Source organism: Triturus cristatus, chromosome 7 (genome assembly GCF_964204655.1).
Source record: "Triturus cristatus chromosome 7, aTriCri1.1, whole genome shotgun sequence".
NCBI lineage: Eukaryota > Metazoa > Chordata > Amphibia > Caudata > Salamandridae > Triturus > Triturus cristatus.
This window is the reverse complement of record NC_140590.1, coordinates 1377270590-1377342678: the sequence shown is the minus strand read 5'-3', so window position 1 is coordinate 1377342678 and position 72089 is coordinate 1377270590.

The following is a 72089-nucleotide window of genomic DNA, read 5'->3' as shown; positions in this document are numbered from 1 at the left end:
AGAAAGTGCAGCACCGAGATGATCATTTGGAAACACAACTGATCAATCTGATGGCTTGTCAGCGTGGGACAAATGAATATTGGTACCGACGCCATGGTGAACTAAAATGCATGTTACGGAATTTAGGAACACCAACATGGTTCCTTACCCTAAGCTGTGCCGAGTACGCTTGGGATGATTTACTGGATTTTCTACGAGAGGCCAATTCAAACATTAAAAACATCGAATACAAGACAGCAGGAGAACTGTGCTCATTGGATCCGGTTAATGTTTGCAGATATTTCAATCATAGATTTGAGGCTATGATGTCCTTCATCTGCAATAAAAAAAATCCACCCCTTGGAGAAGTAGTGGATTTCTTTTGGAGAAAAGAGTACCAGGCAAGAGGTGCTCCTCATATTCATATGCTGTTGTGGATCAAGGATGCCCCAAAGTTTGGAACAGATGCTGATGAAGCAGTGTTATCTTACATTGAAGAATATGCAACATGTGCTATACCAAAAAGCACAGAAGAGAACAAGTTAAAGGAGCAAGTTTTACGTTTCCAAAGTCATCGGTGTGGAAAATACTGTCGACGGAAATACAAGAGCAAAGAAAAATACTACACTAAATGTCGATTTGGATTTCCTAGACCTGTTCTTTCAAATGGAAGAGTCAACAGTTTTATGTCAGCTGTGAGACATACTATCACAAGAAAATCACCTAAGAATACCAACAACCTAAAAGGAAAAGAAGAATCAAAAAATATAAATGACTACAACCCAGTCATTTTATCCATGTGGAACGCTAACATGGATATACAGTATGTAGCTGACAATTCCATTGCTGTTGCTCGATATGTAACGTCTTACATTACGAAATCAGAAAAAACAGAATTGAAGGAAATGTGGGAAGAGATTTCTCACGAGAAGACTGTCAGTAAGAAGCTGTACAGTTTCAGTTTGAAGATGTTATCGCATCGAGAAATTGGATCCTACGAATGTTCAGATAGGTTATCTTCTGCAAGTCTCTACTCGAAGTCAAGAAGAATAATTTGGGCAAGTTTAGGCCTTGCAGCAATGAGAAATCGGGTACTGAAATCTGTAGGAGAAATTGAATATTTGGCCGAGAATGACCCAGAAAGTACAGATATTTTGAAAACAAACATGTTGGACACATATTATCCCAAGAGAAGTCAACATCTGGAGAACATGTGTCTCTATGAAGTGCTGCAGAACTACATTTATTCACGGAAAGCCACAGAAGACATCAATAATGGAAAATATAAAGTCGTTGGTGAAGAAGGATGTTTGGTGAAGCAAACAAAAGGAAGTTTGATAAATCACCGGAAGCTGAGTTGCGACACTACTGACAAGAAGGAATTTTACTACTTGGCTCTTTTACAGTTGTTTAAACCATGGCGTACAGAGGATGAACTACTGGGAGAATTCCAGAGCTATGAAGATTCTTTTAATGCTTGCAAAGACAGCATACAATGCAGTACATTCTCAACTTATCTGCAAATGTTAAATGAAGAAATTGATCAGGAAACTACAATTGCAGCAGAAATCGCTAGAGATAGTTCTCAGGACAGCCAAAGTTCAGGAACACTCAGTCAAGATCCCCTAGGACAACCAATCATTGAAAATGAAGCATCAATAGCCATGAATGAAGTGGAAACGGCTATGAATCAAGCTCAAGAAGAATTTATAGACTTAGAAAATTTGGAAAGACAACTGAATCAAGAGCAGCAACAAATTTATGAAGAGATCAAAAACAAAATTGATCACGGATTTCTACATGAAAAAAAAGAGTGCTCATGCACATCATTTCATCCAATCAGGATGTATGTAAGCGGACAAGCTGGAACTGGAAAAAGTTTCCTAATAAAAGTCATCAGAAGCTACCTAAAGCAAAAAACGGATTCTACTTTGTCTTGTGTGGTTACTGCTCCAACTGGGTTAGCAGCATATAACATAAAAGGAATCACTTTACATCGTTTGCTAATGTTACCAGTGGAGCATGAGAACAAAATACAATTCAACAAGCTAACTGGAGAAGCATCCTTGGAAGTTTCAAGAGTATTGAAGAAGATGCAAGTTCTCATTATTGATGAGGTGAGCATGGTATCAAACTTAATGCTTGCCTTTGTGCATTTAAGAATGCAGCAAATTTTGAAGACAGACTATGACATGTTATTTGGTGGAAAACACGTCATAGTTTTTGGAGATCTTTTGCAACTTACTCCAGTTAAAGGACAACCAGTGTTTAATACTGTCACACATGAAGACACGAAGAAGTCATTGGGAAGCATCGGAAATACAAATATTTGGTCCTTCTTTGAGTACAAGGAACTTACTACTAATATGAGGCAAGCAAACGATGAAGAATATGGAAGTATTCTGAAAGATATCAGGATTGGACTACTCACAGAAGTTGGCAAAAAAACATTACAGAGTCGGCTGCTACATAATTTATTTCCAAAGGAAGAAATAGTTGCAGAGAAGATATACAAGAACATTGCAGAAAACAAAAGTGTCATCTGCTTAATGCCAACTCTACGTGAATGCTCAATATTCAATGAGGAGCTTTTGAAATTGGAAAAGGAAGAGATCAGGAAATTGGAAGCAGTGGACAAAATTGAGGATGGAAGAATTAGTGTCACAGTAACAGGCAAACTGAAAAATAAATTGGACTCACTAGAGAAGAACATCTCCAAAACAGCTGGATTAGAAAAAAATCTATATGTTTGCATGAACTGTAGAGTATTTTTAAGGAGAAATTTGGATGTTGAAAAAGGTTTAGTTAATGGAGCGATGGGAAGAGTTGTGGGTTTTATTAATTACCAGAAAAAAGAAGGAGTTGAATGTTTAAAAATAAAATTTGATCAGATAGAAGAAGTTAAAGATATTTGTCGTTGTACAGTACGTTTTATGCTTGTGAAAGACTTATATGTACGTAGGAAGCAGTTTCCGTTTTCTCTAGCATATGCTGTAACTATTCACAAGTCTCAAGGATTGACTGTAGATTGTGCATTTGTGAACATTGGTTCAACTGTGTTCAAAGAAGGTATGGCTTATGTAGCTTTGTCACGAGTGAAAACATTATCAGGTTTATTCATGATAGACTTTGATGACTCAAAAGTTAGTGCTGATACAAACTGTGTAAAGGAGTATAATAGATTAAGAAGAAGCTATGCTCCTCATTTAGGTCAGTATCCTGTGTTGGAGAAACGTGTAGTTTCTCGTAAAAGAAAAAATGAGAATATCTGTAATGAAGATGTAGAGAAGAGGAAAAAAAAGAGGAGTGATGTAATTGCAAGCAAAAAGAAAAAGGAAAATGAAGAACAGGTTGTAGGATGTCATTTTGAAAATAGCTCTGGTGTCAACTGCTACGCAAATGTAGTGCTGAATGTTGCATTTTATCTGAAAAGTTTGCAAGAGCAGATAATAGTAAATCAGGGAAAAAGATTCTGTTCAGAGCTGAGTCTCCTTTTTCAAAAGCTGAGTAAAGATAAAACTCAAATAGAAAGTGCTACTGAAATTAGAAAACTTTTAGATGTATGTTCAGGACGAACACAGTTTTCTCAAAATGAACAGCAAGATGCACATGAATTTTTGATGTATTTTCTTCAGGTAGTGGAAGAAGAAGGAGTTCCCATTGACATTTTTTTTGGTCTCTCTTATAAATGGGAACATAGTTGTGATAATTGTTATAATATATGTGGCTCTATTGTTGATAATGAAAGATTTATTTATTTGACATTGCCAGAGAGTAAAACAGTCACTTTTGCAAAATTAGTTAAAGATGCTAATCATAGCATGAAATGTAGTGAGTGTAATTCTGACATGTTTTCAACATTAATTTTAAAGGAATACGGACAGTATGTAATTTTAATGATGCAACGATGTAGAGCTGATGGTTCAAAATTGGATACTTTAATAAAGAAGTTTACAGGACAGCAATTATCAATTTCAGGAAAAACTTTTGTAACTGTTGCAATAATTTTCCATGATGGACCTACTGTTACTTCTGGACATTACACAGTTTATCTTAAATGTGAAAAAGGCTGGACACTGTGTAATGATTCCCAATTGATTTTCAAACAACGTTTGCCTTTTGATTTAGCAAATTCCTATCTAATCTTCCTGAAACCTAAATTTTAGACAGATTTGGCAAGATCTCGACAAAATAATTTTACCATTTTACTGGATTACCATTACAATTTTGTAGAAAAAAGATTTTTTAAATTATCATTTGGCCTAATGGAAAGATAACCAATTGTAATGTGGACTTTTTAAATTTTTAATGAAACTTTGAAAAAACAATAATTTAGAGATTATCGGTAACTTCTGCACATTTTAAATTTTGGAATGTTATTGGACTGCCATTGGAAATTTTTTCAAAAATGATTCAAAAAATTACTATTTGGCCATGCGGAAAAGTAACCAATTCTATTGTGGACTTAATAAATTATTCAAAAAATTTTCGTGAACCAAAATGTTACAGAGAATCGGTGAGATCTGGACAAATTAAACTTTAGAATTTTATTGGATTACCGTTGGAAATTTATTCCAAAAAAAAATTTAAAATTACTATTTGGTCTAAAGGAAATGAAATCAGATGTATTTTGGAGTTATTTGAGATATAATATTGTGATTATACTTCTGAAACAAACATATCAGACGGTATTTTAAAGAAATAAGTATTGGTATTAGATGATATTTTTTTAGAATATTATGCATTTCTATAATGTTAAGTTTAAGTAAAAAGAGATTCTGGGCTTTTTTATTACAATCTTTGTGATTGTTATTTTTTTTTGCCCGCTGTAAAATGATGAATGCAATTGCTTTCACAATTTATAGTGAAATGCAATATATTCTGAAAACAGCAAAAATAAGGCAAAAATATTTTTTGGAAAAAAATGTAAATATGTGTACTGTATTATAAAATGTTTTAAAAATATTAATACGTTTTTCTTTTTTTTCAGATTCATATAGAAAATTTTCGAAAACTAGAACCATTTTTAAAGCTATTTTTAAAAAAAACAAATGAATAAATATTTTTTTGAGTGAGTATGGTAAGTCAATAATAATAATTGTAGTCTCTCAAGGACCTTGTAATGTGATAATTGATTTTTAGTGTTTTTAAAAAAAAAAAAAAAAAATTACGCGTACCGTACGCGTACGGTAAAAAAAAAAAAAAGTTTTTAAAAACATATATAAAAAATAGATGAAAGGTAAGGTTGGCTCTTAAAAGAGCCGTTGTGTTCATGCAGGGACAGAGGAAAGAAAGATTGGGAATATTAGACGGTACGACAAGTGTGCTGATCTATTTTACTGTTCACTAGGGAAACACTGGTCTCCCTATAAGTAATTAGATCGTGACAAGTGGCGCACCGTACTTCAACCCTCGCAAACCGAGGGTTAATTTCCAGAGGGCCAGCAAAAGGAGATTCTCCCCCCACAGATGAAGGGCTCACCTGACCTGCAGAAGAAGGAGTCAGCCCTGCAGATGATGGTCCAGGCTGAGCTGCTGTGGATGTACTGGCTTGTCTTTCTGAAGAGTTACCTCCAAAAAGATGACCATGTGTCCTTCTGTGTACATCTTGGAGGTGTCTCTTCATGGTGTGATTCCCAAAGGAATACTTCCTGTTAGGATTACCTCTAGAAAGTACACGCTTACACAGCTTACAAGTCACTAAGGGTGCATTTACCTTTTGCTGGCCTTCAGGAAAAGTAAAATAATCCCATACATAAGAGGGCTTTTGTTTCCTCGATCTCTGCCTCAAGACAGTGCTGCTAGTGCTAGCCTCACTCTCATAAGAGCTCTGCTGTTCTGCCATCGTATCCCAAAGACAAACCAGCTCCTTCTCCCAAGGGATCACAAGCAGAAATGAGGGGAATGGGTGTGGTGTAGGAGAGTTCTAGAACTGAAAGTAGTTTCAACCAATCAAAAGTTGTGTTTCATGATCACATGACCTACCGTACGCTTACGGTGCGCTTACGGTACGCTTACGGCAAAAGTGCGCATGCGCGTAAAAAAGACACGCGCTTGCGCGCATGCGCTTAACAGTCACTCCCGGCACTTCCGCGTAACGTGCGCGTGTAGCGTACACGCGTACGCGTCCCACGCGGAGTACGCGCGGCTACGCAAATGGCGTAACTATACGCAAGCAGCGTAGGAAAATTACGGACGTTGCGTAAACCGTACGCTTACCGTGAGCTTACGGTACGCGTACTAAAAAAATTTAAAAAAAAATAGAAAAAAAGTACTGCAAATAAATTTTACATGTTTATTTTAAAAAATATATAAAAAAAAACATATTAAAGAATTTTAAAAATTTAATCATAGTCTTTATAAAAGGTAAGAAAATTAAAATAAAAATATGTTAGAAAAAATAGAAGAAAAAAAAAAAATTAGCATTTAAAAAACCTTGCAAATTCACTGAAAAAACCATGGGTTTCACACACGTTATAGTTAGGAATTAGCATTTAAAAAACCTTGCAAATTCACTGAAAAAACCATGGGTTTCACACACGTTATAGTTAGGAATTAGCATTTAAAAAACCTTAGAAATTCAGTGAAAAAACCATAGGTTTCACACACGTTATAGTTAGGAATTAGCATTTAAAAAACCTTAGAAATTCAGTGAAAAAACCATAGGTTTCACACATGTTATAGTTAGCTGGACATTTTACTCGTAAAAAACCAATGAAATTCCCCCGTTATAGTTAGTTCAGCTAACTATAACTCGCGCGCCCGCAATGCACTGCTGATGACGTCACATATTACATCACTCATGACATGGTCAGTGACATCACTCATGACATCACTGATGACATCTCAAATGACATCACTGATGACCTCACTGATGACATCATCCTTGTGATAGAGTGGCAGACCTCCTCTTCCCCTAATAAAACCTTTGATACACACATTCAAAAATAGAGACTAAAATTTACAAAACAATGGACATACCAATAACAGTTACAACAACCTCTTCAGTAATTCTAAGATCCACATACACATCCACTCATTCACCAACAGTCCAATACAGTCACTCATACATGTACTCACTTATCATATGTACTCATACACCTATACATCCTGTTACACAATGCCACTCATCCATAGAGCTACTCACACACATAGTCACTCATGCTAATAAAGAATCAAACATACATTTACTTGCATATACAGTTATACACACACCACCACACTTACTTCTACGGAAACTTACACATACTTAGTCTTTTAAACAATTACTTATAGAAATACATACTTATTCATACAGGAACTCTTTCAATCTCTCACTCTCACATATACTCACATATATAAACCAATAGTCACATATACTAGTTTTAAACATATGTAGTTACTCATAAAGACACTATTGAGACAGTCATTCACTCACTAACACACCCATACACACACTCATCCACCCATGCAGTCCTGCACACATGCTGTCTTCAACACATACAAACAGTGAGTCACTCATTCATGCACCTATGCACTACGTAATACCCCCCACCGAACCATGCAGACACTCAGACTGATACTCAAAAAACCAACTAATAACCTATATAGACACCCATGTAGCTACTCTCCAACCCATGCAGCCACTTATACACAAAGTGAGAGACTGATACAGATATTTATATATTTAAACATTACTCACTAAGCCATGTATTCACTATGATACACTTAATCAGTCAGTTACACAATCAATTTTTCAAAAAGAAATCATCCATTTAGACAGTAATATACCCATTTATTCTTCCATCGACCTTGAGATATACATATATAAAACATATTTAATTTTCAGAAAAACACACATTCACTGGATGATGTCATCAGTGAGGTCATCAGTGATGTCATTTGAGATGTCATCAGTGATGTCATGAGTGATGTCACTGACCATGTCATGAGTGATGTAATATGTGACGTCATCAGCAGTGCATTGCGGGCGCGCGAGTTATAGTTAGCTGAACTAACTATAACGGGGGAATTTCATTGGTTTTTTACGAGTAAAATGTCCAGCTAACTATAACATGTGTGAAACCTATGGTTTTTTCACTGAATTTCTAAGGTTTTTTAAATGCTAATTCCTAACTATAACGTGTGTGAAACCTATGGTTTTTTCACTGAATTTCTAAGGTTTTTTAATTGCTAATTCCTAACTATAACGTGTGTGAAACCCATGGTTTTTTCAGTGAATATATATATATATAGGGGCCCGTGGGAGGTGCCGTGTATCCTGGTGGAGCAAGCCATAATATTTCCCAATTCCTGTGATCAAGGCTGCGTGCAGCCGAAACGCGCAATGGGAAAATAAAAATATATAATGCGACACTTTTTGATTTGTGAAAGTGGCTCTCGATGAAGCAGAACCCTTTTTTAGGTCGAGCCTAGTGCAGCGCACATGCGCTGCTCTTCGAGGCTTCTTGTAACTACTCTAAACTACTCTTTGTGGGTCTGACTTCCCCCACGCATTGGGTTGGCTTTTGCGTGTGTCATTTTTTATTCATAGCCTGCAAATGGCTAAAGGTGGGTGCATGTCCCACCTCTTTTGAAAAGGTTCGCTCCCACTGCGTTTTGCTGGCGGGAGTGAGCAGCGGTGCGCAGAGCGGCAGCTGCAGTGCCTCCTTGTATCTCCTTCACCACTGCCCCTTGTCTCCCTGTGCCCGCCCCACCACACCTCTTGAGCTGCTTGTCCTTTACTTATGTGCGCCATATGTGTCCTTTCATAAAGCACAGGATTTCTAAAGAGCCAAACACACTAGCATCACGTCGCTTGAGGCAACGTGAAGGACACGGATGTCCGTAACATGGTCGTCGGCGTCTCATAATGCAAAATGTTGTGCACACGGGAGCAAAGATGTATCTGAAAATAAAACCCCTGGCAAGTGGCATGGCACGCATGGTTTGACTCGCAGGCAGGGGATCATTTTCACAAACAAGATCTCCGAGTGCATGGGTCTTTAAATAGACTTAAACATGCACTGGTAAACTACTCAGGATTGTGCATGCCAAAGAAATGCTCTTTATTCTGGCGGCCCATATGTTATACATCACTTCGTCAGCTGGTAGCAAGTGGGGCACAATGGGTCCTGCTCCGGATGAACCGCGGTTGGCACTTTAAACCCCAGAAGACTAATACTAGAAACTCGCTCAGCAAGTGGTTTCTTGGTCCTAAGGGTATCAGAGATATTTTTTAACTCCGGAGGTCACAACCCTTCAGTCACTGCCTCGAACTGACCAGATATCAAGTCGATGACAGATTGCGTCAAGTGCCAATTGTCAACAAATGAAAAGCCCCTCCACCTCCCCCCTGAATGAAAGGCCGGATCACGTAATTACAGGAGGTAAAATCAGGGATTCTTTTCACTAACCCCCTCCCTCACTGAACTCTAAACACTGTAGGCTACAGGTGCCTGTTAACCAGACACCAACCCCCACCCCCCCCTAAAAGGACAGCTCGACCAGTCCCTCAGTAAAAGTAATTTGACGGCCAGACAGAGACTACAGCTGAAAATGGAATTCTTGGGAAAATATGCTCTCAAGATGTAAATTTTATAGCACATGCAGAGTTGCTCAGCATAGCCCCTATCATCAAGTAATTATTGACAACATATCACATCCAATTAGTTAAAAGGTAAAGGTAAAATGTGTACCACTGGCATGCGCAGCCTCTTGAAACCAGTCCACAGACCCGTATGTCTCATGGCTACACGAGACCAATCACTACACCTTCCCCTAACACAACACACTAACACCCCCCCTTCAAACCAGTGCGCACAACTGCAGTTCACGCCAAATAACTCATCGTTGTGCTCCACGGTCAATTCTTGCTACTTTCTCTCTCCTACATATTAGTTCAGTAAATGGGGTAAAACAAAGCCATACAAAGCTCACGTTAAAAGGCAATAACAAAGGAGCCTCAAAGAGTTCAACACATCAGAAGACTTCCGATGGCATGGACACTTCACCCCCACACACACATATCTTTCAATGCACTGATGTGTTAGCTATCATGTAACAGAGGCGATTACAGCTATGTAGGCCCGTCCAAAAATCATTGACTTTTATCTACCATCTGCTTCTGTTTGCTTAGTAGTGTAGGAAATATATGTTACCTGCTCCATCAGAACTACAAAACTTGCTATAAATATGCATACCTCTTAACCTTTACCCAGCTACCTGTGCTGCAGTGTTGCATACCATAATAAAACATGTGCTGATAAGGGAATGATCTATAATTAGGGGAGAAATCTGGAACGGAATTACAGATAGCACACTCTAGTGAGACACTCAGGGACCCACTTGTAATCTACCAGCTACCACACTTAGTAGCGCCATTGATCTTGTTAACTCTTAGTGGTACCATTCACGGATTGATAACCGGGACATTCTGAATGAAGCCCAGAATGGTAATGCTAATCTTGAAAAGGTGCAAGGCTGTTCCACCCAGCTGTGATTTAAAGCTGCGCCTTAGAAAGCTGCTCACACACGTGAGTGCAGGTGTTGGGTCCCTTCCTCCCAGCCGTAAGCTTCCACGTGTTTTTCAAAGTGTTCCATTGATTGGGTGGACAGTCATCAAGGCAATTGTTAGGTCAAGCCTAGAGGCAGCACGCATGCGCTGCTCTACGGGGCATGTTGTAATATCTCTGGGAAGTTAGAAGACACCCACCAAACGCCCACCGCTTGTGATTGGTTACTTAGTCCGCCTTTCTAAATGCCATTGTTTTGGTTCGTGGACAGAGTAAATTTGTCCCGCCATGTGGCTGTTTTGTTTCCGCCCTGGCATTTGCCCCTGCTGCATGGATCCTTTTGATTGGGGCCATATGTTTTGTTACCCGCACCACTTTTTCTTTTGCCTCAGCTTGTTTTTTAATTTCCTGTTGTGTTTTACTTTGCTCCCGCCCCCTCCCGTTGACTGCATTCCCTTTGTTTCCACCCCCTCCCGTTGTCAGTGTTCACCATTCTCCTGCCCCTCCGATTGTCGGCATTTCCTATGTTCATGCCCCCTTCCGTTGTCCATGTTGTTTGTCTTCCCGCCCCCCCACCCGCTGTACTTGTGGTTTTACATTATCTGTGGGTCTCCCCGCTGTGTTGTCGATCACAGGCCTCGGTGGCCCGGTCGCAAGCGGGTGTTCCACAGTCGCCGCTCACTGCTCAGAGGAGGTGCCGTGCACTGCTCAGAGGATGCGCCAAGTCTGCTGCTCTCACCCTCTCCCCTTCACTTGCGGCAGCCCGTGAGGTACCCCCCCCTCCACACGCGGCACACCACTGTTTAAATGCAGAACAGATTCAGCAAAAAGCATTGCAAAGCCAAAAGGCGAGACCTGTTGGCTTTGCCACAGCTTGTTTTGTATTTGTAGGCGAATACATTCAAACAAAAGGGGTTGTTTTGCTTTCTTGTAAATACTTCTCCTTGTATATTTATGAATCATGAAAGTCTCTTCGGTCCACCATCCTACACTTTTCTCCCCTTTAGTTCACTATTGCAGATTCTTTTTAGTTGAGCTTTCTCTTAATGTCATTGTTTTCCTATTTTTCTCTTCCTTCTTATTGCGACCTTTCTGCCTTTCTCTTCTCTTTTTTTCTGGGGTTAAATCTCGAGATGAAAAAATGTAATTGTCTCTAAAGTATTTTTGTTAAATAATAGTAAATAGTTTATTGATGATTAATTAAAATAAACACAATCGAACAGCATCAATTATTCAAAACGAGCACATGGTATTAATATGACATACACACTTTTACATTGTTTTATGGCACATATATATATACATATATATATGTGTGCAACAAACTAAAATTAAATCTAAAAACGAATGTGCAGATATGAGGAAAAATACCTCCCGTCTCCTCTTCGAGTGTGATGAGTAAAAGATGCACACATTTAGTCAGTCTACTAACAGCACACCAGTCGAGGCCAGACATACATAACTTTACTGCTTCAATAAATGTACATTAAGGCGGTATTTTGCTTCCACATAGATATCACTCTGCCAGGCAGCTCTAATTGCCCCGAAGAATAAGTGCCAGTGCCCATCACCCAAGCACCGGCATGAAGTAAGGTGATGGGTAGTGGTGTTAACTGGGTACTTTAAGGATGAACTATGATTCGTGTGAAACCACATTTTGATTCCTTGCGTTCCTTTGCCTCAAGCGCATCCTGATCTGATACTTTTCTTTGACAGCCAATAAACAAAGAAACATTTTATCTTTTTCTCTTAAGAGCAGTGTGTCTTTTTCCCTCTTGTTAGTTTCAGATTCACCGCACTTCCTCATGTTGCTAATGGGCCAGACTGCAATTCTCATGTCAAAGCTGCTTCCTGCTTTGCCCATCTGTAGCTCATTACAGCTTTTCTCACTACTCACCATCTGCGCTGTATGGTGCGCAAAATAACTCCCTGCCAAGATCTGAGGCATTACCGTAACATCATGAAGCCAGGTTCCTGGAGGTGGTATCCAGGACCGTCCTCGGGCATGGGCGAGCTGGGCCCAGGCCCGGGGCGCCTATATTCTGCAGAATTCAGCAAGGAACTGCCTGACTTAATGTCATGCAAACAGCAGCAGCTCGACCATCCCACTTGGTCTCAATCGGGTCCCATTAAAGACTTTGGGGCATATCAGCAAGGCGAGGCGATAGAATTATCTCCGCTTTTGCGGCCGTTTTCGGCCGAAAAGCGGCGATAATTTTATCGCCTAATTAGCAAGCTCACGCTAACGTGTGAAATCTTGCGTAAGCGTAGGAATTCCTAACGCCCAGCTTTGCATCTCTAATGAGATGCAAAGTGGGCGTTCCTGACCTGACATGACAGGAGAAATGTCGCTATGCGACATTTCTCCTATCATCAAGCCCCACGCTATGAAGCATAGCGGCAAGAAAAGTAGCGATAACCCCTGTTATCGCTACTTTCCTTATGCCTGCTTTAGGACTGATTTAGCCATGATATCCTATGGACAGTGGATATCATGGCTAAGTTTGTGAGTCCCTATCATCAAGCTAACGCCACATTGTGTGAGATTATCGCTGGGTTTCCAGCGATAATCTCACGTTAGGCAGTTAGCGTGAGGATTTTTATCGCTTTTGAGATAAGCGTTGCTAATAGCACGCTATCTCAGCAATAAGAATCCACGCTAGCCGGCGATAATTATCCTAGCGCTAAGTGCGCTTAGCGATAATTATCGCCGGATGTTGCTGATATGCCCCTTTGTAATCAGCCCTTACTGTGCCTCAGCGTAATTGTTAGCTCCCCATCAACCCCCCCCCCTCCTCCCAGCTTCCTCACACCTCCTGCTGTAATACCATAATGCCTCCCCCCCACAGAAAACACCAAATTGTCTTTCCTCCCAGGGTGATGTCTTGCTCACTCCGATTTAGGGATGCCCTGGGTAATGCACAACTATATTTGTACATATTTGTTATGGTGATTTTTTCTGTTATTTGTTGCTGTGCTTTTATGCTGCATTATTACAATGCAGTGGTGTGTTGTACCTTGATTGTTGTGTTGCATTCCTGTGGTGACTGTATTGTTGTGCCCAGTTTGTTATAATTATGATGTTCTGTTGGTTTGTGTATGGTATTGTGTTGTGTTCTGTTGTTTGCTTAACAAATGTCAACAAATGCTGTTACATTTCCAGCCAATTGTTGCCTTTGAATTTCCAATGACAAATAACTGCTCACTGCTGCAAAAGTGATAGCTCTGCTCCAACCATTCAACTGTTCAAGACACCAGTCAGCCCAAAACTGTGGCAGAGACTTTGGTCCCGATTTAGAATTTGGTGGTCAGGTTAGTCTGTCACAAACGACTTGATTAAGAGTGGGTCAGTTAATTCCGACCCATGCATAAATCCCTATTTACATATGGGTTGGAATTAAGAGTTTGCAGGTATTTACCACATCTGATGATTATCGGATGCATTAAATACCCCAAAATTGGCTAAATTTCAGCAGGTCAAACCTGCTAAAAATTATCATCAGAAATATGTATGTTATTTACCGTGCCGTGCTGATTTTGGTGTTAAACATCATAATCCCTATGTTATTCCAAAAAACTCGTAATAGGTGCTATTTATCACACCTAATAAATAACGTACCCTGTGGTATCGTTATTTATTGGGTGTGCCGCATTGCACCTATACTTGTAATGAGGGCCAAGTGACAGATATGACCATCTGCCTTATTACAATGCCATAGGAGATAATAACCTGTTAATAAGGCAGAGGTGACATCGGCCACTGACAGTACTTGATTTGTAAAAGAATAAGTGAAGAGGCGTAACATTTTCCTCAGAACCCCCCATGACAATACGCTCCCTGCCCCTTTATTTCACTCTTGCAGATTCCTTCTTTCTCACTTTGTCACTTTTTTCCATATTTCATTTCCTCCTTCTTTTGCCTTTGTGTGTTGGTTCCTCTCTTGCTCTTGATCAATGCCAAATAAGTGTCAGTACCAAACAATGTGTGCTAGTTGGCCCACCTCAAGCCCCGGATCAAATTTAGCACTGGTCAGAAATCTGCTAAACCTTAAATCAGATAATTAGTCTTAAATTAGCATTTTCTCTGCTCACTTTATATGATAGGCTCCTTGTCAATTCAAGGCCAATACAATTAGCACCATTGTGGTTGTATTACAAAGTGTAACAAGTTCCTTTCACTGGTCGTGTGCGGTGGGCTGTTTTAAAGAAACTATTATAACTTTGCAACTGGTCCAAAATGGGTTTTCACGAGTGCACAATTTAGCTGTACTTTTAAATTATCAAACTTATTTTGCACTATGCAAAGCGAAATTGCATGTAAGGGATATCTTTGTGATTCACAAAGTGAACATTGCATTTTTTTGCAAATCTCAAAAAAAGGGAGAAATATAATGCTGTCACCCTTTTTTCAAACTTTAATGGCTGCAGAGCAGAAGGTCTCCAGTTCAGTAGTGAACGCTGTTCATGATATACAGCTTCTGCTGTGCAAATGACAGCTGCTGGTAGTGGAGGAAATAGGAGCTGTCCACCAAACTACTGACTCCTCCAACTGTTGTCCCCTAACATTGTGGTAAATGTTTGCAGTCGTGCTACAAATAGTTTCAGCTGTTTGTCGCAGACAGTACAGCATACAATATCACATGAAGGAGGCTTTGAGTCATTCCCTTCCTCATACTGGGTGGCTGTTTTGTCAATATCAGTTCCATATTCTTTATTGGATTTTCTTCCTAATAATTCCCATACACTTACTTGTCAGTCCCACCCCTGGATCATTTCTTCTTATATCTCCCTTTTAAGTTGCATCCTTCGCACCCTGTTTTCTTAGAGCTATTTTTCTTACTGTCCTACATGTTTTGTTTCTTCCTTAGCACTCCACAGGAGTACATGTCCTGCCCCTTTCTTCTGCACTGTGTGCACTCAGAGCAGGTTTGTATTCTTTCCCTCGCTCCACGAACCTCCCCAACCTCAGCCTCCACCTCCCTGCCTCTCCCCCTCCCCTCGTGTGCTCTCTTGCTGCACTCTCTGTGCCCGCCAGGACAAGACGACCAATAGTAACTATTTGTCTTGCTTAGAAAAGAAGGGTGCTGAAATTGAATCATGAGTGGTGCACCAGGCAACAGAAGGCGGGACTGGTGATGCTTGGGTGTTGACTCACAGCACTTTCCAGAGTCTCTTGGTGTCTGCTTTCCCCAGTCCTCTCTCTCTCCCCTGTCCCTTTCCCTCTTACCCTCTTTCATTCTCTGCTGGCTGACACTATTGACTTTTGCCATAGCAGAATACTTTTAAAATGCACAGGCATTGACATAGCCAGCCACAGTGACAGGCCGCCTTGAAAGTCTAGGCCTTATATGTTCAAGATGGCTGCCATGTTGCACGATAAAGTATGGAAGCATTATTATCTGGTGTATTTTACAAGCATCGACATTGGTAAAGCCAATTGCAGCAACCAAAAAACAGGTAAAGCAAGTGCGATAGGTTTTGCCAATGCCAGCTTTCAATTACAGACCATGTCTATTTGAAGACATGAACTGCTATCAAATTCAGAGATGAAGGCCTGCTGTCCCTTTCAGGCTTCCATTGCTGCATTTGCAGACAAATGTAAGGATTCCTACTGGAAATCCTTTCCCATGAATAATAATGAGCTAAATATCCATTTTTTAAATTTGTTATCTTAGCTCTGTGCCAAATGAATACATAAGACAAAATGCAAAAGGTTTGGCAGGCTACATCACAGCTTGAGATCCCTCTGTTCTCATTGTACACCTGACAACTTCCCTCTCTAAAACGTATCTTCCACTAACCCATTTAATAGCAGTTACAAAATGTGTAAAAAATATTTTCGCATTTTGATATAGCACACTTGTTCTTGTGATGTTAGGACTGTGCTTCTGCGCCTAACAGAAGTAGCATTTCCCAAAATATTACATCAAACAAACAAACACTCAACATTAACAGTGATATGAGGCTTTTTTCTTGAATTATTTTACAAAGGTGGTATATGCCTATTTTATTTCTCCAGTTTAGACCAAGAGTATATGAGTTTTCTCTTGAATAATTGTACAGCAAATGTTGCACTATTATCAACGTTTTCATAGGAGATATCATGAGTGATCAGCCACGGCCCGTATTGGGCGTGCTACCGGGGCGGTGACGTGGGGCGGGGGAGGGGCAGTGTGGGGGGATGTAAAATGCGGCATACGGCCAATTTCAGGTAAGTAACGGAAAAAAAAAGAATTTCGTTGCGCGCCCTGCATTGCCAAATGCGATGCAGCGCGCGCAACAAAATTTGTTTTATTCATTTTTTTCGTGACTTACCTGAAATCGGCCGTATGCCGCATTTTACATACCCCCACCCTGACCTTCCCCGCCCACGTCACCGCCCCGGTAGCACGCCCTATACGGGCCGTGGCTGTGAGTGATGTAATACGTGGGGTTATTAGCAGTGCATAGCGAGGGTGCGAGATGTAGTTACCTTAGGGCATGAGTTCTAGTTACTATAACTGCTAAATTTCTATGGTTTTGTGTGTGCAAAATTTGAAACTAACTATAATGATCTTGCAACCTTTGGTTTTTTAATGAATTTCTAAGGTTTTTTAAATTCTATTTCCTAACTATATAGTCCCTGTAAGCTTTGTTCTGCTCAGTGAATTTCTATGTTTTAAAAAAAAAATTAAAGTGATATTTAGTTACAGTAAGTTAATCCAAATGCAGCCAGCCACAGGGCGGCCGGGCCAACCCCCCAAAAGCAGCCAACCTGACACCACACATTCGCTTCGGCCGTGTGTGGTGGGGGTTGACCAAAGGGGCTGCCCTGTGGTCAGTCCCTGTGGCCAACCCCCTAAAGGCAGCCAACCTGGGATGGGGGTTCACAGCCCCCCTCCTGGGCCGATTTCATCCATAAGGATCCCATGACTTGGCCACATAAATAAAGAGGAGGGAAGCACACAGCCCCCCTTCCCATGTCGATATTGGCCCCAGGGACTCCATCCCCTAGGGCCTTTACAAATATTAATTAGGGAGGGTGGGCGCATGGTGCTCCTCCCTGTGCTGACTTTGGCCCTGGCTACCCCATCTCTTGGGGCCCCTGCCACATTATGAAGTGGTAGGGGGGCACACAGCTCCCTCCCTGGGCTAATATTGGACCTAGAGACCCCATTTCCTGGATTCAGGACAATTACAAATGGGGATGGGGCTGCGGGCCTCCCTCCCCGTATTGATTTCAGCCCTGAAGACACAATCGCCCAGGTCCTGGCCACATTATGAAGTGGGAGTGGGCGCACAGCCCAACTCCCTGGGTGAACATTGGCTCCAGGGGCCCTGTCCCCTGAAGCCTGGCCAAATATAAATGGGGGTGGGGGATCACATGGCCCCCTCCCTGGAACGATTTCAACCCCGGGGACCTGATCCCCCGGGGCCCAGTCAATAAAAAATGGGTGCCCTGGATCCCACCTAGGACACTCACTTTACCATTGTTGAGGGCCATGGGTGTCCCCCAATGCCCCTGAGGCCACAACCGGCTCCTGCCTCCAGTGGGAGCCGGTATTGCTCCTGCCCGCAGGGAGCACCTACAAATGCTGCTCCCTGCAGGTAGGAGAAATGTTTTCATTTGTTCTTCACAGCAGGCAGGGAAACAGATGAAAAGTCAGCTCCCTGTGAGTGGGAGCAGTTTTCACGCTCCTGCCTGCTGGCAGCGGACTTAGGGCCTAATTTAAATAAATAAAGGTTACCCAGTCACAACATTGACAGATATCCTGTCCGCTGAAATATAAATCCCATAGGAGATAATGGGATTTATATTTCAGCAGATGGGATATCCGTCACCATTGTTATGGAGTAACTCGTCTGCCCAGAACTAGTTTTTGCTCTCGCTTGGCAGGAGCTTTAAAATTAAATTGCTCCCGCCAAGTCACAACAAACCCAGGATTCCCTGCCAGCACCTGTGTGGGCAGCATACAGCGGTATTGTTAAGAGGTCTTCGGAGGCCACGCTTACATTCTCCACCACTCTGCAAACGCAGCTCATGGTGCACTACTAGTTGGGGCATGACTTACACTTTACTGCTGCGGGACCTTGGTGGCAAAGAAGCCCTCCTGGTACCTCCTGTAAGTCCTACACAGTGGGATTTCTGAGAGCTGGTTAGAGGCCAAGCCCCCTTTTCTCCACCACTCTGCAAATGTGACTACTAGTTAAATAACCTTAGAAATTCGATGAAAAAAACCATAGGTTACAGGGACTTTATAGTTAGGAATTAGGATTTAAAAAACCTTATAAATTCACAGATTAAAACAAAGGTTACAGGGCCGCTATGGTGAGGAAATAAAATATCAAAAACCTTAGAAATTCAGTGAAAAAAACAAATGTTACAGGGACATTATAGGTACAAAATACAATTTTAAAAAACCTTAGAAATTAACTGAAAAAAAAACAAAGGTTACAGGGACGTTATAGTTAGGGTCAGATTTCACTCATACAAACCCAGAGAAATTCAGCAGTTATAGTTAGCTAAGCTAACTATAACTTATGCCCCCGCTACGCACTGCTTATGACGTCACATACTACATCACTCATGACATGGTCTGTGACATCACTGATGACATCACTGAGGACATCTCAAATGACATCACTGATGCCACTACTGATGACATAATCCACAGAACCTACTCACATCCCCATAAAACCTCTTGTACGCCCACTCACACACCCTAAAACCACTGACATACCCATTCACAGACCTATACCAGTTACTCACACACCCACTCAGTCCTCCATAGAGCCACTTACTCACCCACTCCCTTACTCGTATACCCACTTACACAACCATTCACTCACCCATACAGCTACACATACAACCAGTTACTCACCCATACAGCCAGCCACATGACCACACACTCACCCATACAGCTACTTACACATCCACTTATTTACTTACAAAGTCACACACCCACTCACTCGTTGCTGAATCCCACTTTATGCCCCATACTTACAAGTGTTACCTTCCGAGTGAGCATCCTCAAATGGGAGAACCTGTGTTGATGGATTGTTATCGGCTGGTCCCGGCCGCGAGGATGCACTGCCGTGTATATAACGGATCTGCAGCGGCTGGATTTCTGGTGTGCTGAACAGAACGGAAGTAGAGACTACTAATACCAAGGTGCAATTGGGAACACGCCCACTGAGGCTGAAAACACGCCCATCAGGGCGGGAGTTTAAAATAAAAGTAGGTCTATCTACATTGTTGTTGCACTCTTTCCTGCATGCTGGGCTCACGAAAAAGGACTGGTGTCTGAAACGCATAGGGCCGTACAGCAATTAGGTCTGATGAAACTGCGTTGCTGAATCCCGCTTTATGCCCCATACTTACAAGTGTTACCTTCCGAGTGAGTGTCCTCAAATCGGAGAACCTGTGTTGATGGATATATATATATATTCACTGAAAAAACCATAGGTTTCAGGGGCGTTATAGTTAGCTGGACATTTCCCTCGTACAAAACCCTAGAAATTCCCCTGTTATAGTTAGTTCAGCTAACTATAACCCGCGCCCTCACAATGCACTGCTGATGACGTCACATATTACATCACTCATGACATGGTCAGTGACATCACTGATGACATCACTGATGACATCTGAAATGACATCACTGATGACATCACTGATGACGTCATCCAGTGAGTGTGTGTTTCTGTAAATTTTAAATATGTTTAATATATATATAGGGAAAAACCTATGGAAGAATGAGTGGGTGTATAAGTGTGTGAATGGATGATTTAGTAGGTGCGTGACGGACTGTATAAGTGAGTCATTAAATGTATCTTACTGCAGACTAATGACTAAACTGTGTGAATGTTTGTATCTGTCTGTCTGTTGGTGTATAAGCGGCTGCATGGTTTTGTGAATAGCTATGAGTGTCTCTATGGGTTATTGATTGGTTGTCTGAGTATCTGTTTGGGTGCCTGAGTGTTTGTGTGGGTGGGGTGTGTGTGACTCTGTGCATACATGTGTGAGTGGGTGATTCTATGGGTGCATGGTTTTAAGAGTGCATCTGTGATGGACTGTATGGTTGGGTGAGTGTATGTATGGGTGTGTTAGTGATTGAATGTATATCTCAGAGTAACTACATATGTGAAAGGCAGTATATATGTGTGTAAGAGTATATATGTGGGTATATGTGAGAGTGTGTGATTGTGAGAGTGGCTGTATGGATGAGTGTGTGCTTGTATCAGTGATTGTATAAGAGCGTAAGAATGTGATACTATTTTTATGAGTAAGTGAACTTGTGTGTGTATAACTGCATGGGTGAGTAAATGGGAGTGTGATTAATTATTTGCATAGCTGAACTAACTATAACAGGGGAATTTCTAGGGTTTTGTACGAGGGCCCTTCCCCCTACCTTCACCACTGTGCAAACACGCCCCGTGGCACGTTTTAAGTTGGGAGATTAAGTCCCCTTGAATCCTGAGGTCCTCTGGCGGCCAACTAGCCCACCAGGTACCTCCAGTATGCGCCAGGGAGCTGCCTTGCAGAGAGGTGTAAAAAGGGACGTGGCCTCATTACACCTCTCTGCAACGCAGCCCCCTGGCGCATACTGGAGGTTCCTGGTGGGCTAGTTGGCCCCCAGGGACCCCCAGTATTCAAGGGGAAGTCGTCCCCTCTCTGCAAACACGCCAGGGGGCGCGTTTGCAGAGTGATGAAAGGAGGGGGCGTGGCCTCCTCCCGATCCGTTTTTTTAAATATTTCTCCTTTTTAAGAAGGGGGCTGTATAGCCCCCCTTCTTTTTCTTATTTTTTGGCCCTGGGGACCCCATCCCCCAGGGCCTGCCCCCAATTTGTTTTTTTTTTATTTAAAAAAAAAAATCGGGAAGGGGGCCGCGTGGCCCCCCTCCCGAGGCCATAATTTTCCCCGGGGGATGGCCCTTTTTATTTAATTTTTTATTTATGGAGGCGGGCTGCGTAGCCACCCTCCTTTGGCCCATTTTGGCCACGGGGACCCCATCCCCGGGGCTGTTTTTTAAAATTATTTTTTTTAATTTATGTTTGGGAGGAGGGCCGCGTGACCCCCTCCCGGCCACTACTGGCCCCGAGGACCCCATCCCCCGGGGCCTGGCCTTCACGTTGGGGACCGTGGGGAGGGTCCCAATCCCCCCACGGCCCCGCTGGCTCCGCGCGTCCTGCGGGAGCCGGCATTGCTTTTCCACATGGGGAGCAGCTAACATGCTGCTCCCCGTGTGGAAAAGCAATCGTCTTTGGTATTTGGAAGAGAGAGCAGGTTTCCTGCTCTCTCTTCCAAATACCAAAGCAGTTTGCTATGGCAGGGCGGAAGCCGCGAGGCTCCCACCCTGCCATAGCAAACAGCAGTGTCCCGGGGGTGGGCACCCCGGGACACTGCAGGAGCTGGCCCTGGGAGGTGGCGGTCCCCAGGGCCATCTTTGGCTCCAGGAGGGGGGCTGCGCGGCCCCCCTCCCACTGAATTTTAAGCCCCGGGGGAGGTGGTCCCCGGGGCATGTGGGGGGGGCTCCAGCCCCCCCACACTGGTATTTTTATTTTTTATTTTTAAAACAAGCCCCGGGAGGTGACGGTCCCTGGGGCTGCGGGGGGCCATGTGCCCCCCGCATACATTCAGTTAAGCCCCGGGGGGGGTGGCGGTCTCCGGGGCTGGGGGGCCCCTCTGGGCCCCCCATAATGATAAAAACATTGCCCCCGTTGGGCTAAATATCGTTTTTTTTATATTTCACGGGATGCGCGGACCCTACACGCATCCCGCGATTTAAAAAATATATATATATATATTTTTTTGGCCTTGGGGGTCCTTGTGGGACCCCCTGAGCAGGCCTAGGGGCTCAGGGTGTTTTTACCCTGCCCCCTTGTCGCGTTGTGCGTCTTTGTGGTTTGTTGTGCCTCGGTTCTACCGAGGCACAAGATGGCTGCCAACACTTCCTGATTCAGAGTGTTGGCAGCCAATTAGCATTCAGCTCGTGCTCGGGAGGGTTCGGGGAGGGTGGGGGGAGGATCCGCGGATCCTCTGCGGCCATAGATATATATGTACTTTTAACTCTAATTTTCTCAGGAACTACTGAACGGATTTACACCATTTAAGCAAAAGGCACGAGTCCGAACTGAGGACTACCTCTTTGCCAAATTTGGTGTCATTCCGTTTAGCGGTTCGGGCTGTAGCTGCGACAACAGATCCTATGGGAAATTGCATGGGGAAAACGCGTTTTGGGACCCCGCTTTTTTCTCGGCCCCCACTTGACGGATCACCGCAAAACTTTCAGGGTAGGAGCGGAGCGGAGCTGGCCAAAAGTTTGGAAAATTTCACGAAGATTCATCAACCGGCGCCAACGTTATTCTCAAAAGAATGCTGCGGGAAAATATGTCCTAACTATAACTATCTACTGGCGACCGCCAGTAGATAATAGATAACATAACATAACACGTGTATTTGTAAAGCGCACATTCACTACTACGGGTATCTTGGCGCTGAATAACAGATGTTTATTGTTACCCAACTCAATGGTACTCATTTTATCGACCTCAGATGGATGAAAGGCTGAGTGGACCCGCCGGGATTTGAACCTGTGACCATGAGGTCGAACACAGGCCCCTGCAGCAGACGCATTAGTCCACTGAGCCACCAATATATATATATATATTCACTGAAAAAAACATAGGTTTCACACACGTTATAGTTAGGAATTATCATTTACAAAACCTTGCAAATTCACTTAAAAACTATAGGTTTCACACATGTTATAGTTAGCTGTACATTTCACTCGTAAAAAACCAATGAAATTCCACGTTATAGTTAGATCAGGTAACTATAACTTGCGCGGCCACAATAAACTGCTGATGACGTCACATATTACATCACTCATGACATGGTCAGTGACATCACTCATGACATCAATGATGACATCTGAAATTACACATTGTGGATTGCGGTCGCGCAAGTTATAGTTACCTGATCTAACTATAACGTGGAATTTCATTGGTTTTTTACGAGTGAAATGTACAGCTAACTATAACATGTGTGAAACCTATGGTTTTTTAAGTGAATTTGCAAGGTTTTGTAAATGATAATTCCTAACTATAACGTGAGTGAAACCTATGGTTTTTTCAGTGAATTTGTACGTTTTTTTAAATGCTAAGTTATGTATTTTTTTTTTATTTTTTTTTCTGGTTTTTCACTATGCGCACACCCTGCGCACACGGAGCGCTTCGCGCACCGAGCGCCCACGTTGCGCAGTCCATGCCGTGCGCGCCTCGCCTTTTTTTACGCAGTAACATTTGTTTTTTTTTCCCTTGTGGGTCCTTTAATTTATTTAATAAATGTGATTGTTACTTCTTTATTTATTTATTTTTTTTTTTTTGCCGTGCACGTACGGTAAGCTTACCGTACGCGTACCCCGCGATTTTTTTTTAAAATTATTAAATTTATTTTTCGTACTTTTGGGTCCTTCTTGGACCCCCTGACAAACACTAGGGGGTCTGCAACTCTCTTCGTTGCCCCCGTTTCACGTTCCCCACCTTTGATTCTCAGTGCGAGAGACAGGAAATGGCGCCCGACACTTCCTGATTTCGACCGATTCGAATGTTTACAGTCATGTAACCACCAATCAGAATTGAGCTCGCGCACGGCACCGTACGCGTACGGTAAGCTTACGGTAAGCGCACGGAGCGCGCTTACAGATATATATATTGATTTAAATGCTATTTTCTCAGGACCTACTGAACAGATTTACACCAGACCTACAAAAGGCACATCCTTGACCTGAGGACTACCTCTCTGCCAAATTTCAAGTAATTCTGTTCAGCCGTTCGGGCTGTAGCTCGGACTAAAGGTCCTATGGGAAAATGCATGGGGAAAACGCGTTTTGGGACCCCCCTTTTTTCTCAGCCCCCGCTTGACGAATCCCCCCGAGACTTTCAGGGTAGGAGTGGAGCGTAGCGCCCCATTAGTTTTGAAAATTTCGCGAGGATTCGTCGACCGGCGCCAAAGTTATTCCAAATAGAATGTTGCGGATTTCCTATGGAAACACGGTCCTAACTATAACTATCTACTGGCGACCGCCAGTAGATAATATATATATATATGTGTATATATATATATATATATATATATATATATATATATATATATAGAGAGAGAGAGAGAGATATATATCTATATATATAGCTATATATATTACCTACTGGCGGTCGCCAGTAGGTAGTTATAGTTAGGACCCCTTTTCCATAGGAAATCCGCAACATTCTATTTTGAATAACTTTGGCGCCGGTCGATGAATCCTCGCGAATTTCTCAAAATAGGTGGGGCGCTACGCTCCGCTCCTACCCTGAAAGTCTCGGGGGGATCCGTCAAGCGGGGGCTGAGATAAAAGGGGGGTCCCAAAACGCGTTTTTCCCATGCATTTTTCCATAGGACCTTTAGAACGAGCTACAGCCCGAACGGCTGAACAGAATTACTCGAAATTTGGCAGAGAGGTAGTCCCTAGGTCAAGGAAGTGCCTTTTGTAGGTTTGGTGTAAATCTGTTCAGTAGATTCTGAGAAAATAGCCTTTAAATCAATATATATATCTGAGCCCGCTTACGGTACGCTTACGGTACGCTTACCGTAAGCGTACGGTGGCGTGCGCGAGCGCGATTCTGATTGGCTCTTAGATCTTAGTAAACATTCGAATCGGCCGAAACCAGGAAGCGGCGGCCGCCATTTTGTGTATTTCACTCTGAAAAAAAAGAGTGAAAACAAGAAAAGGGGGCAATGAGGAGAGTTACAGACCCCCTAACATTTGTAAGGGGGTCAAAGAAGGACAGAAAAGTACAAAAAAAAATTTATTGATTTTTAAAAAAATCACGGGGTACGCGTACGGTAAGCTTACGGTAAGCGTACGGTAAAAAAAATAAAAAAAAATAAATCAAAAGCAGATTTAAGAGTTTAGATATTAGGGAGCTCTAAAAAGAGCTGTTGTGTTTATGAAGTCATTTTTTTAGTGGTACCTACAAGTAAGTACCGATGCAGAGTCTAAGGTTCAAAAGGAAGACTCTGTTCCCTTCATCATTGAAGTGCACACCATCTCCTCTATAAATGTCTTGCATGTCATAACGCAAGTTGTTGTGGTAAATGGCACCCATACCATAGTCACGGAGGAAAGCAGAAACAGATTTGTTGACGTGCTTTCTTGCTTTGTCAATCTGTGGACAGAAATGATTGGACCAGTTCCATTTTTGCCTTTGGCATATGTTGGAAAACACAAAGGCAGTTTTAGGGAAAAGTGAAAACAGTTGTGCAAAGGTGTCCTTCATAAGCATTTCCAGACCTACCCCAGTCAAAGTGCCTAGGTCATTGCCACCACAGTGCACTATTATGAGGTCAGGGTGTTGGATTTGCATGAAGGATTTCACCAATGGCATCAATTGGTGCCACTTTAACCCTCTCTGACCAATCCATTTAATGTCTACATTTGGCAAAGCAAGGTCTCTCACCATATCTGTTTTCTCTGCAAACTTTTCACTCCAGAAGACATAGCTGTGCCCTACAATCCACACTGTGAACATCTTCAAAGGAGATCTGGATGCACTCAGGAGGTGTCTTTCAGTAGAATGGCAATATGAAAAGAAAGACAGTTTGGAAATGGAGGCATACATATTTTTTTCAAAACAAAAAGAACTGATTGGCTGTTTCATACCATTCTAGAATAAAAACTAGGCTGTATGTGTAAATTAATAGAAGCATGTTTTGTATTGGTACAAAAAAATGTGTAACCAAAGAACAGTACTATGGATTTGCTGTTAGGTTTGAAAAGTCAAGCACTCTTGCTCTGTGGAATTGAAACATTGTTTGGCGAACTTCTGACCTAACTCAACACAGCAGTGTTCCATGAGCTGTTGCTATGGTAGCAGGCAGAAGTCAAGTTGGGGGAAGGGTACTAGGCAGAAGTCAAGTTGGGGGAAGGGTACTTTTGGAAAAGGGTTGGTTTTCAACCAATAGAAATGTGTGATTACATTTGAAAAAAAGGGGGAAGAACTGAGATTTGAAACTTACATGTATATGTGTGGAAAAATAGAGGGAAAGTTTGCCATTATCTGGTTCTGCTGAGAGGAGAGAGGTGAACACAACAGAGATCCTGGCTCTGATAATCTGCTGTTTGAGTGTCACATTTCTTTCACAACTAACTAATTTTAAAGGTGAGTTTACAGTTTGAGAGGGGATGTATGTGGTAACTTAAGAAATGAATAATAGAAATGGAAATTGTTTTTGTTGTAGTTGCGTTTATCATTTTCTGTTTTGGGAGAAATTTAAATGTGAGGAACATGTAAAATAATATGGAGTATGTTTTCACAATAAATTAAGGTGTACTGGAAAAAAAAAGAATAGTTTAAGGGTTTGAGGTTGGACTCAGTAATGCAAATACATTCAGCATCACTAAGGCTGGTTGCCCTTGCTGGAGTGTAGGCAGTCACCGAGAATACACATGGTGGTGGTCTGAAAAAACAGTTTGGACATGTGCATTTAAATAAATCAAAAAAAGTGGTTTCATAATGTGTCAGTCTGTAAAAGTGATTTTCACTTGCCCCGAAAAAAAAAAGAGCAGTAAGTGTGCTTTCAAATTGGCAAAGAAATTTCGTTTTGGGACTAATGTGAAAACATGACTCTGTGTGCAGAGAGGAATTATAGGCAGAGATTTATTGCGTATTGCTCTGGTGATTTCACAGTTGCATTAGATGGAAAGGGGGAGCGAATTTTTGGGGGAAGAAGCAGACTCTTAGCACACACCCATGTGCTTGCCATGTATAATCATGCACAGTATTTACAAGCGAGTGGGGTTTTCAGGTTTCAGTCTGTAATGCAAATACATTCAGCATCACTAAGGCTGGTTGCCCTTGCTGGAGTGTAGGCAGTCACCGAGAATACACATGGTGGTGGTCTGAAAAAACAGTTTGGACATGTGCATTTAAATAAATCAAAAAAAGTGGTTTCATAATGTGTCAGTCTGTAAAAGTGATTTTCACTTGCCCCGAAAAAAAAAAGAGCAGTAAGTGTGCTTTCAAATTGGCAAAGAAATTTCGTTTTGGGACTAATGTGAAAACATGACTCTGTGTGCAGAGAGGAATTATAGGCAGAGATTTATTGCGTATTGCTCTGGTGATTTCACAGTTGCATTAGATGGAAAGGGGGAGCGAATTTTTGGGGGAAGAAGCAGACTCTTAGCACACACCCATGTGCTTGCCATGTATAATCATGCACAGTATTTACAAGCGAGTGGGGTTTTCAGGTTTCAGTCTGTAATGCAAATACATTCAGCATCACTAAGGCTGGTTGCCCTTGCTGGAGTGTAGGCAGTCACCGAGAATACACATGGTGGTGGTCTGAAAAAACAGTTTGGACATGTGCATTTAAATAAATCAAAAAAAGTGGTTTCATAATGTGTCAGTCTGTAAAAGTGATTTTGACTTGCCCCGAAAAAAAAAAGAGCAGTAAGTGTGCTTTCAAATTGGCAAAGAAATTTCGTTTTGGGACTAATGTGAAAACATGACTCTGTGTGCAGAGAGGAATTATAGGCAGAGATTTATTGCGTATTGCTCTGGTGATTTCACAGTTGCATTAGATGGAAAGGGGGAGCGAATTTTTGGGGGAAGAAGCAGACTCTTAGCACACACCCATGTGCTTGCCATGTATAATCATGCACAGTATTTACAAGCGAGTGGGGTTTTCAGGTTTCAGTCTGTAATGCAAATACATTCAGCATCACTAAGGCTGGTTGCCCTTGCTGGAGTGTAGGCAGTCACCGAGAATACACATGGTGGTGGTCTGAAAAAACAGTTTGGACATGTGCATTTAAATAAATCAAAAAAAGTGGTTTCATAATGTGTCAGTCTGTAAAAGTGATTTTCACTTGCCCCGAAAAAAAAAGAGCAGTAAGTGTGCTTTCAAATTGGCAAAGAAATTTCGTTTTGGGACTAATGTGAAAACATGACTCTGTGTGCAGAGAGGAATTATAGGCAGAGATTTATTGCGTATTGCTCTGGTGATTTCACAGTTGCATTAGATGGAAAGGGGGAGCGAATTTTTGGGGGAAGAAGCAGACTCTTAGCACACACCCATGTGCTTGCCATGTATAATCATGCACAGTATTTACAAGCGAGTGGGGTTTTCAGGTTTCAGTCTGTAATGCAAATACATTCAGCATCACTAAGGCTGGTTGCCCTTGCTGGAGTGTAGGCAGTCACCGAGAATACACATGGTGGTGGTCTGAAAAAACAGAGATTTATTGCGTATTGCTCTGGTGATTTCACAGTTGCATTAGATGGAAAGGGGGAGCGAATTTTTGGGGGAAGAAGCAGACTCTTAGCACACACCCATGTGCGCAGAGATTTATTGCGTATTGCTCTGGTGATTTCACAGTTGCATTAGATGGAAAGGGGGAGCGAATTTTTGGGGGAAGAAGCAGACTCTTAGCACACACCCATGTGCTTGCCATGTATAATCATGCACAGTATTTACAAGCGAGTGGGGTTTTCAGGTTTCAGTCTGTAATGCAAATACATTCAGCATCACTAAGGCTGGTTGCCCTTGCTGGAGTGTAGGCAGTCACCGAGAATACACATGGTGGTGGTCTGAAAAAACAGTTTGGACATGTGCATTTAAATAAATCAAAAAAAGTGGTTTCATAATGTGTCAGTCTGTAAAAGTGATTTTCACTTGCCCCGAAAAAAAAAAGAGCAGTAAGTGTGCTTTCAAATTGGCAAAGAAATTTCGTTTTGGGACTAATGTGAAAACATGACTCTGTGTGCAGAGAGGAATTATAGGCAGAGATTTATTGCGTATTGCTCTGGTGATTTCACAGTTGCATTAGATGGAAAGGGGGAGCGAATTTTTGGGGGAAGAAGCAGACTCTTAGCACACACCCATGTGCTTGCCATGTATAATCATGCACAGTATTTACAAGCGAGTGGGGTTTTCAGGTTTCAGTCTGTAATGCAAATACATTCAGCATCACTAAGGCTGGTTGCCCTTGCTGGAGTGTAGGCAGTCACCGAGAATACACATGGTGGTGGTCTGAAAAAAACAGTTTGGACATGTGCATTTAAATAAATCAAAAAAAGTGGTTTCATAATGTGTCAGTCTGTAAAAGTGATTTTCACTTGCCCCGAAAAAAAAAAGAGCAGTAAGTGTGCTTTCAAATTGGCAAAGAAATTTCGTTTTGGAACTAATGTGAAAACATGACTCTGTGTGCAGAGAGGAATTATAGGCAGAGGTTTATTGCGTATTGCTCTGGTGATTTCACAGTTGCATTAGATGGAAAGGGGGAGCGAATTTTTGGGGGAAGAAGCAGACTCTTAGCACACACCCATGTGCTTGCCATGTATAATCATGCACAGTATTTACAAGCGAGTGGGGTTTTCAGGTTTCAGTCTGTAATGCAAATACATTCAGCATCACTAAGGCTGGTTGCCCTTGCAGTCTGGATATGGGCTTTTTAAAAAATCTGAAAAGTGGTTTCATAATGTGACAGTTTGTAAAAGTGATTTTCACTTGCCCAAAAAAAAGAGCAGTTAGTGTGCATTCAAATTGGCATAGAAATTTCGTTTTGTGACTATTGTGAAAAGAAATGTAGTAATATATTTAAATACAATAAAGGAATTTTTTTTTAGTTTTTTTCAGGTATTGCTGAAGAGCAGTGAAAAAAATTTAAGATGCCTACAAAATCCAGAGTTCAAAAAACGCTAAAAAAAAAACTATATTTGAAGACAACTGGAGGACCAAAGTTAGTAGAAGATGCTCATGTTGGGAAAAAGAAAAAATCTTCTGGTAAGCAGAAAAAACAATTTCTTAAAAATATATTCAAAACAAGGAAAAATGTACAAAATGTCTGTACTGGAAAGAATGTTACGAAACGAACAGAACAGGAAAAAATTGAGAATTTAGTTAATGCAAATATACCTTCTGCAACTGAAAAGATTTACATAAATAGAAAAACAGCGTTTAAAGAGATACGTAGAAAAATGTTTCAGAGAAGAGTTATGTCCAATTTGATAAAGGATGTGAAGAAATATAAGCAAAAGGCAAAATATTACAAGAGAAAAAAAGAAATTGAAGCCATTGCAGCAAAGGCATTAGAATTAAAAAGGAAACTATTCATATTAATTTTGAATAGGATGCGTACATTAGACAAAATGGTTAATGTACTGAAATCACATAGCAAAAGGAAAAGAGTAGTGAACAGAACAAACTTTTGTAAAGTGTTTTTAGGAAAGTGGATGCATAGTTCAAGTAGTGAACCTTTTTTTAATGAAGAGAGCTATTTTCAAAGTAATAGTTTGCTGCATGCAGTTGACACCAGAGGTCGTTCATACGAAGTAACAAATGGTTGCATAATGGAGAAGGAGATAATGGTTCCAAGAGATGAGGTACAAGTGATGGCAGATGAGGCAATGGGGAGACGTCCTAAAGCCCCAGTGTACACTTGGAATTGTAGTAGTATTTCCACTGTGCGTCAGGAATCTATTGACAAATTTCGAGAGTTTCTAAGAGAATATAGTAAAAAAAGTGTAAAACAGAAGATTAAGGTGCTTCAAAGTCTGGATCCATGCAGAGTGAGAGAGAATACTGGTTTGCAGGGTCATTCTCTGGCTTGTCTATCTAGAAAAGTGTGCAATAGTGTTTTCCATCATTTTAGGATGCTGGCTGTTCATCATACTGAAATGAGAAAGTTTGTGAGACGGTTGTATTTTGCCAAAAGTCCAGCAATAAAGTTAAATGAATTGAATAGGGCTCTGTTCCGAGGAACAGTATCAGATGTAGAGAAGGTTGTTGATGAAATTCAGTTTTGTTACTTTGGTCCTGAACAAAACAGTGCAGAGAAGGACACAGTAAATGAGGAAGAAGTGGAAGAGAATGTAGAACCCTCTGTAAGTAACACATTTAATGATCACATAACAAAATTTGCAATAGTCTCTAATGAAAGACCAAATTTTACTTGTATTTGTTGCCGCAGAACTCATTATAGAAAACAAACTAGGAATGTTGATCTCTACAGAAAGAGTGAAAATGAAGATAATTATAAGTGGAAGGATTTTGCCACATATATATTTCTAGAAAATTGTTTTGAATTGGGTGAAGATCAGCGTATTTGTAAATACTGTTACAACAAGTTAGAGGAAAATAGAATGCCGACCAGAGCTGTACATAATAATTTAGAATTGGATGCTATTCCTGCTGAACTTTCTGAATTAAATACATATGAGTCTATACTCATTCAATGTGTTCATCCGTTCCAGACCATAGTACGTATGGAGCCCAAAACTGGTAAATTACCTCCTTCAGATTTACTGAGAGGTTTAAAAGGTAGAGTGGTGTATTTGCCCTTGGATTTGAAAAAAAATATGGAAACTATTGATGCGGATACTTTGGAAACTGAACCATTAATTATTCTGGTTAATGGTGTACCTACAAAGAATAAGAAGATTTGGCAGGAGCTGGTAGATGTGCGGAAAGTACAAAGAGCAAATTTGTATTTGAAAAAAAATAACAAATGGTATGAATCAATTTATATAGAAGAAGAAGAAGAAGAAGAAGAAGATTTACAAGAAGACACAGAAATACCAACTGGACAAATTGAAAAAGTGGACAAGTCAAAGGAAGAAGAAATTTATGAACATTTTAGCATACATCCTCTTCATTCGAAAGAAGTTATGGGAGACAATATTGATCTCTTTCAGATGAAGAAAGCAAAAGGAACTCCCGTGAGTGTATGGGAGGAGAGCTTGGAAGCTCGATGTTTTCCCCAGCTGTTTCCTAAAGGAAAAGGAGGACGATACGATGAACGTCCGGAACAGATTCCAGCTTCTGAGTATCGGACTACAAGACTATATGCTGAAGATCCCAGATTTCGACAAAGTATTCCTTATTTGTTCCATCTTTTATTTGAAAGCGACTTGTCTGCACTGTCTTATGCAGTAAATCACATTTTAAAAAGTGGAGTACATTTACAAAATGTGTCTGCTAAGGATTTTATGGAGAAAGTGCAGCACCGAGATGATCATTTGGAAACACAACTGATCAATCTGATGGCTTGTCAGAGTGGGACAAATGAATATTGGTACCGACGCCATGGTGAACTAAAATGCATGTTACGGAATTTAGGAACACCAACATGGTTCCTTACCCTAAGCTGTGCCGAGTACGCTTGGGATGATTTACTGGATTTTCTACGAGAGGCCAATTCAAACATTAAAAACATCGAATACAAGACAGCAGGAGAACTGTGCTCATTGGATCCGGTTAATGTTTGCAGATATTTCAATCATAGATTTGAGGCTATGATGTCCTTCATCTGCAATAAAAAAAATCCACCCCTTGGAGAAGTAGTGGATTTCTTTTGGAGAAAAGAGTACCAGGCAAGAGGTGCTCCTCATATTCATATGCTGTTGTGGATCAAGGATGCCCCAAAGTTTGGAACAGATGCTGATGAAGCAGTGTTATCTTACATTGAAGAATATGCAACATGTGCTATACCAAAAAGCACAGAAGAGAACAAGTTAAAGGAGCAAGTTTTACGTTTCCAAAGTCATCGGTGTGGAAAATACTGTCGACGGAAATACAAGAGCAAAGAAAAATACTACACTAAATGTCGATTTGGATTTCCTAGACCTGTTCTTTCAAATGGAAGAGTCAACAGTTTTATGTCAGCTGTGAGACATACTATCACAAGAAAATCACCTAAGAATACCTACAACCTAAAAAGAAAAGAAGAATCAAAAAATATAAATGACTACAACCCAGTCATTTTATCCATGTGGAACGCTAACATGGATATACAGTATGTAGCTGACAATTCCATTGCTGTTGCTCGATATGTAACGTCTTACATTACGAAATCAGAAAAAACAGAATTGAAGGAAATGTGGGAAGAGATTTCTCACGAGAAGACTGTCAGTAAGAAGCTGTACAGTTTCAGTTTGAAGATGTTATCGCATCGAGAAATTGGATCCTACGAATGTTCAGATAGGTTATCTTCTGCAAGTCTCTACTCGAAGTCAAGAAGAATAATTTGGGCAAGTTTAGGCCTTGCAGCAATGAGAAATCGGGTACTGAAATCTGTAGGAGAAATTGAATATTTGGCCGAGAATGACCCAGAAAGTACAGATATTTTGAAAACAAACATGTTGGACACATATTATCCCAAGAGAAGTCAACATCTGGAGAACATGTGTCTCTATGAAGTGCTGCTGAACTACATTTATTCACGGAAAGCCACAGAAGACATCAATAATGGAAAATATAAAGTCGTTGGTGAAGAAGGATGTTTGGTGAAGCAAACAAAAGGAAGTTTGATAAATCACCGGAAGCTGAGTTGCGACACTACTGACAAGAAGGAATTTTACTTCTTGGCTCTTTTACAGTTGTTTAAACCATGGCGTACAGAGGATGAACTACTGGGAGAATTCCAGAGCTATGAAGATTCTTTTAATGCTTGCAAAGACAGCATACAATGCAGTACATTCTCAACTTATCTGCAAATGTTAAATGAAGAAATTGATCAGGAAACTACAATTGCAGCAGAAATCGCTAGAGATAGTTCTCAGGACAGCCAAAGTTCAGGAACACTCAGTCAAGATCCCCTAGGACAACCAATCATTGAAAATGAAGCATCAATAGCCATGAATGAAGTGGAAACGGCTATGAATCAAGCTCAAGAAGAATTTATAGACTTAGAAAATTTGGAAAGACAACTGAATCAAGAGCAGCAACAAATTTATGAAGAGATCAAAAACAAAATTGATCACGGATTTCTACATGAAAAAAAAGAGTGCTCATGCACATCATTTCATCCAATCAGGATGTATGTAAGCGGACAAGCTGGAACTGGAAAAAGTTTCCTAATAAAAGTCATCAGAAGCTACCTAAAGCAAAAAACGGATTCTACTTTGTCTTGTGTGGTTACTGCTCCAACTGGGTTAGCAGCATATAACATAAAAGGAATCACTTTACATCGTTTGCTAATGTTACCAGTGGAGCATGAGAACAAAATACAATTCAACAAGCTAACTGGAGAAGCATCCTTGGAAGTTTCAAGAGTATTGAAGAAGATGCAAGTTCTCATTATTGATGAGGTGAGCATGGTATCAAACTTAATGCTTGCCTTTGTGCATTTAAGAATGCAGCAAATTTTGAAGACAGACTATGACATGTTATTTGGTGGAAAACACGTCATAGTTTTTGGAGATCTTTTGCAACTTACTCCAGTTAAAGGACAACCAGTGTTTAATACTGTCACACATGAAGACACGAAGAAGTCATTGGGAAGCATCGGAAATACAAATATTTGGTCCTTCTTTGAGTACAAGGAACTTACTACTAATATGAGGCAAGCAAACGATGAAGAATATGGAAGTATTCTGAAAGATATCAGGATTGGACTACTCACAGAAGTTGGCAAAAAAACATTACAGAGTCGGCTGCTACATAATTTATTTCCAAAGGAAGAAATAGTTGCAGAGAAGATATACAAGAACATTGCAGAAAACAAAAGTGTCATCTGCTTAATGCCAACTCTACGTGAATGCTCAATATTCAATGAGGAGCTTTTGAAATTGGAAAAGGAAGAGATCAGGAAATTGGAAGCAGTGGACAAAATTGAGGATGGAAGAATTAGTGTCACAGTAACAGGCAAACTGAAAAATAAATTGGACTCACTAGAGAAGAACATCTCCAAAACAGCTGGATTAGAAAAAAATCTATATGTTTGCATGAACTGTAGAGTATTTTTAAGGAGAAATTTGGATGTTGAAAAAGGTTTAGTTAATGGAGCGATGGGAAGAGTTGTGGGTTTTATTAATTACCAGAAAAAAGAAGGAGTTGAATGTTTAAAAATAAAATTTGATCAGATAGAAGAAGTTAAAGATATTTGTCGTTGTACAGTACGTTTTATGCTTGTGAAAGACTTATATGTACGTAGGAAGCAGTTTCCGTTTTCTCTAGCATATGCTGTAACTATTCACAAGTCTCAAGGATTGACTGTAGATTGTGCATTTGTGAACATTGGTTCAACTGTGTTCAAAGAAGGTATGGCTTATGTAGCTTTGTCACGAGTGAAAACATTATCAGGTTTATTCATGATAGACTTTGATGACTCAAAAGTTAGTGCTGATACAAACTGTGTAAAGGAGTATAATAGATTAAGAAGAAGCTATGCTCCTCATTTAGGTCAGTATCCTGTGTTGGAGAAACGTGTAGTTTCTCGTAAAAGAAAAAATGAGAATATCTGTAATGAAGATGTAGAGAAGAGGAAAAAAAAGAGGAGTGATGTAATTGCAAGCAAAAAGAAAAAGGAAAATGAAGAACAGGTTGTAGGATGTCATTTTGAAAATAGCTCTGGTGTCAACTGCTACGCAAATGTAGTGCTGAATGTTGCATTTTATCTGAAAAGTTTGCAAGAGCAGATAATAGTAAATCAGGGAAAAAGATTCTGTTCAGAGCTGAGTCTCCTTTTTCAAAAGCTGAGTAAAGATAAAACTCAAATAGAAAGTGCTACTGAAATTAGAAAACTTTTAGATGTATGTTCAGGACGAACACAGTTTTCTCAAAATGAACAGCAAGATGCACATTAATTTTTGATGTATTTTCTTCAGGTAGTGGAAGAAGAAGGAGTTGACATTTTTTTTGGTCTCTCTTATAAATGGGAACATAGTTGTGATAATTGTTATAATATATGTGGCTCTATTGTTGATAATGAAAGATTTATTTATTTGACATTGCCAGAGAGTAAAACAGTCACTTTTGCAAAATTAGTTAAAGATGCTAATCATAGCATGAAATGTAGTGAGTGTAATTCTGACATGTTTTCAACATTAATTTTAAAGGAATACGGACAGTATGTAATTTTAATGATGCAACGATGTAGAGCTGATGGTTCAAAATTGGATACTTTAATAAAGAAGTTTACAGGACAGCAATTATCAATTTCAGGAAAAACTTTTGTAACTGTTGCAATAATTTTCCATGATGGACCTACTGTTACTTCTGGACATTACACAGTTTATCTTAAATGTGAAAAAGGCTGGACACTGTGTAATGATTCCCAATTGATTTTCAAACAACGTTTGCCTTTTGATTTAGCAAATTCCTATCTAATCTTCCTGAAACCTAAATTTTAGACAGATTTGGCAAGATCTCGACAAAATAATTTTACCATTTTACTGGATTACCATTACAATTTTGTAGAAAAAAGATTTTTTAAATTATCATTTGGCCTAATGGAAAGATAACCAATTGTAATGTGGACTTTTTAAATTTTTAATGAAACTTTGAAAAACCAATAATTTAGAGATTATCAGTAACTTCTGCACATTTTAAATTTTGGAATGTTATTGGACTGCCATTGGAAATTTTTTCAAAAATGATTTAAAAAATTACTATTTGGCCATGCGGAAAAGTAACCAATTCTATTGTGGACTTAATAAATTATTCAAAAAAAATTCGTGAACCAAAATGTTACAGAGAATCGGTGAGATCTGGACAAATTAAACTTTAGAATTGTATTGGATTACCGTTGGAAATTTATTCCAAAAAAAAATTTAAAATTACTATTTGGTCTAAAGGAAATGAAATCAGATGTATTTTGGAGTTATTTGAGATATAATATTGTGATTATACTTCTGAAACAAACATATCAGACGGTATTTTAAAGAAATAAGTATTGGTATTAGATGATATTTTTTTAGAATATTATGCATTTCTATAATGTTAAGTTTAAGTAAAAAGAGATTCTGGGCTTTTTTATTACAATCTTTGTGATTGTTATTTTTTTTTGCCCGCTGTAAAATGATGAATGCAATTGCTTTCACAATTTATAGTGAAATGCAATATATTCTGAAAACAGCAAAAATAAGGCAAAAATATTTTTTGGAAAAAAATGTAAATATGTGTACTGTATTATAAAATGTTTTAAAAATATTAATACTTTTTTCTTTTTTTTCAGATTCATATAGAAAATCTTCGAAAACTAGAACCATTTTTAAAGCTATTTTTAAAAAAAACAAATGAATAAATATTTTTTTGAGTGAGTATGGTAAGTCAATAATAATAATTGTAGTCTCTCAAGGACCTTGTAATGTGATAATTGATTTTTAGTGTTTTTTTAAAAAAAAAAAAAAAATTACGCGTACCGTACGCGTACGGTAAAAAAAAAAAAGTTTTTAAAAACATATATAAAAAATAGATGAAAGGTAAGGTTGGCTCTTAAAAGAGCCGTTGTGTTCAAGCAGGGACAGAGGAAAGAAAGATTGGGAATATTAGACGGTACGACAAGTGTGCTGATCTATTTTACTGTTCACTAGGGAAACACTGGTCTCCCTATAAGTAATTAGATCGTGACAAGTGGCGCACCGTACTTCAACCCTCGCAAACCGAGGGTTAATTTCCAGAGGGCCAGCAAAAGGAGATTCTCCCCCCACAGATGAAGGGCTCACCTGACCTGCAGAAGAAGGAGTCAGCCCTGCAGATGATGGTCCAGGCTGAGCTGCTGTGGATGTACTGGCTTGTCTTTCTGAAGAGTTACCTCCAAAAAGATGACCATGTGTCCTTCTGTGTACATCCTGGAGGTGTCTCTTCATGGTGTGATTCCCAAAGGAATACTTCCTGTTAGGATTACCTCTAGAAAGTACACGCTTACACAGCTTACAAGTCACTAAGGGTGCATTTACCTTTTGCTGGCCTTCAGGAAAAGTAAAATAATCCCATACATAAGAGGGCTTTTGTTTCCTCGATCTCTGCCTCAAGACAGTGCTGCTAGTGCTAGCCTCACTCTCAGAAGAGCTCTGCTGTTCTGCCATCGTATCCCAAAGACAAACCAGCTCCTTCTCCCAAGGGATCACAAGCAGAAATGAGGGGAATGGGTGTGGTGTAGGGGAGTTCTAGAACTGAAAGTAGTTTCAACCAATCAAAAGTTGTGTTTCATGATCACATGACCTACCGTACGCTTACGGTGCGCTTACGGTACGCTTACGGCAAAAGTGCGCATGCGCGTAAAAAAGACACGCGCTTGCGCGCATGCGCATAACAGTCACTCCCGGCACTACCGCGTAACGTGCGCGTGTAGCGTACACGCGTACGCGTCCCATGCGGAGTACGCGCGGCTACGCAAATGGCGTAACTATACGCAAGCAGCGTAGGAAAATTACGGACGTTGCGTAAACCGTACGCTTACCGTGAGCTTACGGTACGCGTACTAAAAAAATTTAAAAAAAAATAGAAAAAAAGTACTGCAAATAAATTTTACATGTTTATTTTAAAAAATATATAAAAAAAAACATATTAAAGAATTTTAAAAATTTATTCATAGTCTTTATAAAAGGTAAGAAAATTAAAATAAAAATATGTTAGAAAAAATAGAAGAAAAAAAAAAAATTAGCATTTAAAAAACCTTGCAAATTCACTGAAAAAACCATGGGTTTCACACACGTTATAGTTAGGAATTAGCATTTAAAAAACCTTGCAAATTCACTGAAAAAACCATGGGTTTCACACACGTTATAGTTAGGAATTAGCATTTAAAAAACCTTAGAATTCAGTGAAAAAACCATAGGTTTCACACACGTTATAGTTAGGAATTAGCATTTAAAAAACCTTAGAAATTCAGTGAAAAAACCATAGGTTTCACACATGTTATAGTTAGCTGGACATTTTACTCGTAAAAAACCAATGAAATTCCCCCGTTATAGTTAGTTCAGCTAACTATAACTCGCGCGCCCGCAATGCACTGCTGATGACGTCACATATTACATCACTCATGACATGGTCAGTGACATCACTCATGACATCACTGATGACATCTCAAATGACATCACTGATGACCTCACTGATGACATCATCCTTGTGATAGAGTGGCAGACCTCCTCTTCCCCTAATAAAACCTTTGATACACACATTCAAAAATAGAGACTAAAATTTACAAAACAATGGACATACCAATAACAGTTACAACAACCTCTTCAGTAATTCTAAGATCCACATACACATCCACTCATTCACCAACAGTCCAATACAGTCACTCATACATGTACTCACTTATCATATGTACTCATACACCTATACATCCTGTTACACAATGCCACTCATCCATAGAGCTACTCACACACATAGTCACTCATGCTAATAAAGAATCAAACATACATTTACTTGCATATACAGTTATACACACACCACCACACTTACTTCTACGGAAACTTACACATACTTAGTCTTTTAAACAATTACTTATAGAAATACATACTTATTCATACAGGAACTCTTTCAATCTCTCACTCTCACATATACTCACATATATAAACCAATAGTCACATATACTAGTTTTAAACATATGTAGTTACTCATAAAGACACTATTGAGACAGTCATTCACTCACTAACACACCCATACACACACTCATCCACCCATGCAGTCCTGCACACATGCTGTCTTCAACACATACAAACAGTGAGTCACTCATTCATGCACCTATGCACTACGTAATACCCCCCACCGAACCATGCAGACACTCAGACTGATACTCAAAAAACCAACTAATAACCTATATAGACACCCATGTAGCTACTCTCCAACCCATGCAGCCACTTATACACAAAGTGAGAGACTGATACAGATATTTATATATTTAAACATTACTCACTAAGCCATGTATTCACTATGATACACTTAATCAGTCAGTTACACAATCAATTTTTCAAAAAGAAATCATCCATTTAGACAGTAATATACCCATTTATTCTTCCATCGACCTTGAGATATACATATATAAAACATATTTAATTTTCAGAAAAACACACATTCACTGGATGATGTCATCAGTGAGGTCATCAGTGATGTCATTTGAGATGTCATCAGTGATGTCATGAGTGATGTCACTGACCATGTCATGAGTGATGTAATATGTGACGTCATCAGCAGTGCATTGCGGGCGCGCGAGTTATAGTTAGCTGAACTAACTATAACGGGGGAATTTCATTGTTTTTTTACGAGTAAAATGTCCAGCTAACTATAACATGTGTGAAACCTATGGTTTTTTCACTGAATATATATATATATATGCAGAAAGGAAGTTGGGTAGCAGGTAAATTGCCCGGCGCTTCAATCTCAGACACTGGTCCCCACCAGTGTTATTCAAATATTGAACACAAAAATCTCTGAGAACAGTAATAATCAATATTTTCAATGATACACAGATGATAAATCTTCTCATGCATTTATTTCATGATGTTTTTATTCTTGATTCTTATTAGAAGTCAACAGTTCACAAAGAAGAATCACAGAGCTTGCCAACACGTGTTTCGCGCCAGCTGCGCTTCTTCAGGGCTGTCATATAAAGAAAATTTGATACCTTTAGAATGACCTCTTACATCTTAATCGTACATCCATAATTATACAGTTCTTAGACATAAAAAAAGAGGGTATTAAGCCTTCAATGATATAATCTTAAACAGTAAACACCGAAACTTTACACACTATATGTACAGATAAGTACAAGAACACAAAAAAAGGGGGGAAATAGGAACAAAGGGCCTATCACTTTCTTATATAGTCATTTGTTTTAATTTACTAACAAATACATCAGAAAGTCCACACCTCATTTTTAGTGAAAATTTAACACAGGAGCAGAAATTACCTCATCTTCCATAATTGGTGTCTTTTCTAAATCATAAAAGAGAAAATCTTCATACTTGATGCGGTTTCCCTATATTTTGATTCCTTATCCTAAGGATAGAGTTAATCCAAAATTAAAATGGTTTACAAATTTATATCCTAATTGTTTAGTTTAATAGTCTCCACTAACATAAAGATTTATCGAAAAAAATATTTTCACCCTATTTATAACTATATTCCGCTCATTCTTGTAAAAAAAATATTATTTTAGGCAATTTGGTGGTTCTGTTAACGATCCGTTATACGATCTATAAGTAAAGTTATAAACAATTAAATTCGTTATGATGTAGTCATAAAATGATATTCTAAAAGGATTACACTCCTAAATTGTCACAAAATTGTTAATTAATAAAGTCTCATTATGTTTATTAAATCTATTCTTATGACTTGATGATAGAAAAAATGTGTTGCATAGTAGCGTCGATATAAGCTACGTACATTATGAACTGCACTTTGTGTTCTACAATGAGGATATAGTATTGAAATCTTGCTCATTGTAAACCATTTTAATTTTGGATTAACTCTATCCTTAGAATAAGGAATCAAAATATAGATTTTCTCTTTTATGATTTAGAAAAGACACCAATTATGGAAGATGAGGTAATTTCAGCTCCTGTGTTAAATTTTCACTAAAAATGAGGTGTGGACTTTCTGATGTATTTGTTAGTAAATTAAAACAAATGACTATATAATAAAGTGATAGGCCCTTTCTTCCTATTTTCCCCCTTTTTTTGTGTTCTTGTACTTATCTGTACATATATTGTGTAAAGTTTCGGTGTTTACTGTTTAAGATTATATCATTGAAGGCTTAATACCCTCTTTTTTTATGTCTAAGAACTGTATAATTATGGATGTACGATTAAGATGTAAGAGGTCATTCTAAAGGTATCAAATTTTCTTTATATGACAGCCCTGAAGAAGCGCAGCTGGCACGAAACACGTTTTGGCAAGTTCTGTGATTCTTCTTTGTGAACTGTTGACTTCTAATAAGAATCAAGAATAAAAACATCATGAAATAAATGCATGAGAAGATTTATCATCTGTGTATCATTGAAAATATTGATTATTACTGTTCTCAGAGATTTTTGTGTTCAATATATATAGATATATATTCACTGAAAAAACCAAAGGTTTCAGGGGCGTTATAGTTAGGAATTGGCATTTAAAAAACCTTAGAAGTTCACTAATAAAAACATAGATTTCAAGGGCGTTATAGTTAACTGGACATTTCCCTCGTACAAAACCCTAGAAATTCCCCTGTTATAGTTAGTTCAGCTAACTATAACTCGCGCCCCCGCAATGCACTGCTGATGACGTCACATATTACATCACTCATGACATGGTCAGTGACATCACTGATGACATCACTGATGACATCTCAAATGACATCACTGATGACATCACTGATGATATCATCCACGTGATAAATTAGTGCATCTTCTCACACCCTAAAATAACCTTTGATACACCGACTCAAAATTTCAGACGGCCATTCTCAAAACCATAGATACTCCAATACCAATAACTACATACCCACTCATTGACTCTTAGGTCTACATACATCTCCACTCACTCACAAGTACAGTCACTCATACTTACAGTCACTCCGTACAAGACTATCATATGCATTTATACACCTATATAGACACTCACACACCGCCAATCATCCTTTGAGGCACTGACACACCTAGTCAGTCATGCAAATAATTAAACACAGTCCAATTTACTCACCTATACAGTTAAACACACTCAAGTTCACTTAATGTCCAGCTAACTATAACGCCCCTGAAACCTATGTTTTTTTTAGTGAATTTCTAAGGTTTTTTAAATGCCAATTCCTAACTATAACCCCCCTGAAACCTTTGGTTTTTTCAGTGAATCTGAATATATATATATATATATATATATATATATCTTCACTTAAAAAACCATAGGTTTCACACAGGTTATAGTTAGGTGGAAATTTCACTCGTAAAAAAACAATGAAAATACCCCGTTATAGTTAGTTAAGATAACTATAACTCGCGCGCCCGTAATCCACTGCTCATGACGTCACATATTACATCACCCATGACATGGTCAGTGGCATCACTCATGACATCACTGATGACATCATCCTTGTGATAGAGTGGCGGTCGCGCGAGTTATAGTTATCTGAACTAACTATAACGGGAGAATTTCATTGGTTTTTTACGAGTGAAATGTCCACCTAACTATAACTTGTGTGAAACCTATGGTTTTTTAGGTGAATATACATATGTGTGTATATATGTATGCATATGTATATATTTACAAAAAAAGGAAGAAGTGATCTGTGGGTAGTTCCCAATTTTAGGTGGAGAGCAGTTCCTTTATATGGAGCACTCTGCAGCATCACAGACACTCTGAAGTTTCTCACCTCAAATGTCTGTTTCTCTTGCTGAGTTTTTAAGCATAGGACTAGCGCAGTGCCATCCACACTGAGCTAGAAAGTGACAAACTTTTTCCCTTTTTTACATCAAAGTCTTGAAGCATGGGATTACCAAGTGCCATCCACGCTGAGCTGAAAAATGACAAAAGTATTTTACCACTCTAGGCCCAGTCTCACACCTTTGAATTGGTAACATACCATCCAAAGCCAACCTGTCTGCAACTGCTGACACACATGTTTTGCTAGTTGGCGCTTATCAGTTAGGTGTAGATCTGTCCAGACACAAGAGAGCACCAAGTATAAGTCAAGACAATACTCTTGCTCTCAGACTTTGACATGTGTATTAGATTCATAGAAACGTTAGTTTACTTGAGCATACTGACTTTTAAGCCTCTTTTCTTTGTTTAATCCTTTCCAATCTATCAGCCACTCATCATAGTCTTAATTAATGCATGGAGTTTGATAATTTTTTGGAAACTTGAATTTTATTGTCACCCCGTAGAAGTTTCTGCTTCTTCAATTAAAGAACAATCATTTTATGTTACAGACTTGGTATGAAATTTGCCGTTATGAAGAGCAGATTGTACAAAATGCATTGGGAATTATGAATTGTCACATTCTGAAGAAATTGGTATGATGCAACAATGAAATGTATAGATGTACAGAACTATGGATTTGCATGAAGACTGAATTGATTTAATACAGAACAGTAAATGCTCTGGAAATATCCAACTCAAAAGTCTAATATTGATTAAGGGGTTATGCTCATTGCACACAGTGCATCTTGGGACTATAATTATCCGCAACTATAGCATCTTCAATAGTTATGGTGACCTGAAGACGCAAGGCCAACCAAGCCAGCACGTCTGAACGTCTCAACCATGTAAAATACCGTTGAAACAGGAGTTCTCCAGGAACCTCCAACATTCTTCATTTTCTAAAGTCAGATTTTAGGTCCCAATCCTGAAAATGCAATTTTTAGAAAGTCAGCATTTTCTTGTCCCAACCAGTGTCTAGGGTTACATGATTGTCAATGGGAACTGATGTTGAGGTTTGTGTATTTCTTCCGGACAGTAACAACAAAGGGGGCTTAGGTGTGGACTGGATGGGCCATCCTGTCAGTATGAATGGGACAGAGCTGTGCCCAGCCCCACTTACTCTTCGGTTTTGCCTCCTGCACACACAAAGGAACATGACACCAGGCCTGCCCTGCCTTTTTTCACCCCCAGGCAGTTTGGAGTTTTTGTAGGGTAACTTCCCAGAACCAGATGTGAGGGTAGGACAGAGTCCCCCCCACAAAACACTGATGCCGGGTATGAATATTGGGCCTCCAGAGACCCTCATCAGAAAACTTCTGGACCTGTGGAAGTTACAGAAGTACTGCCTTGCTGCCTGAGGACTTTCCTGCTGCTGTAGGACTGCCTTGCATTTTGAAAAGGAAGACTGGACTTGCTTACCGTAATCCCAGGCTATCCCGATTGACTCCAAGGGTGAGTTGGCTGACCTACTTTGTGAGCTACAGGGACAAGCTTCGGAGGCCACCTCGCAACTGCCAAACTGGCCTCCTGCAACTCGGCCTGCCTAGACATCCGACTGGACCTGCCAGAGTCCATCTGGCCCTTGCTGGAGTGAGTCCCTGTTCCTCAAGAAGTGCCTTCCAAGGTCCTGGACCCTTGGTTGGTATCAGAGTGAACTCCTCCGAAAGAAAAGTTTACTATCTTGAAGTTTAGGGTCCTCACGACCATGAATGGCCCTGTTCGCACCAAGACTCTAACACCCATGACAACCACCAATTTGAAGTTGTGATGAGATGTGCTCTTTGCTCCGACAACAGTCCACTGTGACCAGCAATGCAAGACCTGCACTTCGTGCCACAGCAACGACATCCCGTGACAACAGCCAACAAGATGCTTCAGCAACAACCGTTGACAACGCTCAACCTTCCCTTCGAGCAACAGCACTGGACATCTGCTATGCTCGAGCTGTGCTTCTCGCTACAGCAATGACCACTAGTGATGTTCAGCCTCCTCCTCGCAGCCTCCTCCAATGCGAACAGAACTCCTTGCGCTGGACTTAGAAGATAACTTTTCAGCTGGACTATCCCAGTCCCTGTATTTCACCAACACTTCATCAGGGCAGGCCTGAACTTGTGATTTTCCCCTGGTCGAGACAACCAGATGACCGCGAGTGGCGCTTTATGCTTTTAGGTGCTATTTTCATGAACAATTTTGAAAATGAATATTTCCGATTCTAATGATTGGATTTTTTTTAATTCTGTTATCATTTTGTTTATTAAAATTTACTCTATTTTTCCAAATTGGTTTCAGATTTTTCTTGTATTGTGTTTTCACTTTATTACTGTTTGTGGGCTGCATACATTCTTTACACATTTCCTCTAAGTTAAGCCTGACTGCTTTTGTGACAGGGTACCAGAGGGTTAAGCACAGGGTAATTTTGTGACTTTTGTGGTTCACCCTGACAAGGATTGTGGTTGTTGCTGAGTAGGGTTTCCACTCCCCTCAACCAATACCCCAATTTCTTGCCCTCTTTGTTAAAATCACCAAATAGGTATTTGTTATATGAAATCTCAAAGATGACCACAGTAGGCAAGGGTGTTCTCTTACAAACTGAGTGTATATAAGATTTTCACTTTGAGAATCCTTGTAAGACCTTCTTAGGAGAGATAGTATTCTGGTTTGCCAACTCTAATTTCGTAACATTTTTGTAAATTTATGACTGCTCAATTGATCGTTGCTTGTCAAAAACCTTAAACTGAATACATTAGGCCAAAGGTGGATATGGTGACAAGTTAGTGATGATAGCTATGGGCCTGATTGGTTGATTAGGAAAAGGTATTTCAGATTCCATAGGTCTGTTCTGTTCATAATGAAAATTTGTCGCAAAGGCAGTAGGCCTGATATACTTACTATGTAAAACATATATTAAGGGCAATAGACCTATTAGGTAGGATTGTTGTAGTGCCATATTAAAGCCTGAAGTCAACTATTTAGTTACATAAAATCTCACAGATTACCTTTACAGGGAAGGAGTTTGGTGTTGTTACGCCCTTTAATATACAATTTGCACTGCAACTATTCTTGCAAGAATCTCTTCAGAAGGCTTGAAACCTTAGCTGTCTCCCAGGATCTGACGAATCTTCGTGAAATTTTCCAAACTTTTGGCCTGCTCCGGTCTGCTCCTATCCTGAAATTTCACGGTGATTCGTCAAGCGGGGGCCGAGAAAAAAGGGGGATATGCTGAACGGAATTACACCAAATTGGGCAAAGAGGTAGTCCTCAGTTCAGACTCGTGCCTTTTGCTTAAATGGTGTAAATCCGTTCAGAAGTTCCTGAGAAAATTAGAGGAAAAAGTACATATATATCTATGGCCTCGGAGGATCCGCGCACCCTCCCCGCACCCTTCCGAGCACGAGCTGTATGCTAATTGGCTGCCAACACTCTGAATCAGGAAGTGTTGGCAGCCATCTTGTGCCTCGGTAGAACCGAGGCACAAGAAACCTAAGAAACAAATGCGCAAAATGCGAAAAGGGGGCAGGGTAGAAACACCCTGACCCCCTAGGCCTACTCAGGGGGTCCCACAAGGACCCCCAGGGCCAAAAAAAGCGCCACACAGCTGCGTTGCACAGTGTTGTAAAAAGGGGCGTGGCCTCTGAACACCTCTCTGCAACGCAGCTCCCTGGCGCATACTGGAGGTACCTGGTGGGCTAGTTGGCCACCAGGGGACCGCAGCATTGAAGAGGAATTGATTCCCCAACTTAAAACGCGCCACAGGGCGTGTTTGCACACATCACCTCAGGCCCCGCCCCCTTCCTTCACCATTATACAAATATTCCTCCAAAATCAGCCGAACTACGAATTATGATTTACTCACCTGTTATCAGGAGAGAAGCCAATGATGCATCTTTTAGCCCAGCACCGACCCTGGAAAGTAATTGTAAGCGTACTTACCAGTAACTTGTATTTCCTTCCATAGGAATCCATTGTGTGGTTTTCACCAGAAAAGTTTCTAAGTGTCCATTTTTGAAACGTACAAATATTCCTCTAAAACCAGCCGAACTACGAATTCCGATTTACTCACCTGTTATCAGGAGAGAACCCAGAGCTGCATCTTTTAGCCCAGCACTGACCCTGAGAAGTAATTCTAAGATTACTTACCAGTAACTTGTATTTCCTTCCATAGGAATCCATTGTGTGGTTTTCACCAGAAAAGTTTCTAAGTGTTCATTTTTGAAACGTACAAATATTCCTCTAAAATCAGCCGAACTACGAATTGCGATTTACTCACCTGTTATCAGGAGAGAACCCAGGGCTGCATCTTTTAGCCCAGCACTGACCCTGAAAAGTAATTCTAAGCATACTTACCAGTAACTTGTATTTCCTTCCATAGGAATCCATTGTGTCGTTTTCACCAGAAGAGTTTCTAAGTGTCTATTTTCACAAACTAAAAATATTCCTAAAAAATCGTCTGTATGACTTAAACACATTCTTGCAACTGTTTACAGGAGATTCACCAGTGCTGGATCCAGGATCCACCACTGAGTAAGAAAAAGTAACGATAACACTACTTACCTGCTAAGTGAATTTTCTACCATAGGATAACATTGATGATTCTATGTGAAAACATTTCTAAGTGTCACCTTTTAAAATACAATAATAGTCCTTAAAAATCACTACTGTAACCAAAACGCTTTTACTCAACTGTTTACAGGAGATGTCCAAGGACTGAATCTAGGATCCAGTCCTGTGGTTAGAAAAGTAATCCATAAAGTAACTAATTGCATTTGACTAGAAATTCACATTGAGCTCAATGTTGCATTGTGTTTGAAATTGTGTTGCCCATTGCAACAACTGTAACTACTGTACTTAAAAGTCTATTGCCTATTTGCAAAGTATTTAAACTAAAGTAATTCATTCTGAGAAAGTATATTTTTTAATGTAATGTATAATGTAATTATAATGTAATTAAAACAAATCTAAAAATAAATAGTTTAAAAAATGTAATAAATCAGTATAAAAAAAATCAGTATAACAATTAATACATTAAAAATTGTCATTTACAAAACCTTTGAAATTCACTGAAAAAGACATAGGTTTCGGGTCTGATAAAGTGGAATTAGCATTTAAAAAACCTTTGAAATTCACTGAAAAAACCATAGGTTTCAGGCCTGATATAGTTAGGAGTTAACATTTAAAAAACCTTTGAAATTCACTGAAAAAACCATAGGTTTCAGGCCTGATATAGTTAGGAATTAGCATTTAAAAAACCTTTGAAATTCACTGAAAAAACCATAGGTTGCAGACCTGCTATAGTTAGGATTTAGCATTTAAAAAACCTTTGAAATTCACTGAAAAAACCATAGGTTTCAGGCCTGATATAGTTAGGAATTAGCATTTAAAAAACCTTTGAAATTCACTGACAAAACCATAGGCTTCAGGCCTGATATAATTAGGAATTAGCATTTAAAAAACCTTAGAAATTCACTGAAAAACAATAGGTTTTAGGGGTGTTATAGTTAGCTGGACATTTCACTCGAACAAAACCATTGAAATTCCTCCAATATAGTTAGTTGTACTAACTACATCTCGTGCGCCCGCAATCCACTGCTGATGATGTCACATATTACATCATTCATGACATGGTCAGTGACATCACTGATGACATCTCAAATGACATCACTGATGACATCACTGATGACATCATCCAGGGAATGTGGTTTGGTTCATTATTTAAATATGTATTATATATATATAGCAATGGATTGCAGGCACGCGAGATGTAGTTAGTACAACTAACTATATCGGAGGAATTTCAATGGGTTTGTTCGAGTGAAATGTCCAGCTAACTATAACACCCCTAAAACCTATTGTTTTTCAGTGAATTTCTAAGGTTTTTTAAATGCTAATTCCTAACTATATCAGGCCTGAAACCTATGGTTTTTTTCTGTGACTATATATATATATATATTCACTGAAAAAACCATAGGTCTTAGGGAAAGTTATAGTTAGTTGGACATTACACTCGTACAGAACCTGTGAAATACCCCGTTATAGTTAGTTCAGCTAACTATAACTCGCGCCCCCGCAATCCACTGCTGATGACGTCACATATTACATCACTCATGACATGGTCAATGACATCACTGATGACATCACTGATTACATCTCCAATGACATCACTGATTTCTTTGGGAGGGGGGCCGCGTGGCCCCCCTCCTGGGCCACTTCTGGCCCCAGGGACCCCATCCCCCGGGGCCTGGCCATTGCTTTTTTTTTTCGGAGGGGGCCGCATGGCCCTCCTCCTCAGGCCTATTAGGGCCCCGGGGACCCCATCCCCTGGGGCTAGCCTGCCTTTTTTTAAAAACAAGTTTTGGGGGAGGGGGGCTGCGTGGCCCCCCTCCCAGGCCACTTCTGGCCCGGGGACCCCATCCACCGGGGCCGGCCCTATCCGTTGAGGACTGTGGGGGGGTCCCCAATCCCCCCAAGGTCTCGCCGGCTCCCCACGTCTTGCGGGAGCCGGCATTGCTTTTCCACAAGGGGAGCTGCTGACATGCAGCTCCCCTTATGGAAAAGCAATTCTGCTTTGCTTCATTGAAGCGAGAGCAGGTTGCCCTGCTCTCGCGTCAATGAAGCAAAGCAGAGTTTGCAATGACAGGGCGGGAGCCGCGAGGCTCCCGCCCTGTCATTGCAAACAGCAGTGTCCCGGGGGTGGGTACACCGGGACACTGCAGGAGCTGGCCCTGGGGGGTGGCGGTCCCCAGGGCCATCATTGGCTCCAGGAGGGGGGCCGCACAGCCCCCTCCCACTCAATGCAAAGCCCCGGGGGGTGGTGGTCCCCGGGGCTCTGGGGTCCATAACGGACCCCCTATTTTGAATAATTAGTGCCCCAGGGAGGTGGCGGTCCCCGGGGCATGTGGGGGGCTCAAGCCCCCCACACAGATTAATTTTATTGAGGAAAAAAGCCCCGGGGGTGGTAGTCCTCGGGGCTGCGAGGGGCCTTGTGCCCCCGCTTACAATTAATGAAAGCCACACACATTTAAAAATTTGCCCTGGGGTGGCAGCCCCCGGGGCTGCGGGGGGCTGCTAGCCCCCCGCGCCTATTTCTTCAAGCCCCAGGGAGGTGGCGGTCCCCGGGGCAAGTGTGGGGGGAATTGGGGGCCCCCACACTTTTTTTTCAACTGCCCCCAGGAGCTGGCCCACCCGGGGGCTTTATTAACACGAAGCGCGGAAGTCTGCACTTCGTTTTTTTTAATTTTCGGCCGGATCCACGGATCCTCCGCGCATCCCGCAATTATTTTTCTTCAAAAAATGCTTTTTTGAGCCCTAGGGGTCCTTCTGGGACCCCCTGAGCACGCCTAGGGGGTCAGATTGTTTCTACCCTGCCCCCTTTTCCGCACATTTGTTTTTCTATTTTCTTGTGCCTCGGTTCTACCGAGGCACAAGATGGCTGCCAACACTTCCTGGTTTGGAGTGTTGACAGCCAATTAGCATGAAGCTCGTGATCGGGAGGGTGCGCAGATCCACCGCGGCCATAGATATCACTATATTTATGTCTTAATTTCCCCAAAACTGCTGAACGGATTTACACCATTTTTTAAAAGGTCGCTTTCTGAGTCAAGCAGTACCTTTTTGCCAAATTTGGTGTAATTCTGTTCAGCTGTTTTTGCTAAAACTGTGTCTAAAGTTTCCTATGGGAAATTGATTGTTTGACCTCTATTTTTTAATTTCTCAGGAACTACTGAACGGATTTACACCATTTAAAAAAAGGTCTCTTTCTTAACCAAGGGCTACCTTTTTGCAAAATTTGGTGTAATTCCGTTTAGCAGTTCGGGCTGTAGCCTGTTCCAAAATTTCCTGTGGGAAATAACATGGAGAAAATGTGTTTTGAGACCCCGCTTCACGAATCACCCCAGACTTTCAGGAGCTGACAGGGGCGCCCCACCAGTTTTGAAAATGTCACGAAGATTCATCATCCGGTGCCAAAAGTTATTGGAAAAAGAATGTTACAAATTTCCTATGGATAATAGGTCCTAACTATAACTACCTACTGGCGATCGCCAGTAGGTAATATGTATATATATATTTATCCATATAGATACATAGAGGGCCATTGGGGTCAGCCTTCTTCTGCCTTTGGACTGTGTGAGTGACATTTATACTTTGCTTTCATCCATGACAGCACACCGCATGGGGTAATTAGTCAGTCGACATCAGTCTTTAGCTGTACTACAGTTTAAATGATGGCATTTTCTGCTCACAAGTGCACATTATGTTCTTCATTGTCAGGGCTGGTTGACCATTCATTTAGCTTTTGGTTTCCTTTGTTGTATTGTTACCATTTAATTTCTTTGCTTTTCAGCTCCCTGCGAAGTTCTGATTGGCTGCTTGCTTAGTGTTCTTTTCATCTGCTGTCTTATTTGCTGTGCCATGCATCCCACGTAATGACTTCCTCAAAACCAGGTGATCATATACTATGTAAAATCCCACTCGAAGACAGACACCCAGTGTTTGTTATTGCAGGCATATTGTCACTGTGTTTATTCAGCACCATACCTTCTTTTCATTCTTCTATTCTTTAAAACTATCTTGCATATTTAGTTGAATTTGAGTCTGTTTTATTCTGGTGGTGTGAGAGAGTAAAAGCTACAATGGTTCAGTGGCTGAGTTAATGGATGCATGAGTGCAAAGACGAGTAACAGAGTGCGTGTATGATGACTTATTGAGTGCTTTGACCTATAAATGACAAAAGACGCTTTCATTCAGAAGACAGGCTTATTGGAATTGTCAATGCTTGTTTTCTCAGGTTGCAACACTGTTGGGAAGTTGCAGACCGCTAAAGTGAACTGGAGAGAAAGTGTATTGCAAAATGGCCTCTGTGTATAGGTGGCCAGTTTGACATACACTCGATCCTCCAATCATGTTCTTTTATTTACAAAAGCGAATTGGTCTCTGTTGAATGACCTGTGTATCATTAGAGGGCTTCTTGACTCTAAAAAGGTCTCATTCATGGTATTGTGGCCCAAGTTACCCAATAGTGCTCATTGGAAACCGATAGGTGCTGGATACCTACCAAAGATCTATACTCTCACGTTAGACCAGTGGTCTTCAAACTTATTTATGTCGCCCCCACCCCCCCCAGTATTTAAAAAAAATCATTGGGTCCCCCCTCCAGAATTTTTCACAACTATTCTATTTTATTGGAAATGTTTAAGTATGTCTAGACTTGTTTAAACATTAGAGTTATGTTAAACCTTTTAAAAATGGCCCATTACAGAGCTGCTGACTGCTGATCATTTGTTTTCAGATCAAAACAAAGCACTGCTCTCAGCATAATGCTTCTTTTGACCAGAGTCTGATACCCCCCTGGGATGAGTTAAGGCCCCCTGGGGGAGCTTGCCCCTAGTATGAAGACCCCTGCGTTAGACACATAGGGCCCAATTCACAAAGGTAAAATGAGACGAGAGGTAACTTTACAACTTTCGGTAGTCACAAAGGGCTTTTACTACTCGTAAATGCCCTTTGTGAATACCAAAAGTCGTAAAGTTAGACGTTCGTCTCAGTTTACTTTTGTGACCCAGGCCCATTCCCTTTAGCACCACGTGTAAACGACAGAAGCCAAAATATCAAGGGGCAGATTTATGAGCCCCTTGCGCCACTTTTGCGTCACTTTTCCCATGTTAAAAGTGACGCAAAAGTGGCAAAAGGGGCTCATAAATCTGCCCCCAAGTCCATAAATTGGTGGCACGTGTACAAAGATCAGGGATATTGATTTTAGGTATACACCACTTAACGCCTGTGAGGGGCGTTATTGGGCTGTGCAGCTACAAGCACCTCCAAGGAGCGGTTCGGTGGTATACAGCACTTTGAATGCAGTTTTAAACAAACCTATTTATGGTACGAGTCTGGCACGTCGTTTTCTGAAAACCCTGTCTGGGTTTTAGGTTAGAAATCCTTATTCGATATAAACAGTTCATAAGTGAATAGTTCCCAATTACCCAAGAAAGAAAAACATTAATGATGTCACTAAAGTAGAATTAGCCCTTCATTCGGTGTATTAGAGAGGAGCAGAAAGGGTTTCAGTGAAAAAAATGTTTTTGAAGTATGATTTACAGTTCCATTCTAAGAGTATTCAACACAAGCTAAGATATCTGTATATTAAATAAGAAAGTAATGTGGAAATATTGAAATGGCAGATTTGTTCATCAGGGTAACGAGGATGCTGAATTATTGTCATGAAGTAAAAAAAGAAAAGCGCTTCAAGAAAATCTATTTCACCATTTCAACGAGAGCAATAGATAACTGAATAAATAACTGATTGCACACCCTCTTTGATTTAAATGAAATTAAATGTCTAGTATGTGATAATCAGTGGGGAAATTATAAAATGACGCACATTTAATTGAATCTACTTGTTCTTCCTGTTCCTCTGTTCTCCCCCTCTAGACCTAGATGAAAAGGAGTAATTAATTGTGAGTCGACTGGAGATCAAACGAGTTGACGTAGCAACCATCGTGCTGGAGGAGATATAGAGAAACAAAGCTGCTGCAGAATACACTAAGGACATTGATCATTCAGAGTTTGCAATGCAGCATGGAAAGTCAGGCTGTACTATGAAGTATATGGAAACCTTTGAGGGTAAATGCAAAAAACGTCCAAATATCCAGCCTTTTAATACGGAAAAACGATTCTTCACTTCAGTGATTGGAGTACTTCTGTGTACGGTTGTTTTGATGGGTGAATGCAAACAAGAATGAATGGCTGGATGAGCGAGTAGAAGGGTTTGCAAATGTTTGAGTGCCTCGGTGCATGGATGAATTGACAAGCAGTGCGCGAATGGATGAATGAAAGATGAATAAATGAGTGCACTGATGTATGAAGGGATGCTTCTAAAAGGGATAGAGGGAAGATGGGTTTTCAGAGAGCTGTAGCAGAAACCTCAGCGGTGACTTACAAAGTGGAGGCAAGTTCTATAAGCAAAATAACTAAATAAGCCCATGGATCTCACAGAAAAGAGTCTTAAATATGTCTGACCCACTCAACAGAGATGCATGTCTAAAATGAGAATTAACATATAGGCAATGTATTTACAAATGCTTGAAAGAAATAATAAACAAAAAGCATCAGGTTCATTTGCCAGTATTAGCGGCATGGTTTTCATGAATAAGCTCTAAGTCCCCAAGTCCTCTTCAGAGATGCTGGAATGGAATGATATTCTCCGGGTGCGAGGGGAGTGGCCAACATGCCCTGGATGAGGACAATGAAGAACCACTGTTGGACCTGCCATCCTTAGAGTGGTCTTCCCCCAATTTTCTGCCTGCTTCCCTTCACTTTTTGCTCTATCATTTTGTTAGCCTTAGGACTCTGAGCACTTTACCACTGCTAACCAGTGCTAGAGTGCATGTGCTCCTCCCCTAAACATGTTGACCTTGGTGTATACCTGATTGGCATATTAAGTATACATGTAAGTCCCATGTAAAGTGGTATACCATGTACCCAGGGTCTGTAATCTAAATGCTACTAGTGGTCCTGCACCAATGGTGGTGCCATTCACACATGTAACATTTCACGCCTGCCATTACAGGGTCTGTGTGTGCAGTTTACTGCCACTTCGACTTGCCATTTAAAATCACTTGCCAGGCCTTAAACTCCCCTTTTTTACACATACGTCACCTCTAAGATAGGCCCTAAGAGACCCTAAGGGCAGTGTGCTGTGTAACTAAAAGGCAGGGCATGTACCTTTAAGGTTTACATGTCCTGGCTATGAAAACCAGCTTAATTCGTTTTTCAGTGCTGTGAGGCCTGCTTCTTCCATAGGCTAGCATTGGCTGTTCCTTAAAAGACCTTTTAAGCTGTAATTCCTGATTGGAAAGGAGTAGCTACTTCATGTTTAATAGCTTTGGAATGGTGGTGATAAATCGTTTTTGATGGTAAAGTTGGATTTGACATTACCATTTAGAAAGTGGACATTTCTCCTCTCTTAACTTTGATCTGCATGCCTGCAGCCTGTCTCCAATACATGTCTGGGCTGGGTAACAGCTACACTTTGTGCATTCCCTCTAGACAGCCACAGCACAGGAAGGGCTAGGCGTGACAATGGATTCATCTGCTGAGAGCCTTCTTGGACAGGAAGGGGAAGTTTGCTCACACTCACATCTGAATAGGTTATGTCATGTCCTCACACAAAGGGCTGATTTCTCCCCTACTGGTGTCAGGTGCCCAAGTTAGGCCCAGTTGGAAATAGTGCAGTTATTGCATGTACGCAACCCTTATTCCTAAAGTTGCTTTATCTTTGCCACATTAATGTTTAACACACATCTTGCATTTGTGATGCTTGGACTGCCTTCGCAGAAATACGGACCTTGCTCACATGGAACACTTCATGAGAATACTATCACGCTACCTTGGCATTGACGCAAGGCCTCTCACATGAGTAGTAGAAATGTGTCTTCTTATTACATCTATTTGGACACAGCTATCTGTAGAACACCTACAATGGTAGCCTGGTCACAATCTCGGCCCGAGGCAAGCATGCCATTTTCTATATATAGCCTTTTGTTTCCTAACATAATCAGAGGAGACACTTCTGCTAACTTTCAGGGGTCCCTGCATGCGGAAACTTTCATCCAGAAGCTGACTGACATCTCCGTTAGGGGTGTCCAGTTTGTGACGAAGACGGGGTCATACACTCTTCCCCACCAGGTAAAGGGGTTAAATCATCCAGACTGGTGTTTTCTTGGCAGAGCTCACATTCACACCCTAGACACGTATGTCAGTGTGAGCATCATAGGAGTATGCTAGAGTGTTATAATCCTATAAATGTATGCATATACAACCTGTATAAACAAGATGGTGGTACTCTTTGTTTTATTCTCTGTGTTGACACTTATAACTTTTGTCTGCTTCTGTCTATTAATCATCACAGCCCATATCTTCTACACAAGAATCTCTATGGTTTAATTAATATTAAAAGTGCCCCTTCATGTATTAATTATATATGTCTCTGAGCACAAAAAAGCACAAGTGACTGAGCAAAATTTTAAAGTCTGTCACCACGGTTCCTTAGGGAAAAGAATTGTCAAGTACGGTGGTTGCGAGAACTGTTTGCTCCCTGTTCAGATTTAGGGGGGCTCACAGTGTCACTGCGAGCAAGCTGTACAGCGGTACATGGAATCAGTCTGGCACCATCCTAAGTTTATGTTGCCCACAAACGTACAGTTCCTACTGATTAGCAGAAACTACTCAACACTGGTAGTCTGGAGCCAAGGCTGGGTTGAAAGCGATCCTTGTGCACTTCAGATAATTCCTTTGAAGTCACCCCATGCATCAAAGGCACTTTTGGGTATAAGTGCCAGGGTTCTGACCCTATCAAATCAGTTCACTACTGGACATGGGAAGAACTCTACTGTAGCAAAGATTGTAGGGCGGAAAGGATTTCCACTTTGCTGGGACTGACTGTTCTGAGGAACTGCTTCTCTGCTTCTGCTTTGCTGAGCTACCCAGACGGTCTTCTGCTGATCTCTGCCATGCTGAGGACAAGAACTGGACCCTATCAATTGGCCTTGCTGGCTTGCCTCCTGTTTTCTGAAGTCACAAGGACACAAACGACTTCCTGTAATCCTGCTGTTGCTGCTGGACTCTGCCATCTGTGAGTCCTACCCTTAACTGAGGTGCCCTCCTGAGTACTCAACCTCAGAAGTGGATCCTGCTGCTGGTTTCTTCAAAAAACGATGCATCGGCACTACTGCACCGGTTGTAACTGACGCATCGCCCTCCGACACCAGTGCAGCAGCTGCCCAACGACAGCAGATCCCCAGCCTGCATGGCTCAGCAACGGCGTTCTGTGCGACTCAACGGCTGCATTCACTTCGACGGAGCTCAAGGACAACGCACTGATCCAACTGCTTGGAAAAGGCCGCCACATTGTGCCCTGAATGTTGTCGCATTGCTCCATCCAAGGTACTTTTTCAGTGGACCCTACGTGGGTCCAGTAGCTGGACTGCCTTCTATCATGGTCAGCCCAAACTTTTAATTTCCACCGGTCCCTATTCTATTCCATTCCATGAGCATTTATATAGGGCATAGTTGTTTTTGCAACAAAAATTCCTCCTATGCTCAAGGAACAAGGGCAAGGCTGTTCATCTTTGTAGCCACATTATAGGAGAATGCCCTCCCTCTGTACTTAGCTTTTTTAATGGGAGGGACCTTGACCAGATAAGCATTTTTAAAACACAATTTTCTCCCAGGAATGTAAGGCGAAATCAATGGTCAAAAGATCAATGGTCCTCTGCCTCGAAGTGCCCTATGGGCAATGCATAGGGACGTAAAATGTTTCCTCTCAGAAACAGTAAGACACTGAAGAAGGCGTAATGATTGCCGGGCGGATTAATATCTAGGAATGTTACGTAGTAACCGAGCAGCTGCATTTTGCACCACGTGCAGCTTCTTTATGGTAGCATTAGGTGTTCCTAAATCAAGCGAGTTGCCATAGTCCAGGCAAGATAGAATAAGGCCAGGACAGCCACTCTTTTTGTAGTCGCTGGGTGAAGAGGAAGAATCTTCCACAGCATCCTTAACAAGCCATAGCACTTGGTCGCAAGTTTGACAGCGGGGCACTCAAAGCTGAGCAACTCGGGGTTTGAAGAATACATGCTGTATTTGTAAGAGGCAGTGCATAACTTTGTAGAGGGGGGTGAAGACTGCTCTCGCCAAAGGAATGAATTGTGGGTGGCGAAGGAGGAGTTGGCTGAATTCAAGTAAAAGATGGGAAGAGAGTAGGCTAGCCCATTTCAAGTATGATAAGGGGCGTAGTACGCTCCTGGCCTGGTAAACAAAAATAAGTCAGAGAACGAATATGAATAAAGGGACTAAAGAAAAGACTTCAGGGAGGGTAATGACGGACAGCAACGACGAAGAAGATGCTTTTGTCTTTGTATCAGGACTTGTATATGGAGGATTCTATGGAATCAGTTGGGGTCATGGAAAGTTGGTTAAGTGAATTCCCACTCCCACAGCTCCAGCCTGATCAAAAGTGTTTTCTGAATCAAAAGAGTCAGGTTGAAGAGGTGAAGGAAGTCCTGAAAGAGAGCAGACGAGGCAAAGCAGCAGGCCCTGATGGCCTGCCTAGCGAGCTGTATATGGCCTTGGAGGAGAGGATTGTGGCGTTTTTTACTAAGTTGTTAGAAGACATCTATGTAGGGGGCAATCCTCTGACACGCACTTGGGGGATGCAACATTCAGTGTGCTTCTAAAGCCAAACAACGACCCTAAATTGCATAATTCATACCAGCCAATTTCACTGTTAAATTGTGATTATACAGTTGTTGCACGTTTACTGGCAAAAAGTCTCAGTAAAGCGTTAGCTGCCTTGATTCCTGAGGTCCATAAATGCTTGGAAACAGCAGAGAGGCTTCCGTTGGCAGTATTAACTTTGGATGCTGCCATAGTATTGGATAGAGTGAGTTGGGATTATTTAAACTGCGGAGCTCATTTCTGAGAAAGTCTCGCAGAGCATCAAGACACCTTGCTTCATTGCACTGTGTGACAGGGAAAGGGCAGGAATGTGCCGTATTTAAGGCAATACAGTGCATTCCTGTCATTTCCCATGTTTTGGCACCCTTTTGTCAGCCTACAGCAATGCAGGCCTCCTTCCTGCACAAAAAACACAATCCTGGGAGGCATTTTCCTCTTTCTATGTCTGCTTCAGAATACAGAACACATAGAAAGGGGAGGAAAGAAGGAGAAATAGAGATATTTCTCCTCGCTACTCCTCCCCTGGAAAGGCATAACGTTTCGGCGTATTCCCAGGTTTACCTGTTCTGGTAAATCTGGCAATGCGTCACAAACCATGGGAGTTGCATGGGAAGACCCATGCAATGCCAATGGAACACCTTTCCAGGGCAGAGTAATGTAACGTAACAATTTGCACTGCATTGCGTTACTCCTGATTTATGAAGCCACTCAGGGCCACACAAAGTGGCTTTGCGTGGCTTTACAAATCTTACCTTAGGTTTTTGTCGTGCATGTACCACATTGTATGGTTCGGACACAACGCAAACCTCCTCATAAATATACTCCTTAGTCCTTAAGCACAATAATTTGGGGGAGAGGTTTTGCAGGGCAGTTCAGCTGATAAATAGGGATCCAGAGGCGAGAATAGTTATTAATGGCAGTCTCACAACTCATATCATGATAAGAAGAGGCAAGAGACAGGGGTGCCCACTTTCTCCACTGTTATTTTAATTTTATATTGAGCTGTTGGCCAGGAGGTTGTGAGAGAGTTCTGTTATTATACCCTATTCAGGCAAAGGTTTGGAAAAGAAGGTTGCATAGACCCTGATAATCTGATGGTCCATACCTCGATTTTGCAACTTCTTTGGCGTAATCAAGGAGTTTGGGTAAGTTTCAGGCTAATGTACAAATGTTTTCAAGACTGAGGTCATGGTGTTGAATAGTCCCTGTAATAGTTCATTGTTAAAGAGTGAAATAAGATATCAAGATGTGCAGATAGTACAATATAATGATAAACTGACACAGGTTAAATTTGATAAGACTGTTGGAGACAAGTAGGCTTTTAGGAGCTTGGGTGAATTTTCCACTTACGGTATTTGGTAGGTCTAATATATTGAGGATGATGATTCTTCTCAATACCTTCAGTTTTGATACCATTCCAGTGCCTTTTAATAAGCAATGGTTTATGCACCTACAGGGGATACTTAGTAGCTTTAGTTGGTCTGTCAAAGGGGTCAGAAGCATTGGGAAGAAACTCCAAAGGAAGCTGGAGAAGGCAGAGGTTAGCGACTCCAAACTTCCAGTTATATTTTGGGGCACTTCAGTGGTAAAATTGTAGGCAGCTCCTGGAGTCCCTGGTTTTATCGCAGATTGGGCTATTGCTTCACACAATGCTAAAGAATCTGCACCAGGACAAATCAAATTTTCTGTATAAATTTGGTGACAATATTTGTTTAAGAAGATGAAACGTAAAATGCTCAAAGCAGCAGCCAAACATTTGGGTGCAAATAAGGAAAGTGTTTGCGGTACCATATTATATTGAATATGCTCCTATATGGAATTCACCAGGGATCCTTGATTGCTTAAAGGACCATCTAGCAATACCTCTGAAACATACAGGCATAGATAGGTGGGGCCAGCTACTGCAAGGCTGTAGGCTGCTGCCAATGGAAGTGATTTTGAGGGCAACAGAAGATAAGATATCTTGGTTGAAGAACTGCCAATTTGCTCGATGGATGCAGGAACAGAAACAAGGATATCAAGGTGACCCAGTTTGGGAGTCCTGGCTTCATGGGGAACAAAGTGGTTGCTTTGTAGTGTTGGGGACTAATGAAGGAGGTTGGCGCTGCCTGAGGAGCCAAGGAGGAAATACTTGCCATTGCTGAAGATCACAAACAAATGGCAAGTATCAATGTCGATGCACATTTTATATGAAAGAGTAAAATCAGCACCTCTAAGGAACATTTGTTTACCTGCACAGAGTGTATAGGACCCCGCTAAAGCTGTCAAAACTGGGGATCCGTGTGGTGAGAAAGTGTCAGAAGTGCAGGCTTGTGAACACGGATGATGTCCATAGGATGGCACAGTGTCCTAACATAATATTCTTCTAGTTAAACATGGGTAAGGGAGTATCTGAGATATTGACTCAAGAACATTAATTTAATATCTATGTTAGACTTGGCATCTTTTGCGTGTTTCCCCTGAGGTTTTGCTTTCTGACCTCCTGGTTTTGACTCTGTTTTTGCTGGCGTAGTGTTTCTGCGCACTTTCCTCACTGCTGATCAGTGGTAAAGTGCAAGTGCTCCTGTGGTAAATTGTGTTATGGATAGGTGTTTCCATGATGGATATTTGATTTTCTTGTTATTCCCTAGTAAAGTGCACTGAGTGTGCCAGGGCCTGTGAATCAAATGCTACTAGCGGGTCTGCAGCACTGATTGTGCCACCCACGTGAGTAGTCCTGAAAAGGTAACTCAGACCCGCCATTGCGGAGTCTGTGTGCACTTTGTAACTGCCATGTCAACTTGGCCAGTGCACAAACTTGCCAGTCCCTCACCTTCCCTTTTCTTACTTGTCAGCCACCCCTAAGGTAGGCCCAAAGTACCCCTGTGGGCCGGGTGCAGTGTATGTGAAAGTTAGGACATGCCCTGGTGTGTGTGGCATGTCCTGATAGTGAATTGCGGCCAATTTAGTTTTTCGCTATTGCAAGGCTACCTGTTCCCCATAGGACAGAATGGGGAGTTTGTTTATAACATCTTACAAACATAACTGGCCCGGGGAATTAGGTAGAAAAATAAAGTTTAGTATGCCTCAACTCAGAATCTAAAGATGCATCTTTTAGTGCAAAATGCGAGGTGGGTCGCACACCGCTCGTCATACTAGCAAATAGCCCCATAGGATTCTGGAGGATGTAGTGACAGCGGCGGGTACACCTATGCCACGAGTAAAAAGTTAAAATGCCATCCCTGGACACGTGTTTCGAGGTAATTGCCTCTCGTCAGCAGGGAGCAGGTAAGTATGCGGGGTGCCAAGTAGACTGCCAAAAAATTATTATCAGGTCTAGTACCTCTCACGGCGCGCGGGTGCGGGATCCGGGCTCGTCAACCCAAGGCTCAGGGAGCTTAAATACAAAATGCGAGGTGGGTCGCACACCGCTCGTCATACTAGCAAATAGCCCCATAGGATTCTGGAGGATGTAGTGACAGCGGCGGGTACACCTATGCCACGAGTAAAAAGTTAAAATGCCATCCCTGGACACGTGTTTCGAGGTAATTGCCTCTCGTCAGCAGGGAGCAGGTAAGTATGCGGGGTGCCAAGTAGACTGCCAAAAAATTATTATCAGGTCTAGTACCTCTCACGGCGCGCGGGTGCGGGATCCGGGCTCGTCAACCCAAGGCTCAGGGAGCTTAAATACAAAATGCGAGGTGGGTCGCACACCGCTCGTCATACTAGCAAATAGCCCCATAGGATTCTGGAGGATGTAGTGACAGCGGCGGGTACACCTATGCCACGAGTAAAAAGTTAAAATGCCATCCCTGGACACGTGTTTCGAGGTAATTGCCTCTCGTCAGCAGGGAGCAGGTAAGTATGCGGGGTGCCAAGTAGACTGCCAAAAAATTATTATCAGGTCTAGTACCTCTCACGGCGCGCGGGTGCGGGATCCGGGCTCGTCAACCCAAGGCTCAGGGAGCTTAAATACAAAATGCGAGGTGGGTCGCACACCGCTCGTCATACTAGCAAATAGCCCCATAGGATTCTGGAGGATGTAGTGACAGCGGCGGGTACACCTATGCCACGAGTAAAAAGTTAAAATGCCATCCCTGGACACGTGTTTCGAGGTAATTGCCTCTCGTCAGCAGGGAGCAGGTAAGTATGCGGGGTGCCAAGTAGACTGCCAAAAAATTATTATCAGGTCTAGTACCTCTCACGGCGCGCGGGTGCGGGATCCGGGCTCGTCAACCCAAGGCTCAGGGAGCTTAAATACAAAATGCGAGGTGGGTCGCACACCGCTCGTCATACTAGCAAATAGCCCCATAGGATTCTGGAGGATGTAGTGACAGCGGCGGGTACACCTATGCCACGAGTAAAAAGTTAAAATGCCATCCCTGGACACGTGTTTCGAGGTAATTGCCTCTCGTCAGCAGGGAGCAGGTAAGTATGCGGGGTGCCAAGTAGACTGCCAAAAAATTATTATCAGGTCTAGTACCTCTCACGGCGCGCGGGTGCGGGATCCGGGCTCGTCAACCCAAGGCTCAGGGAGCTTAAATACAAAATGCGAGGTGGGTCGCACACCGCTCGTCATACTAGCAAATAGCCCCATAGGATTCTGGAGGATGTAGTGACAGCGGCGGGTACACCTATGCCACGAGTAAAAAGTTAAAATGCCATCCCTGGACACGTGTTTCGAGGTAATTGCCTCTCGTCAGCAGGGAGCAGGTAAGTATGCGGGGTGCCAAGTAGACTGCCAAAAAATTATTATCAGGTCTAGTACCTCTCACGGCGCGCGGGTGCGGGATCCGGGCTCGTCAACCCAAGGCTCAGGGAGCTTAAATACAAAATGCGAGGTGGGTCGCACACCGCTCGTCATACTAGCAAATAGCCCCATAGGATTCTGGAGGATGTAGTGACAGCGGCGGGTACACCTATGCCACGAGTAAAAAGTTAAAATGCCATCCCTGGACACGTGTTTCGAGGTAATTGCCTCTCGTCAGCAGGGAGCAGGTAAGTATGCGGGGTGCCAAGTAGACTGCCAAAAAATTATTATCAGGTCTAGTACCTCTCACGGCGCGCGGGTGCGGGATCCGGGCTCGTCAACCCAAGGCTCAGGGAGCTTAAATACAAAATGCGAGGTGGGTCGCACACCGCTCGTCATACTAGCAAATAGCCCCATAGGATTCTGGAGGATGTAGTGACAGCGGCGGGTACACCTATGCCACGAGTAAAAAGTTAAAATGCCATCCCTGGACACGTGTTTCGAGGTAATTGCCTCTCGTCAGCAGGGAGCAGGTAAGTATGCGGGGTGCCAAGTAGACTGCCAAAAAATTATTATCAGGTCTAGTACCTCTCACGGCGCGCGGGTGCGGGATCCGGGCTCGTCAACCCAAGGCTCAGGGAGCTTAAATACAAAATGCGAGGTGGGTCGCACACCGCTCGTCATACTAGCAAATAGCCCCATAGGATTCTGGAGGATGTAGTGACAGCGGCGGGTACACCTATGCCACGAGTAAAAAGTTAAAATGCCATCCCTGGACACGTGTTTCGAGGTAATTGCCTCTCGTCAGCAGGGAGCAGGTAAGTATGCGGGGTGCCAAGTAGACTGCCAAAAAATTATTATCAGGTCTAGTACCTCTCACGGCGCGCGGGTGCGGGATCCGGGCTCGTCAACCCAAGGCTCAGGGAGCTTAAATACAAAATGCGAGGTGGGTCGCACACCGCTCGTCATACTAGCAAATAGCCCCATAGGATTCTGGAGGATGTAGTGACAGCGGCGGGTACACCTATGCCACGAGTAAAAAGTTAAAATGCCATCCCTGGACACGTGTTTCGAGGTAATTGCCTGCTGACGAGAGGCAATTACCTCGAAACACGTGTCCAGGGATGGCATTATAGTGACATACTCGTGGCATAGGCGTACTCACCGTTGCCACTACATTATCCAGAGTTTTATGGGGCTATTTGCTGGTTTGACGAGCAGTGTGCGACCTACTATGTTTATGTATTTAAGCTCCCTCGAGCGATTTGGGCTGACGAGCCTTGGTTCCGCACCTGCGTGCCGTGAGAGGTACTTTACCTTTAATATTTTGGCAGTCTACTTGGCACCCCACATACCTACCTGCTCCCTGCTGACGAGAGGCAATTACCTCGAAACACGTGTCCAGGGATGGCATTATAGTGACATACTCGTGGCATAGGCGTACTCACCGTTGCCACTACATTATCCAGAGTTTTATGGGGCTATTTGCTGGTTTGACGAGCAGTGTGCGACCTACTATGTTTATGTATTTAAGCTCCCTCGAGCGATTTGGGCTGACGAGCCTTGGTTCCGCACCTGCGTGCCGTGAGAGGTACTTTACCTTTAATATTTTGGCAGTCTACTTGGCACCCCACATACCTACCTGCTCCCTGCTGACGAGAGGCAATTACCTCGAAACACGTGTCCAGGGATGGCATTATAGTGACATACTCGTGGCATAGGCGTACTCACCGTTGCCACTACATTATCCAGAGTTTTATGGGGCTATTTGCTGGTTTGACGAGCAGTGTGCGACCTACTATGTTTATGTATTTAAGCTCCCTCGAGCGATTTGGGCTGACGAGCCTTGGTTCCGCACCTGCGTGCCGTGAGAGGTACTTTACCTTTAATATTTTGGCAGTCTACTTGGCACCCCACATACCTACCTGCTCCCTGCTGACGAGAGGCAATTACCTCGAAACACGTGTCCAGGGATGGCATTATAGTGACATACTCGTGGCATAGGCGTACTCACCGTTGCCACTACATTATCCAGAGTTTTATGGGGCTATTTGCTGGTTTGACGAGCAGTGTGCGACCTACTATGTTTATGTATTTAAGCTCCCTCGAGCGATTTGGGCTGACGAGCCTTGGTTCCGCACCTGCGTGCCGTGAGAGGTACTTTACCTTTAATATTTTGGCAGTCTACTTGGCACCCCACATACCTACCTGCTCCCTGCTGACGAGAGGCAATTACCTCGAAACACGTGTCCAGGGATGGCATTATAGTGACATACTCGTGGCATAGGCGTACTCACCGTTGCCACTACATTATCCAGAGTTTTATGGGGCTATTTGCTGGTTTGACGAGCAGTGTGCGACCTACTATGTTTATGTATTTAAGCTCCCTCGAGCGATTTGGGCTGACGAGCCTTGGTTCCGCACCTGCGTGCCGTGAGAGGTACTTTACCTTTAATATTTTGGCAGTCTACTTGGCACCCCACATACCTACCTGCTCCCTGCTGACGAGAGGCAATTACCTCGAAACACGTGTCCAGGGATGGCATTATAGTGACATACTCGTGGCATAGGCGTACTCACCGTTGCCACTACATTATCCAGAGTTTTATGGGGCTATTTGCTGGTTTGACGAGCAGTGTGCGACCTACTATGTTTATGTATTTAAGCTCCCTCGAGCGATTTGGGCTGACGAGCCTTGGTTCCGCACCTGCGTGCCGTGAGAGGTACTTTACCTTTAATATTTTGGCAGTCTACTTGGCACCCCACATACCTACCTGCTCCCTGCTGACGAGAGGCAATTACCTCGAAACACGTGTCCAGGGATGGCATTATAGTGACATACTCGTGGCATAGGCGTACTCACCGTTGCCACTACATTATCCAGAGTTTTATGGGGCTATTTGCTGGTTTGACGAGCAGTGTGCGACCTACTATGTTTATGTATTTAAGCTCCCTCGAGCGATTTGGGCTGACGAGCCTTGGTTCCGCACCTGCGTGCCGTGAGAGGTACTTTACCTTTAATATTTTGGCAGTCTACTTGGCACCCCACATACCTACCTGCTCCCTGCTGACGAGAGGCAATTACCTCGAAACACGTGTCCAGGGATGGCATTATAGTGACATACTCGTGGCATAGGCGTACTCACCGTTGCCACTACATTATCCAGAGTTTTATGGGGCTATTTGCTGGTTTGACGAGCAGTGTGCGACCTACTATGTTTATGTATTTAAGCTCCCTCGAGCGATTTGGGCTGACGAGCCTTGGTTCCGCACCTGCGTGCCGTGAGAGGTACTTTACCTTTAATATTTTGGCAGTCTACTTGGCACCCCACATACCTACCTGCTCCCTGCTGACGAGAGGCAATTACCTCGAAACACGTGTCCAGGGATGGCATTATAGTGACATACTCGTGGCATAGGCGTACTCACCGTTGCCACTACATTATCCAGAGTTTTATGGGGCTATTTGCTGGTTTGACGAGCAGTGTGCGACCTACTATGTTTATGTATTTAAGCTCCCTCGAGCGATTTGGGCTGACGAGCCTTGGTTCCGCACCTGCGTGCCGTGAGAGGTACTTTACCTTTAATATTTTGGCAGTCTACTTGGCACCCCACATACCTACCTGCTCCCTGCTGACGAGAGGCAATTACCTCGAAACACGTGTCCAGGGATGGCATTATAGTGACATACTCGTGGCATAGGCGTACTCACCGTTGCCACTACATTATCCAGAGTTTTATGGGGCTATTTGCTGGTTTGACGAGCAGTGTGCGACCTACTATGTTTATGTATTTAAGCTCCCTCGAGCGATTTGGGCTGACGAGCCTTGGTTCCGCACCTGCGTGCCGTGAGAGGTACTTTACCTTTAATATTTTGGCAGTCTACTTGGCACCCCACATACCTACCTGCTCCCTGCTGACGAGAGGCAATTACCTCGAAACACGTGTCCAGGGATGGCATTATAGTGACATACTCGTGGCATAGGCGTACTCACCGTTGCCACTACATTATCCAGAGTTTTATGGGGCTATTTGCTGGTTTGACGAGCAGTGTGCGACCTACTATGTTTATGTATTTAAGCTCCCTCGAGCGATTTGGGCTGACGAGCCTTGGTTCCGCACCTGCGTGCCGTGAGAGGTACTTTACCTTTAATATTTTGGCAGTCTACTTGGCACCCCACATACCTACCTGCTCCCTGCTGACGAGAGGCAATTACCTCGAAACACGTGTCCAGGGATGGCATTATAGTGACATACTCGTGGCATAGGCGTACTCACCGTTGCCACTACATTATCCAGAGTTTTATGGGGCTATTTGCTGGTTTGACGAGCAGTGTGCGACCTACTATGTTTATGTATTTAAGCTCCCTCGAGCGATTTGGGCTGACGAGCCTTGGTTCCGCACCTGCGTGCCGTGAGAGGTACTTTACCTTTAATATTTTGGCAGTCTACTTGGCACCCCACATACCTACCTGCTCCCTGCTGACGAGAGGCAATTACCTCGAAACACGTGTCCAGGGATGGCATTATAGTGACATACTCGTGGCATAGGCGTACTCACCGTTGCCACTACATTATCCAGAGTTTTATGGGGCTATTTGCTGGTTTGACGAGCAGTGTGCGACCTACTATGTTTATGTATTTAAGCTCCCTCGAGCGATTTGGGCTGACGAGCCTTGGTTCCGCACCTGCGTGCCGTGAGAGGTACTTTACCTTTAATATTTTGGCAGTCTACTTGGCACCCCACATACCTACCTGCTCCCTGCTGACGAGAGGCAATTACCTCGAAACACGTGTCCAGGGATGGCATTATAGTGACATACTCGTGGCATAGGCGTACTCACCGTTGCCACTACATTATCCAGAGTTTTATGGGGCTATTTGCTGGTTTGACGAGCAGTGTGCGACCTACTATGTTTATGTATTTAAGCTCCCTCGAGCGATTTGGGCTGACGAGCCTTGGTTCCGCACCTGCGTGCCGTGAGAGGTACTTTACCTTTAATATTTTGGCAGTCTACTTGGCACCCCACATACCTACCTGCTCCCTGCTGACGAGAGGCAATTACCTCGAAACACGTGTCCAGGGATGGCATTATAGTGACATACTCGTGGCATAGGCGTACTCACCGTTGCCACTACATTATCCAGAGTTTTATGGGGCTATTTGCTGGTTTGACGAGCAGTGTGCGACCTACTATGTTTATGTATTTAAGCTCCCTCGAGCGATTTGGGCTGACGAGCCTTGGTTCCGCACCTGCGTGCCGTGAGAGGTACTTTACCTTTAATATTTTGGCAGTCTACTTGGCACCCCACATACCTACCTGCTCCCTGCTGACGAGAGGCAATTACCTCGAAACACGTGTCCAGGGATGGCATTATAGTGACATACTCGTGGCATAGGCGTACTCACCGTTGCCACTACATTATCCAGAGTTTTATGGGGCTATTTGCTGGTTTGACGAGCAGTGTGCGACCTACTATGTTTATGTATTTAAGCTCCCTCGAGCGATTTGGGCTGACGAGCCTTGGTTCCGCACCTGCGTGCCGTGAGAGGTACTTTACCTTTAATATTTTGGCAGTCTACTTGGCACCCCACATACCTACCTGCTCCCTGCTGACGAGAGGCAATTACCTCGAAACACGTGTCCAGGGATGGCATTATAGTGACATACTCGTGGCATAGGCGTACTCACCGTTGCCACTACATTATCCAGAGTTTTATGGGGCTATTTGCTGGTTTGACGAGCAGTGTGCGACCTACTATGTTTATGTATTTAAGCTCCCTCGAGCGATTTGGGCTGACGAGCCTTGGTTCCGCACCTGCGTGCCGTGAGAGGTACTTTACCTTTAATATTTTGGCAGTCTACTTGGCACCCCACATACCTACCTGCTCCCTGCTGACGAGAGGCAATTACCTCGAAACACGTGTCCAGGGATGGCATTATAGTGACATACTCGTGGCATAGGCGTACTCACCGTTGCCACTACATTATCCAGAGTTTTATGGGGCTATTTGCTGGTTTGACGAGCAGTGTGCGACCTACTATGTTTATGTATTTAAGCTCCCTCGAGCGATTTGGGCTGACGAGCCTTGGTTCCGCACCTGCGTGCCGTGAGAGGTACTTTACCTTTAATATTTTGGCAGTCTACTTGGCACCCCACATACCTACCTGCTCCCTGCTGACGAGAGGCAATTACCTCGAAACACGTGTCCAGGGATGGCATTATAGTGACATACTCGTGGCATAGGCGTACTCACCGTTGCCACTACATTATCCAGAGTTTTATGGGGCTATTTGCTGGTTTGACGAGCAGTGTGCGACCTACTATGTTTATGTATTTAAGCTCCCTCGAGCGATTTGGGCTGACGAGCCTTGGTTCCGCACCTGCGTGCCGTGAGAGGTACTTTACCTTTAATATTTTGGCAGTCTACTTGGCACCCCACATACCTACCTGCTCCCTGCTGACGAGAGGCAATTACCTCGAAACACGTGTCCAGGGATGGCATTATAGTGACATACTCGTGGCATAGGCGTACTCACCGTTGCCACTACATTATCCAGAGTTTTATGGGGCTATTTGCTGGTTTGACGAGCAGTGTGCGACCTACTATGTTTATGTATTTAAGCTCCCTCGAGCGATTTGGGCTGACGAGCCTTGGTTCCGCACCTGCGTGCCGTGAGAGGTACTTTACCTTTAATATTTTGGCAGTCTACTTGGCACCCCACATACCTACCTGCTCCCTGCTGACGAGAGGCAATTACCTCGAAACACGTGTCCAGGGATGGCATTATAGTGACATACTCGTGGCATAGGCGTACTCACCGTTGCCACTACATTATCCAGAGTTTTATGGGGCTATTTGCTGGTTTGACGAGCAGTGTGCGACCTACTATGTTTATGTATTTAAGCTCCCTCGAGCGATTTGGGCTGACGAGCCTTGGTTCCGCACCTGCGTGCCGTGAGAGGTACTTTACCTTTAATATTTTGGCAGTCTACTTGGCACCCCACATACCTACCTGCTCCCTGCTGACGAGAGGCAATTACCTCGAAACACGTGTCCAGGGATGGCATTATAGTGACATACTCGTGGCATAGGCGTACTCACCGTTGCCACTACATTATCCAGAGTTTTATGGGGCTATTTGCTGGTTTGACGAGCAGTGTGCGACCTACTATGTTTATGTATTTAAGCTCCCTCGAGCGATTTGGGCTGACGAGCCTTGGTTCCGCACCTGCGTGCCGTGAGAGGTACTTTACCTTTAATATTTTGGCAGTCTACTTGGCACCCCACATACCTACCTGCTCCCTGCTGACGAGAGGCAATTACCTCGAAACACGTGTCCAGGGATGGCATTATAGTGACATACTCGTGGCATAGGCGTACTCACCGTTGCCACTACATTATCCAGAGTTTTATGGGGCTATTTGCTGGTTTGACGAGCAGTGTGCGACCTACTATGTTTATGTATTTAAGCTCCCTCGAGCGATTTGGGCTGACGAGCCTTGGTTCCGCACCTGCGTGCCGTGAGAGGTACTTTACCTTTAATATTTTGGCAGTCTACTTGGCACCCCACATACCTACCTGCTCCCTGCTGACGAGAGGCAATTACCTCGAAACACGTGTCCAGGGATGGCATTATAGTGACATACTCGTGGCATAGGCGTACTCACCGTTGCCACTACATTATCCAGAGTTTTATGGGGCTATTTGCTGGTTTGACGAGCAGTGTGCGACCTACTATGTTTATGTATTTAAGCTCCCTCGAGCGATTTGGGCTGACGAGCCTTGGTTCCGCACCTGCGTGCCGTGAGAGGTACTTTACCTTTAATATTTTGGCAGTCTACTTGGCACCCCACATACCTACCTGCTCCCTGCTGACGAGAGGCAATTACCTCGAAACACGTGTCCAGGGATGGCATTATAGTGACATACTCGTGGCATAGGCGTACTCACCGTTGCCACTACATTATCCAGAGTTTTATGGGGCTATTTGCTGGTTTGACGAGCAGTGTGCGACCTACTATGTTTATGTATTTAAGCTCCCTCGAGCGATTTGGGCTGACGAGCCTTGGTTCCGCACCTGCGTGCCGTGAGAGGTACTTTACCTTTAATATTTTGGCAGTCTACTTGGCACCCCACATACCTACCTGCTCCCTGCTGACGAGAGGCAATTACCTCGAAACACGTGTCCAGGGATGGCATTATAGTGACATACTCGTGGCATAGGCGTACTCACCGTTGCCACTACATTATCCAGAGTTTTATGGGGCTATTTGCTGGTTTGACGAGCAGTGTGCGACCTACTATGTTTATGTATTTAAGCTCCCTCGAGCGATTTGGGCTGACGAGCCTTGGTTCCGCACCTGCGTGCCGTGAGAGGTACTTTACCTTTAATATTTTGGCAGTCTACTTGGCACCCCACATACCTACCTGCTCCCTGCTGACGAGAGGCAATTACCTCGAAACACGTGTCCAGGGATGGCATTATAGTGACATACTCGTGGCATAGGCGTA